Below are 71,168 nucleotides of genomic sequence, written 5' to 3' on the forward strand. Positions count from 1 at the left end.
GCTCTGCCGTGTCTATGGTCTGCTCTGCACGGTCAGAGTCAGAGCTGGCTTCCTCTTCTGCGGGCTGCTCTGAAGAGTCAGAGTCAGAGCTCGCTGGAAGCTCTGTAGGCTTATCTTCCTCTGTTTCTACGCTCTGCTCTGGAAGGTCAGAGTCAGAGTAGAAACCGTCAGCTCTGGCAGAGTTAGACTCAGAATCGTCTGCTCTGTCCTCTGCAAAAACTCCTTTGCAGCTGCTCTTTCTGAAAATCCCTTCGCTCGTGCTATGTAGTGGAGACACAAGTTTGCCTTTAAGACTACGGCGTCCCTGCATGCACATCACTAACAAACGGATCAAACGCACCGGCGGGAGAACAAGTAAAAATAGATTAGGGCAAATGATTGCGTGTTTTACAATGAAAAGTATGGCCCTATTTATAGACTTCTTTCAACCCTAATTAGCATCAAACTCGGCTTCAAAACTGGACTCTTAAGGTAATCGAATCGTGCATCCAATGGTAATCCAACTGGCAGCGTGCTCTGCAAGTCATCTCAACTCTGGCGAAAAATCGGCTAACTCTGGAAACTCGGCTCTGAAAAGTATAGTGCAGAGCTAAAAGTCAGCTCTGTAATTAGCGCGCTCTGAAAAAGGCAGAGCTGAAAGTCAGCTCTGCATAGTTCAACTCTGTAAAGTTCAGCTCTGTAAAGTTGACTCTGTCAATCTTTAGCTCTGCTCTGCCAAGTTCACTCTGGCGCGTAGTCAGCTCTGTCGAGTTTAGCTCTGATGCTTTAGCTCTGCTCTGACAAGTTTGTTCTGCTCTAGAGATTTCAGCTCTGCTCAAGAAGTTCAGCTCTGGAGATTTCAGCTCTGCTCTGCTACAGAGCTATCCTCGCAGCTCTGCTCTGGCGAGCTTCTCTGCTCTGCTCTGCAGCGGGCTTTTCGGCTCTGGCGCAAGCTTTTAAGCTCTGCCACCAGAATGCGCCAGAATATGCATTTCTCATCCAAAATCTCCAAAATCACACTCTTCCATCTATAAACCTAAATCTAGAATATTTAACTTAAAATATGCACATGCAAACCATAATATAACTTAAAACATAAAACATAAAACAAACCATAAAACGCACCAATTTCCAGAATATTTAACTTAAAATATGCACATGCAAACCTCTAAAATTAGAACAATTAAGCATAAATAAATGATTATACCCCTTGGTTTGTGTTGATTATGGAGGTATTATTAGATGGAAGATGGAATTTATTCCATGCTTGAATGGTGAAGTCACAAGGTTGGTGTAATCAATTTACTTTGAGTCACTTAGCCCAAATTTCCCTACCTAATCCAATGTCCCTACATTAGAACCCGATATAAAGACATATTTGATCTTACTCTTGGCACACTTTTAGCGATGGAGATTTGAGACGATTGGCAAGCCTATGGTAAGTAATCTACATTGCATGAGTTTCGATGAGAGATACACGTCCTTTTCCATCAATTGTGAGTTGAGTGAAACACTTTTATCTTGAGAGTCAATTGTTGGAATGTCAAGGTTGAATTTGCCATTGATTATACTTGTTGGTAATGATCGTGTTCATGTGTTGAGGATTTGAGGAAATTCAAAAGTTTTATTTTTCTGAGGCATCGATGATCCAATCATCTTACCCATTCGTGTTGATTGTTTTGTTCTTCTTGTTGTTCGAGGACGAACAACATCTTAAGTTTGGGGGAGTTGATAAACACTCATTTTGCATGGTTTTATGGTTTATATTCTACAGTTTAAGTCGATTTTACGCCCGTTTTATTATTGTTTGGAGTTCATTGTATATTATTTCATGATTTCACGGTCGGGTGTAGTTTTGGCTGTTTTGATGCAGGAATGAGTGGTATTGGAACATGGAGTGTAAGGAACGTGCTTAAGAGAAGAGTTTTAAGAGAATCGAGCTTGAAAATCGAGAAAAGATGAAGATTCTAAGGTCGGGACGAGTAGGAGGAAAATCGACGGTCAAAGGAGTTGACCGCCGAATTTTGGCCGTTTGAAGAACAAAAACGGCGACCAACTCGGTGGTCGCCGAAATCCCTGGATGAATTTTATGCTTTATGGAGAAAATTTGGCGACCGCCGAATTTATGCTGTTTCAAAGGCAAATTCGGCGACCTGATCGGTGACCGCCGAACAGGCCGCCGTTTTGTCCGCTTGTTTTAAGTTTTTCACGTTTTTCTGCTTTTCAATGTTATTTTCGAATTAGAACTCTGTGTTTTATCCTAAGACTATGAATAGGTCTTCTTTTGACCTATCTAGGGTTCCCAGCTTTTATTTTTCAGTTTCATAACTTTAGATTTTATTGCTTTCCAGTTTTTACTGCTTGGATTGAATTTCCACAAGATTGAAGATTCAAGCCGCTACAATTGTTCTTATTCGGTTTTTATATAATTCAGTTCTTTTAATTGTGTTCTTTTTAATTATGTTTATGTTTTCTTTTGCAATGTTTGGCTAGTTCCTTTATCTGAACCTAGGATTTGTACAAAGTTGATCTAATATGTGTGTTTGATTTGTTGATATCAATTTGCCCTCCAACTTGTGATTCATGATTCCTGGTGCCTGTTTTCTTGTGAATTACCTGATCAATAATTTACATGTCTAGCTGTTCAGTTTGAGTCTTGAATGCGATAATTGTTCAGCCGATTCAGGAATGCATGATATAGTGTTAACCTTGAGTCTTGAATGCGAAAGGTGAACCTATAGGAAGCTATTCTTTGTGTGCTATTTGGAGTTAATTTATTCCTTGGAGTCTTGAATGTGAAAACGGGTAAATTAATCTACGTTCATAGGTGTTCGTTAGAGAAGTTTGTGAATAATATAATGATCTTTCATCAGGGTTGGATTAAATTGGTAATTGAATCAATAGGTTGAATACATGTGTTTGATTAACGATAGTACATTCCCTAGGGTTAGAGTATTTTATTATTAGAGTTTTTATCCTATTTTATTTGTTGCTAATTGAGTTTAGTGTTAATCAAACCTTCCTACTTTCTGTTGCCTGTCTACTATTATAGTCTGTTTAGGAGATAGCTAGAGTTGTTTCATTGTGTCAGTCCCTGAGGATACGATACTCGATTACTTGTTGCTTGCTACAATTACCTGTGTTAGTTGCAGTTATTGTTGTTAAGAAATTTGCGATCGCTAAATAATAAGCCCACAACATAATTAAATCAGACCAAGCCCAAAGGCTTAAGAGAGGAGATGGACGCCTATAAGGAGTACAACCTTTATTGGGCCAAGCGGGGATCTACTAGCTTGAATAAAGTTTGGCCTCCCAGTGCTCGATTTTTTTATTCAGCCCAGAATAAAATCGAGACACAAGTATTAATTTATTCCACTAGAAAATTAATACTGATTTACCTCTTTACTCTTTAGGTGAGTCAGGGCTAGCATTAGACTTAATTAATCCCCATGTTTAAGATATCCAATATCCATTAATTAATTAATTCCTCTGACGATTAATTAATTAATTAATTAGTCGTTTAATTATAAACGACATCTTCAGTGCTACCACTTAAACTTATTATCGTATCGGAACTAATTCCACCTGCAGGGTTTAATACGATAAACTTATTAAGTTCCTTACGAGGATATTATCATCCTGTTATTAGCAGGACATGGATCATTATTGTGATATAATCGCATGTCAAATAATAATTGCTATCACTCAAAGTATAGAGTATATTGAGTTTCAAGAGAACTCTCACCCATGATAAATCAAAGCAATAGTCATTGTATTACTTACACCGATTAATCCAACTAAGGTTAAGACTATTTAAGTCGCTGAGATCTTGATTCTTAATTAGTCAGAATATAAGAATTTATTTCACTGTGATCCTGTTCAATACACGAAGGTACTAGCATAAATAAATAGCCAAGACAAACTATTTATCCATTTATGCTACAATCTAAACCAGCAACTCGTCCATAGTTACCTCGATTGTGAGCTCAATTTATATCTCAACTTTTTCCAATTATATGATCTTCTGTGATTTACAACACACCATATAATCTATAGTATGAGATAAATTGGACTATAATATGATTATGCAATAACAATATTTCAGATAGAAGAAACATAGTGAACAAAGGAACCAATGTATACAAGCATAAAGACTTGCTTTCAGTATACAACCCTTCACCTCCTACCTAGGTAATACTACTACACCCATAACAAATTATTGTGACTTTGTTGTAGTATTTCTACGAGATAATGTGATACACATTTTATAGATAAAATGTTTCTAGTTGGGTGGAATACACTAATTAAGATTTTAAGGCATGCTTAGTTACGATGTAATCGAGGATTTTGTTATCTGATTTGGAAATCTTTTATACGGAACTTATTGTTGGATTTGTATACTGAAAGCAAGAACGTTTTACGCTTGTATACAATTATTTATGTGTTCACTATTTTATCTCCTATCTGATTGTGTTCATGATAGCATATGTATGTCCTTTATCTCTATATAAGTAGATTATATGGTGATTAACGGATCATAGAAGGTCATAAAATTGGAATAAACTTAAGAGATATAAATAGATCACAGCCGAGATAACTCTAGGATGAGTCGTTGGTCTAGGCTGCAGTATAGATGAAAATAGTTTGTCTTGACTATTTGTTTATACTGGTACATCATAATGTATTGATAGGATCACAGTGAGATGTATTCTTCTATCTGACATAAGTGAAGAATCAAGATCTTGGTGACTTAATAAAATCTTAATACTAATAAGATTTTAGATATATATGTTGATTCAAGTATCACTTTGATTTACTATGGGTGAGAGTTATATATTAACTTGAGTACTCTGTATCTTGGGTGATAGCGATTAATATATGATATTTGGTTATCTGTATTAGTACCCGTATCCGGTATAGGATAATGACATCCTCTTAAGGAGCTCAAAAGGTTTATTGCGTTAAACCCTGCAGGTTGATTAAGTTCAGGCGCAATAATAAGGATTGAGTGGTACTACTTAAGGATTACAAAGAGATTAATTAATATAAGTTGTCAGAGCTTTAATTAATTAATGGATGTCAGATATTTTAAATACGAAGATTTAATAAGTCTAAATACAAGCCCCGACTCATCATCGGTAATAAAGGGGTAAGTCAGTATTGATTCTCTAGTGGAATGAATTAATACTTATAAATTAATTATGATCTGGGCTGATCATAAGAATTAATTCATTAGAGGCCCATCTTCATTCCTTGTATCTGATCCCTGGACTGGCCCAAAGTCTCATGAGCTCAGTAAAGAGTAAGGGACGCCTATTACAGTTATTGGAGCCCTAGGACTGTATTTTGTCTTTAAATACAGACATCTGCTCTCAGAATAAGACACACAAAAATTAGGGGTTTTAAAGGTGGTCGAATTCTCTGTGGGAGTTTTCATAGTTCGTTGTCCATCCAACGTTGAGAATTGAGCGGGATAATGTTCAGAAGGTCAGAACTGGAGTCATTCGATTCAGCTGTCAACAGCCCCTGCATTCAATTCACAAGTAAGTGATTCTGACTCCAATGTGCAGCACTTAAATTCATAGGAGCATGTTAGGAATTAATCGGTGTATGGTGAATTATGATATCTAAGAAACGATCCACGTGGGGCTACATCCTTCAATTGGTATCAGAGCCTGGATTTTTTTTTCTTGGCTCTGTCAATTAATTCGCGTACGATTAATAATATGCGTTATTTTTTCTGCTGCTGTTCTTTGTGGTCTGTTGATTCGTGGGATACGTCGTTTTGACGTTGTACTCATTTTTCCACCACGAGAAAATCCGTAGTTAGATTAGAATTTCAATTGTTTTTATTTTTCGGCTATAATCTATAATTATGGTAAAACGAGACGAAGACGACGATGATTAGACGAAGAACGAAGAACAGGTTTTTGGAGTGGATGACGGGGCTGCGCTGTTGCGTGTGCTACAGGGCTGCGTTGTGTAGTCGAGTGCTTCCGGGCAGGGTTGCGCTGTTGCGTGTGTCTTAGGGCTGCGCTGCGTAGTCGAGTGCTTCCAGACAGGGCTGCGCTGTTGCGTATGCCTCAGGGCTGCGTTGCATAGTCGAGTGCTTCCGGGCAGGGCTGTGCTGTTGCGTGTGCCTCAGGGCTGCGCTGTGTAGTTGAGCGCTTTCGGACAGGGCTGCGCTGACCAGTCGAGCGCTTCCGATCAGGGCTGCGCTGGGAAGTCAAGCGCTTCTGGACAGGGCTGCGCTGACCAGTCGAGCGCTTCCGGTCAGGGCTGCGATAGGAAGTCGAGCGATTCCGGACAGAGCTGCACTGTTCAATCGAGCGCTTCCAGGCAGGGCTGCACTGGGTAGTCGAGCGCTGCCGCTCAGGGCTGCGCTGGGCAGTCGAGCGCTTCCGGGCAGCGCTGACCCGCGAGCCTCCGAGCTGTGCTGCTCTGGCCTCTAAGCTGTTGCTGCTGTGTCTGCCGAGACGAGCTGGGCGCCTGGAGCTGCACGGATCTGCTAGGGCTACCGAGGAGGTGGCACACGAGTCTCGAGATAAACCCTAGGGGTTCCCAAATCCTAGTTTTCAAAGACGGGCCTGATGGAGCTGTTTCAGGCCGAGTTTTCGTTTTTAAGTTTTTCTTTTCTGTTTTAAATGTAATAGATTAGAATTGGGATTCCACAAATGGGTTACGAAGAACTTTATTTTTTTTGTTCTTTGCATGTCGTGGGGTTAATCCGTTATGCTCTTTGCATGCTGTTTCTGTCTTTGCTTGTTAATATGTGTTTATTAACTGCGCATAGACAAACATGCTAGTTTTATCATTTTCTTAAGCATGTTTTAGAATTCTGCGAGCATGTTTTACGTGTCGCGTTCTAGAAGAGCATGTTAGGATTATGTGTTGAGCATAATCAAACCTTTTTGAAAGAAAAAGACTAAGCTATTGTACTTAATAATTTTTATGGTGCTTAAAAATTATTTTAGACCTCCACAAGCGGTCTCAAGACAAAATGATTGAGAATGTGAGTAAACGTCCACACGATCGTGGCTTACTTCATGTTTGATTTCACGAGTTTGTCGAGTTGAGATTTCTATTAAAAATATTTAAATCCATTTAAAGTAGTGGGAGTTATACGGTAAACGTCCACACGATTGTGGCTTAGTCGTATGATTTTTCATAAGTACTTTAGATGATGGATTTAAATAAGATAACCAAGAGATTAAATTGAAAGCGGCATGGTCCTAGTGAGTATGTCAATTTTGAGAATTTAATTGTCAATGTTAAATTGTGGTCGCTGCTTAGATATTATTTCAAGTACAATGTACAACTCCCCATCGGAGTCCCTTCTTGAATATGATATGGTCTAGTTAAGGTCCAACCATTAATTTCTTTTGTCAAAAGGTTAAGTTGACATGGATAGAAATTAAATGACTAGGTGAATAGTCTGGTTGAGGGGTTCATATGTAAACGTCCACACGATCGTAGCTTACTCGTGAGATTCCTTGGGCGGTTGGAGGTTTCATTAATATTATTTTTATCAAAAAGGTTACAATATTATTGTTACGAATTATGTGCTTCATGTTTAAATTGTTTACCTTCAGATATGTCGAGGTCTCCTATCATCTCTATTCTTGCAAACAATCCTCTCACCGGTCCGAATTATGTTGAGTGGAAACGCCATCATATGTATATTCTTGACGCTGAGGAGCACAGTTTTGTGCTCACTACTCCACGTCTCGCGGCCTTTACTGATGAGTCGACTGATGAGGAACGAGAGGCGCATAAACGGTGGCACAAGTCGAATAATATGGCCAAGTGCTATATTATGACGACTATGTTGGTTGTTTCATAAAATATGCTCTCTTACTTACTGGAGAGTAGTTTACTTAATTCGTTAGATGTTGGTTGTTTCATATAAGTTTTGGTGTATTAGATGAGGCTTCTGAATTTGGTACTTGGGTGGTGTATTGCATATAAGTTGTAATTCTACTTGTTCATTTGGTAATTAAAGTCTATCTTATCTAAATGAGATTTTTATTTGTAGAACAAGTCTTCACCTTCAAAACTCTATTACAATGGCATAGAATCATGATAGATATGTGTCAATTTCCTTATTAATAGAGAATGCATACCATCAATACCTCTAATAACTTTTAGTTGTATTTGACCTCCTACACAAAATGACCACACGAAAAAGAACACATAGTGATACTGTTCAGCCATATTGTATGATTGATAGGATCTCTGATCAAGTTAAACACCTTCACTGAATGGTAGGGGTCACCGATACTGATTATGTTCACTTTTGGTAAACTTTGACTTTTATTACGTGAAATAGGAGGTTTGTGTGATGGAAAATATGTTAGTGTCGTGGAATATGTGGCTATGTTTTTAGGTATCCTCGCCCACCATAAAAAAATAGAATTATTAAGTTTGACTTCTGGAGATCATGCCTAACAATTTCCACTACGTCCATTTGTTTTTGAAGCTACGTGGATTATTGTTGGTAAAGCCAGAGCTTGTACCAGATGATTGTACTGATTCAAGGTGGCAGTGGTTTAAGGTACATAAGTCTCATATCTTAAATAATTTCACTCCAAACTTGTAAATTATCCATTCCGTACTGCATAAAAACTATATATATATATATATATATATATATATATGTTAATTTACAATATTTTTTGTGTTTTAAGGATGCCTAGGAGCGTTAGAGGGCACTTACATTAACACTATGGTGCCCCTTCTCGATAAGCCAAGGTATAGGATAAGAAAGGGACAAATTTGCACGAACACTTTGGCCGTGTGTAATCGTAATTTAAGGTTTGTTTATGTGTTACCTGGTTAGGAGGGATCAGCATGCCAAGAGGTACGCTTATTTAATACCAATATTGTTCTTCTAGTTTGGATTATAGTTAATTGTTAAATATTGAACTGTAGATAACTAGTTTTCCTTTGTTTTTTCTACTTATTAGGTAATTACTATTTGTGTGATAATGGATACGCAAATCGTGAGGATTTTCTAACGTCTTATAAAGGTGTGAGGTATCATTTGAAGGATTGGGGTCCTCATAATGCACATCCTAAAAACGCTCAGGAAATATTTAACATGCAGTACACGTAACGTCATTGAGCGAACGTTTGACATCATGAAGATGCGGTGGGGAATACTTAGAAGTACATAACTATCTGGTGAAGACAAAACGAACACTTAAATAAAACGGATTAAATATTATTGAAATTAAACCCAAATCAAAGAAATTGTCAAAAAAAACTCGAAGAACACACTCGAAAACTTAAAGAATACTCCGGAGAGAAAAATGTCGACATTCTTGTATTAAGATAGCGTGTGTTTACAAATAGAGAGAAATGACTATATATATAAGAGACATATAATCAAGGGTAAAATAGTAAATCCTATGTAATTCACGTACTATTCATGCATCGACTATCTTTCCTTTCATCGTCGTTAAATATTTCATTCGTAACTAATTTGTAGCTTTTGTCAAGTATTTCAGTTACAAGTTTGATCAGCATTGTCCTCTTGTTCTTCGTTCTAAGACTTACGATCAGCGCAGGCTTCCTATGATTTATTTTCGGGGAGACCAGCGGGTCGATGCATGTTATTTCTTCCTGTTGACTTTCATTGTTTCGCACAATATTAAGACCCGCGTTGGCCTCTCTAGTTGATGCTTGACCTCTTCTTCGCTCCATTCTTCTATGTAACCAACGCTGGACTTGTCTACTTTTATGGACAGTGTTAATTTCATTGCCCTATTTTTATCCACATCGACTAGGAATAATAATAATATTAATGAAATAATAATAGAATAAACAATTTAATGAAAGACACCACTGATGTAGGAATTACTCCTCATCACTATTCTATAAAGGTCTAAAATATGCTAATAATAGCTTGTTTTCTCTTACATAATTTTATCTGGATTGAGATGGAATTGGATCCTATCGAACAAGTTTGGGACAATCTTGGTTATGAGAATGAAGAGGATGTCGATCCTGTAGATGTGCAGTTTCTTGATGGGGTCAAAACCTCAAACGAGTGGAACAGAAAGAGAGATGATCTAGCGACTTCAATGTGGAAAAATTAATCCGACTATGTTGGTAAACCATTTTAGACGTCAAGTGTTATCTACGAAACTTGAATTTCTTTTAAGGGATTTTCTAAATGGTGATATATTTCTTTCGAGTTGATCTTCAGGCGGATTGTGTTAGCACCTCCAACAACCATTTAATTGGCTCGAATATTTTTTTGCTACAAACTACATTCTGTTTCACCTATAACTATCAATACAAATCTGCAAGGTAAACATCCTCTACAACAAAATTATCAGCCCATCTCTATATCTCCAAAATGGCATTGAAGGTTCCAAAACAAGCTAAATTTTTCTATCAATCTAAATGGAATGCAGAGACATATGCTTTCTTTCCATCATAACACAATTCAAAATGGGCAACCGAAAAGCGACGAGGATTCCAGCACATGCAATCCATTTGGCGAGAGGATCACTCAATGATGCTTTCCCAAGCAGCCTTACTTAGAATGACGTCTACAAGCGATTTATGTTGATGGAGAATCGTTTTCGTACCTTCAAGGAGGTTATTGACGTTCCGGAGACCTATTGAGATCTCCGCATGAACTGCATCAACGCAGATGATGGGGTATGGACGCGGATATTTAAGGTGATTTTGAAGACTCTATCTATTGCTATATTTGCAAAGCTGAAATTAAATTAGGAAATTATATCCCTTATTCTATTATTATCTAAGGATAAAATAAAGTGTTGCTATTGCATTTTCTAAAATAAAGAATTATTTTCTCGGATGAAAATTATTTGTAGTTGGCTGAGAATGATTTTATGCGCAGTTTGCCTATCATAATTAAAGCTAGCTCTCTATTCATTTAATGTAGTTTTATGATTTTTTTTATTTTTTAAATATTGTATGTTCTACTGCTTTTATTTACTTTGATCTTATTTTTCATGCTGTAACAAATACAGACTAATGTACTTGCAAAAGCATACTACCATGTTGGGGAGCCAAAATTTGACTAGCTAGTGATTTTGTTTGGTTCGAAAGATATAAAAGTTAAGCTCTCGAAGACCGTTGTCATCATTTCTGACACAACTATTTCACTCAAAGCTGGTGAAACAAGCGATGTCCGGGCTGATTCAGATGAAGAGAAAGTGACATCTTCGCTTCCAAATCCAAAAGGAAAGACACGTCGTAGATTATTTGACAATGGGCCGCATATAACATATATGGAGTCAACAAATAATAAAGGGCCATGGATAATTGAGGATGGCCCGAAAGGGGAACGGAAAATGCCATTACCAAATGCATCCGCACAAAAAAAAAAAAAAATTGATCAGGCTGCGACGCCGTCGAAAGGGCGTGGTTCCCTTTATGCATCGTCAAGCCCATCTAAATGGTTGAAGAATCCATTTTCCTAATCAATTTGAAGAAGTGCTACTTTCATTGTTCTGAATTAAGTATGGTTGATTACGTTAAGTCAGGTTGTTTCTAGCCATTTAGTCATTTTCCGTTTTATCCATTGTTACCATTTTTCATTTTGTCAAATCCCATTTTCTCTAATGTTTTGAATTCCATTTTCAGTAAAAGTCAAGTACTGTGTTACTACCTAGTATTTAATTGAGCAATTTTCTGCCCCCTTTTTTTTTGGAATATGGTAGTCTTAATTTAATGGGTGTCCTCAACTAATATGCATGAAGATGCTATGATCATGGCAGCAATATTTTCGCAGCTTCAACTAATTTGCATGAAAATGCCATAATCAATGCACCACCTGTAATCATTTTACAAAAGTTTAATAGTCATGGCAGTATTTTATTTCGTCAACCTAAGCCCAAAGGTCTTGGGTTCGAGTCCTCTGTGGCGCGGTTTTTAAATTTCTTTATTTAATACTGTTAATTTATCAAAAAAAAAACTATTACACCTTAAGAAATTTGAAAAATGCAGCAACACTTTACTTCCATTATAATCTAGCATATGTATGAGCAAAACGGTAATATACATATCATCAACCCAAACAAGCAATAGATAAAAGGAACACGAGACATCAAGCATGACATTTTGGGTAAACAAACAGTTTAGGTAGACATATCAGCCAAGCATAAAAGCTATCATTATCCCTCAACTTTGATAATCGAAGTAAAGCAGAATAGTAACAACTTCTATTTGTTACCTGTCAATATATACAACCTGAATGATCAAATAGAAACAAATAAAAATTACACAAAAAAAAATAAAAGGGATATAAAAGATCCATTAACAACAAAACTAGAAAATCCATTAACGTCAAAATGAATTGAGGTTCAAACATCTAAATAGCAGTGCATCAAACATTACATCCAAATGTTCAAAAGCAAAAAAGCAAAAAAAAAAAAAAAAAGAACAACTTTTAAAGATGTTTCATTGTTTAACATAGCATCAACTAATGTTAACAAATAGAAGACAAAACGTAGATAGGCTAAACATCCCTAGACTTGAGAAGACGCATGACATTTTGTGGTCTAACATCATTGGGTAGCCCCTTGAATAATTCTAGACGTTCCACCTTGCCCATAAGAATTTCACAAACCTGAAATTTGTCATCAAACAAGTTCAAACACCCCCATTCCTCATTTCGGCCACATCAAACTCATATCCGATCCTTGGTGCATTTCTTTAAGTAATTCACACATACCTCATATTCCATCATCTACCTTGCGTTTTTTAGATGATTTTGTTGGATAAGTATTGGCTGATTCACTTTGACATACAGAATCTTCTCCTGCATCATTTTCCACCACACGCTCATCTCCTACACGATACTCACCTTCAATGCCCGCTGCTGCTATATTGTCATCCTATATCATATCATTTATCACGTCAATAAGATCCCCAACACCCTCTCTAGTCGCTCTTTCCTTGCCAAATATTTATTTCCAATCTTCAAGGAAAGGCCATGACTTGAAACGCATATTTCGTATGTTAGTATCAGCCTAGAGTTACATTTTAAATGCAAAATAGGAACATATTAGAATACATCAGCACCAACCATATCTCACCATTAGACATAATCCGACATTTTAGATAATTAAGCACATATCAAACACATTAGGGAATTCAGGGAAAATCAAATAAAATAGGTCTAAAATCTGAAAAGATTCCTATGAAAACATAGCTTATAAATATGACGCAGCTAAAATTTTGTTTATTTGTATACACAGTAGATCGAAATATTAAGGAAATGTACCTTTACGATTTGCTCCCATTGCTCGTTATCATAGCCTATCATCTTATCCCCCTTCAAGTTGAAGCTAATCTCGCTTCAACTAAGAATATTCATCAAAGAGTAGTAATTTTTCATCCAAGTCGTAAGCTTGGAGTTGATATGCGGCGTGCCCTTCAAATTTGTCGATGGAAATTCATTCTTCATGGACTCTTTCTAACTTCATTAGCTACCCCGCTCGAAATCCATTATCGGATTTCCATCCTTGTACAACAATTTCTTTGAGCGATGCAAGAAGGATCTTTTCCTCCTTCATGGACCAACAACGTCTTCATTTCTCGCTTTTGTTAAGCCTACAACGCCCCATATCATTTGTACTTATAGAGAACATATTTTTAAAATGTGTGATGCAATTGAATGCGAATTTAGTGATTTTCCACAAATGGTAGCTTGTGATTCATAAAAGAGGTACGAAAGCAATCATGAACGGAACAAAATTGAAAAAAACAGTCACCTTATTCTGAGCTAATTGAAAGTTCCCATCATGCTAATCAGATTTATTTGAAAAGCTCATATACCCACAAAATACTAATATTTTATTTGGAACTTAATGAAATATCCTAATCCTAGTTTTGATGATACCAAAATCCTTAAGTTTTCTTTGTAATAGAGTAGAACTGTTCAAACCCAAGTGTTAGAGTTCTTTTCTAGTTTAGATGTTGTTCTGAAGACTGAAGACCGGAGGACTGAAGACTGAAGAACCCGACTAGAACAGTTCAAGAATCAGTTACTAACTGATACATCAATGCAGGCCACGTGGATTCAACGGACTGATACTAAAGTCAAGTATCAGTTAACATTCTTCATCGGACTGAACCTCCAAAGTTAAAAGGAAGATACGCACTCCCAAGTACAACCGCATTAAATGCAGAGATTTAAAGGATCATCCTTTCTCTGTAGAGCATTCCTTTTTGGTGATTAACTTTTCAGAGTTGTGTTATCTCATGTTCCTTAGTAGCCGTTCTCACCAAATAAGGAACCTCAAAGATTGAAGCCTTAGCAAAGTTCAAATCTATCTCCAACGGATGAATTCTTGAAGACCCTCTCCGCCGATGGATATATTCAAAACCTCTCCTATAAATAGAGCTCGAGGATCACTTCAATCTTCACCGATTCAAATACATAAGCTGAAATGCTGCCAAATTCGTTACTCAGCAATTCAAAGCCATCCAAAGTTTGAATCGAAGAAGAGAATATCAAAGCCAAAAATCAGTCTCTACTAATTACACACATTCTCTTAGAACTTAGGTAAATATTGAATATCTAGAGCCTAAGTATAACTGATTACAGAGAGCCTGTTCTTTGTAATCTAGATGGCAAGTCTTCGAACCTCATTTCAACTGACCGAAACGAGTGTTTGAGCCGACATGAGTTCAGACCAGTGCTCTGACTCCGCAGATCTTAGTCTTTGCGGAAAGGCATATTTTTGTCTCAGTAAAGCTGAGAGTGAGAAATCCAACCCAGTGTGTTGGTACCGAAGATTGGATCTTTGGTTGTTCAGGTTTGTGTGCACCCGTAAGCACAAGCCCAGTGAGTTTGTCAGTGTGATCAACTGACCGTGGATGTAGGAATTGGATTCCAAACCACGTAAAAATTCCTTTGTCGTTTATTGCTTTCAGTATTTACTTTTTATCTGTGCACAAACCTTTTGTTAACTGAAACTGATTAACTGCAAAGTGAAACATAGATCTTGACAACGTGTTTAATGACAAAGACTAATTCAAAAGAAAAGTTTTCCGCTGCCAGTGTTATTAGTCTAACTGATAAATCTTCGGATAGTTAGTAAGATTCATAACACTCTTCTATTTTACAAACCTGACTGAAGCCTAACGTATATCAGTTAAAGTCTCAGACTTAACTGATAACTCTTTACTAAAGAGATATTCAGTACAGTCACCAACCGAAGTTCTCTAAACTCTTTTAACTGTCAAAGGTTGTGTAGGTTTGTTTTTAAGTCTTTGATTAAAATAGCCTATAGGTGTATTTCCCCCCTCCATATATTCGAGACATTTCGGGACCTAACAATTGGTATCAGAGCAGGTTGTTCGCAAGAACAATTTTGCTTTGACCCCGTTCTACTGAACTAGATCATGTTCTTTAGAAGGTCTCAAAATTGTTTTCTCTTTCTCAAAGTGCTATCTGCGTTCCTTATCTGTTTTTGTCTCTCTTCTTGTACAATGGAAACAAACCACAGCAGAGCCTCATCGCTCCCGATATTTAGTATTAAAAAATACGACATATGGAAGTTTCGACATGAAATCTTCCTCACTGCTCAACATTGTCGAATGTGGGAAGTCATCACTGATGGACCAATCGTCATCACCGAAATGGTCAAGAGGATTCCACTGGACACAACAAGAGATCCATATGATGAAGTCCAAATCAAATCAAAGGCCGACTTCACCACAGAAGAAAGAAAGCAAGATGAGCTCGATAATCTCACTAAAAGCATCATCTCCAGAACAGTCCCAGACAAGCACGTCACCAAAATTATGAAGTGCAAGACGGCGAAGGAGATGTGGGACATTCTTGAAGGAATGTGCATTGGATCAGAGGAGATTAAGCTATCAACAGCTTGTCAAAAGTTCGACTCCTTCCTTATGCTCAAGAACGAATCAATCGATGAGATGGAGCTCAGATTCAACCAGATCCTGAACGAGGTCCAATCCATCTCAAAGGACAAATACACTCAACGAGAAATCAACCTGAAGACTCTACGAGCACTTCCGCGAGGAGATTGATAGATCTATGTTGTTGCTCATCATAACAAACCTGGATTCAACCAGCTCCCAACCAACAAGCTTTTCTCAAATCTCGTGGAAAATGAATTCTACATCCAGAGAAATCAGACGAAGATACTCCATCAGCATCAAAAGGAGCAGCACTGAAAGCTTCAACAAAGGAAAACAAGAAGCAGTCGAAGGAACCAACTGAACTCAAACCAGAAGATTTCTTCAGTCAATATGCTTTATTGACTGAAAGGTTCAACAAGATGGAATCCAAGTTCCGCAAGTACAAGAAGTTCCACAAACAACACTACAAATGAAAAGAGAGAGAGAGAACAAGTCCAGATATTCCACTGACAGAAGCGGAGAAAGGAAATCATCCGCAACTGATCTCAAAATGTGGAATGCTATGGATGCAAGAAGAAGGGGCACTACAAATTAGAATGCCCTGAATTGTCGCAAACAGAGCGCAAAGAGCTGAAAGCTATGAGGGATCGCAAGTACGCGAAGAAGAAAGCGATGGTAGCCGAAGATGTAGGATCTTCTGAATATGCATCTGAATCATCAGCCTTCAACTCCACCAGCTCAGATGATGAGAGCCAAGCCCTCATGGCCAAGGACACTGAAAGCGTGGCTGACAACACAAGCGACAGCTACGATAATAGAATGAATGGGCCGAAGGTCTTACTCTAAAACTTTTAATGCTGATAACTCCTTGTTGTTTACAGGAGATAATTCAGAATTTGGAGGCAACTCGGTCAATAAAGTTGACGAGTATGATCAGCTCATGACTGATCATTGTCAGTTAAGATAGATGTTTGAGGATCTCCTAAGGCAGAATCAGAAAATGGAAAAGGAGATCAGTGAAGAGCGAACCAAGAAAATGACAGTCATCTACTTTCCAAATGAAACCTGTCTTGATGGACTGATCATGGATAATCTTCAACTGGAGGAAAAGCTCAAAGAATCTTCAATAGAATATGAGAGAGTCTCACATGAAATCAAAAGGCTCAATTACAAACTGGAAGAAACAGTCAAGGACTGCATGAAGAAATCTCTTATGTTTAAAAACTTTCCATCAAAAGAATTAGTGGAAAACATCGGAGGAAAAGTGGTTCCTGCCGATAAGGGAAAGAAAGTCATGATCCAGGATGTGATTGACACATCTAACGATGACACCACGGAAGAATCAAGGGATTATGACATGGAGGAAATCCAGAAGAGAAAACTGATAGTGAATAGGAATGTTCCTCCTCGACAAAGCTATAGACGAGCTAGGGAGGCCCCCAACCAGTTTATCCTACTGAGAAGACTGGAAAACAGATTTTAGTCAAAGTATGGGGAAGGAACATCCGGACTGAAACAACAACATAACAGTGGAGCAAAGAAACAGAGTCTTCCTCATCAGTCCAGGGGGAAGAACAACTCGAAGCTGAAACCAGTTCAGTTTTGAAGACAGAACAATGACAAGTCCAGACGAGCTCGATTTCATTCACAGCCTCATGCAACTGGACATCATCAGTCTCAGCTCAAACAACATCAGTCTCGAGCTCCTCAGTATCAGTCGAGACCCCATCAGTCAAGGACAACTCAAGTATCTCAAGGGAGATACACAATGAAGCAAAGAAGACCTCAACACTACTCAAGTCAAAGATTCTACATGAGAGAGGTCACAAAGAAGAAAGATCAACCGAAGAAAGCTCATGTGCCAACTGAAGCACCAACCACTTCAATCAGACAATCAGTCGATCGCAAAGGATCAGTACCGTGACCAGTTTTAAAGCAGATCTAGGTTCCAAAAAGAACATGAACTGACACTGAAGGACCCAAATATTGATTGGGTACCTAAAATAACTCTTCATTGCAGGGCAAAAATAGGAAACACAAAAAGAAGGAAGAAGTCAATCAGAACATGGTACCTGGACAGCGGCTGCTCGAAGCACATGACCGGCTACAAAGAATATCTCACTCAATATGTTGAGAAAGCTGGATCAAAAGTTGCATTTGGAGACAACTCAATAGGCGAAACAAAAGGCTATGGTGTGCTCAACATGGGTAATGCCAGTATTAGTAATGTTAGCTATGTTTCTGGACTAAAACATAATTTGTTGTCTGTGAGTCAATTTTGTGACAGTGGATTCGTAGTGAAGATCAAGAAAAATGAATTCACTGTAAGAAACAACCAGAAGAAGGTGGTGATAAGAGGAATCAGGCAAGGAAGTCTCTACGCCGTATCATGGGAAGATAGCCCACCTGAAACTTGCCTCATCAGCAAAGCAGCTCAGAGCTCAATTGCTATGGCACAGAAAGCTCAACCACCTCAACTTCAAGACGATCAACAAACTTGCTAAACATCAACTGGTAGAAGGTCTACCTTCTATTGTTTTCCAGAAGAAGCAAGAATGTGAAGCATGTCAAAGAGGAAAGTAAACAAGGATGTCATTCAAGTCAAAAATAGGACACTCCTCTTAAAGGATTCTTCAACTGCTTCACATGGATCTTTTTGGTCCAATGTCTCCCAGAAGCTATAACGGTAGAAAGTATACCTTAGTTGTTTTAGATGATTACTCTCGATATACTTGGGTTATCTTTCTATTCAACAAAGGTGAGACACTGCTGGAACTACCAAAACTGATGAAAAGAATAAGCGTTGAAAATAAGGTCAACATCATCAGTATCAGATCAGATAGATGGACTGAATTCCTAAATTCAATCATTCGGAACTACTGCGAAGAGCGAGGAATCAGTCATCAAACATCTGCAGCAAGAACTCCACATCAAAATAGCTTAGCAAATAGAAGAAACAGGTCTTTGAAGGAAGCAGCAAGGACGATGCTAGCTGAATCAAAACTCCCACTGAAGTTTTGGGCTGAAGCAGTCAACAATGCTTGCAACACACAGAATCGCTCCTTCCCCACTCAAAGATATGGAAAAACTCCATACGAGCTATGGAAGAACAGGAAGCCAATAATTTCATGCTTTCGGTTCTCGGTGTTTCATTCATAACAATGACAAAAGAAAGTTAAACACTTTTGATAGCAAGGCTGATCCATGAATCTTTCTTGGGTACTCTAGAACTGAACAATCCAACAAAGCCTATAGTGTGTTTAACTCTCAAACTCTTTGTGTGGAAGAAACACCTCATGTTTTATTTGACGAGTCTATTGACGATTTCGAAAAACAGGAAACTAAAGAAGATGCTGAGAACATTGGAGTTTCCAATACTGAAATGAAAAGCATCGAACCCACTGAAGTGTTGGTGTGGGGACCTGAAAAAGAAGAAGATGCTGAAAAGCTTCAGTATCAAAAAATCAGTCAAAAAACTGAAGGTCCAACTGAAGATGCTACTGAAAGCATCAGTCGAGGAGGAACTCCTACAATTGGAGAAACATGAAAGGGTGTAACTGAATAACAAGTTGAGCCTACTGCAACACCAGCTCAACACTCCCTTGCTCGAGAAGCAAATGAAGGACCAAGATCAATCCTAACTGAAGAACCTCCACCTTCACCAGAATAAATCAAGAAGTATCGAAGATTGTTTGAACGTCACTCTAAAGACAACATCATTGGAGAACCAACAGACGGTGTGAAGACTCGAAGATCAATGTGCAACCTCATCTACGATATCAACCAGAACTGCATCAACGAACATGAGCATTTCAGTTGCTTCTTGTCAGATACTGAGCCCAAGGACATTGAAGAAGCACTGAAGTTCACTTAATGGGTTATCGCAATGCAAGACGAACTCCATGAATTCAACAGAAATTCAGTTTGGGAACTAGTGGATCGCCCAGACGATGTAAAAGTTATTGGCTTGAAATGGATTTTCAAGAACAAAAAGGACAAGAAGGACATGTAGTGAGAAACAAAGCAAGGCTAGTGGCCAAAGGATACAGTCAAGAAGAAAGAATCCACTACGATGAAACCTTTGCCCCTGTTGCAAGACTGGAACCAGTCAGACTTTTCTTAGCCTTTGCCGCTCACAAAGGATTCAAAGTACACCAAATGGATGTGAAGTGTGCATTTCTCAATGGAGTGCTCACTGATGAAGTCAATATGGAACAACCTCCAGGGTTTGAGGTTGCTGGACCAAAGAAGGTGTACAAGTTGAAGAAAGCGCTTTATGGTTTAAAGCAAGCACCAAGAGCATGGTATGATACTCTCTCTGAGTATCTAGTTGAACAAGAGTTCAAGAAGGGATCAGTTGACAAGACTTTGTTCACACTGAAAGAAGGAGAGGACCTCTTGCTTGTTCAGATCTATGTCGATGACATCATCTTCGAATCCAAATCCGAACGGATGTGCAAGAAGTTTGATGACATTATGACGAATAAATTCCAGATGTCAATGATGGGATAAATGAATTTCTTTCTGGGCTTACAAGTAAATCAGACTAAAGGAGGAATACTGATCAACCAGTCAAAGTATGCCAAAGAACTGATCAACAACTTTGGCATTCAATGTATGAAATCAGTAAAGATTCCAATGAACACCAACTGGAAGTTGGATCTAGGATCTGAAGGAAAATCTGTATCATCAACAAAGTACAGAAAGATCATTGGATCACTACTCTATTTGACTGCTAGCACACCAGACATTGCATTTGCAGTCGGAGTTTGTGCGAGATATCAGTCAGACCCAAAGGAAGCTCATATGGACGCTGCGAAGCGCATTCTAAGATATCTCAAAGGCACACCCAACTTACATCTTTGGTATCCAGCTGACGACAAATTCAAGCTTATTGGATACTCAGACTCAGATTTTGCGGGATGCAAAATTGATCGGAAATTAACTTCAGGAACTTGTCAGTTCCTAGGCAACAAGCTTATATCATGGTTCTCAAAGAAGTAGACTTCAGTTGCCACATCTACAGTTGAAGCTGAATATGTTGCTGCAGGAAGTTGCTGTTCACAAATCCTATGGCTAGTCCAACAACTGAAGGACTACGGGATCGACGAAAGAGAAGTTCCAATCTATTGTGACAGCTCCAGTGCTATTGCAATCTCTTATAATCCAATTCACCACACTAGAATCAAGCATATCGCAATTCGTCATCACTTTATTCGTGACCATGTAGAAAAGAAGAATGTATCAGTTGAATGGATTCCAACGGCAGTTCAGAGAGCAGACTTGCTGACCAAAGCCCTTCCGGATGATAGGTTCAACGATCTTTGTGAAAGGATCGGTCTACTCAACCCCGAAGAATGATGCTTCTTTTGAAGATTTCAACTGAAATCACGACGACTGATGTTCAGTCAACTGGTGCTTCTCAACTGATGACGTGGCAACCAAAGAAGATGAGTCTTCATCTGAGGGGGAACTTTTTCTTAAAAGTCAATTAAAATCATGGTATCGACTGACTACAATGATCAGTCGACCAGTAAGTATTTCTCTATCTTACCTTGACTTTTTATCTATCAGTTAATTCAGTTATGAGTTTTTAAAATCTTTTCTCGAAGTGATCAGTTTTTTTCAAATGCTTTAACTGATTGTTGGAAATGAAAATGAAATATCCGGGATGGACAAGTACTTTTAATTGTATTTAAAATTGTGTTAACTTGTCCTGATCCTTTAATTAACTTCTTTTCAACTATTTTGCCTCTGCAATAAAATCTTGAAAATTTAACTAATTTGATAACTTGCAATGATTTTATTCATTTTCTACCTTTCGAGGCTTACGTCCTTTGCAGTGACGGCGGACGTGAAAATTTCTTCAAATTGCTTTAGGCTCAACAACCGAACAACTTTTCATCTTCTCATACTTAGTAATTTAAATAATTTCACTTGCAACTTTTCTTCAAACACAACTCACCATTTTCCACAGACTCCTCTGTGAGAATATTTTCAGAAGTTGCAGACAACCTTAGTTCCGACCATGGAGAAATCAATGACAACACAGTCATGGAGTGGGAGAATGATGCTCGCATACTTGGTCTATACCGAACCCATCCACTGGATCACAACACTTCTCCGAAGTCAAGTTTATTTCTACTCTCACTTGTATCCAGCGCCAAGAGTGTCTTCCATCCTAATATCAGGCGCCAAGAAGCTTCTAAGCTTCAGGAGGTTATCAAGTTTTTCTCACATATCTTGCCCACCTCCATGGCATGCAACAACAACGAGCTCTCTCTCGTTGTCTGCCGGCATCCCCAGCCGCACATGGTCTTCTCAACAAAGACCTCGTGCTGGCAAATCGACAATGCTAGTCCTCACAACTGTCACTGATTCGATTTTTACCTCGCACACCCATCTCGCATACTCTCTCACTTTCTCCATCCCAAACATTCCTCTTCATCTTTAAAGTCCGTATGTATAGCCACTCTTCAGTTATTTTTTATTTGCTCGAAAATTGTTTGACAACTGAAACTGACTAACTGAAAAGTGAAACTAAGGATTTTATTAAGTGACAAACTTTCTAAAGGCTATTTGAACTAAGTTTAATTTTCCGCTGCTAGTTTTATTAGTCTAACTGATAAATCTTCGGATAATCAGTAAGATTCATAACACTCCTCTGTTTACAAATTCTAGACTGAAACCTTACGTGGATATCAGTTAAAGCTCTGAGCCTAACTGAAATCAATAATACTGAAGTTACTTCAGTATCATTCTACAACCACTTTACAACTGAAGTTTTTTTAACTGCTCACATCAGTCAACCTTTTCAGTATCAGTCGATACTTTTCAGTTATTTGTAAAAGTTTATTTTTGAAAATAGCCTACAGGCGTATGCCTCCCCTCCCATACACCTGTTTAATGACCCCACCTTCCAGGACCGAACAAAATTATTGTAATTTTTATTTTAATTAGTACACACTTTGTCCACAAAAAATAATTATAGTAAGAGACGGCACGAGTTTTAATAAAAAATAGTTATTGTATTGTGAGTGGAGAATAGATCTCATTTAAAAAGTAGTGTTTATAATGGTAATTAATACGGTTAACGATCGTTTTCATCTGTCGTTATTTGCGTGGTCGTTCCAAACACTATCGATCAAAAATTAGATCGTTATAATATTAATTTTGGTCATTTTTTTTTGCTATTTTTTATTTTTAATAACTGAAATCATACATTTTAACGAACTTCCCAGTGGGTCACCTATCTTCGTAGTGCTCTAAGTCGAGCGCAATTAACCTTGAATTTTCTTTCGAGTAGTCACCAATGTAGAACATGCGTATTATTGATATAACTAGCACCTATTAATTCATTTAAACCCTATTTCAATATACAATATGTCGAGATGATATCTAAGACTTGTGGTGTTCGGCGAAAGAGTGGCGATAAAAATTACGATCAATTTAATATATATATATATATATATATATATTATTGTTAATTTATTTTTATAAAAAAGAAAATATTATTGTCAAAAAATAAAGACGATTTTATGAAATTCTCAATGATTTCAAAATAAGAATAAAAAAATAAAAAAAATTAATAATGACTGAAATAAAGATCAATTTTAAAAATATTAAAAACTTTAATATTAATGACTAATTTTAAGAAATACTCCCTCCCCCCCTCCAAATAACTTCTTATATTTCATTTTTGGGATGTCCCCCAAATAACTTCCTATTCGTTTGGGATATTACCCCATCACTAATAATACTTTATTTATTCTTACTTTTCAACCTTTCACCATTCTCAATACTAATTATAACACATTTTCAGCAATTTCAATATTAATTATAACACTTTTTTCCACTACCAATACATTTAACAACTTTTTCTTAAAACTCATGTCGTCCTATACTAGGAAGTTATTTTGGGGGACGAAGGGAGTATTAAAAATTTTGATATTAACAACCGAATTTTCGATCATTAAAAAAATAGATTTAAATAAATAAATAAATTAATTAAATTAAATTAAATATTAATGACCGAGTTTTCAGTCGTTAACATAAAAAATAAGAAGAAAAATTAATATTATTGACCGAAAATTATATCGTTAAAAAAATTTAAAATAAAAAATATTAACAATCGAATTTTTGGTCGTTAAAAAATAAAAAAATTTAAAAAGAATAAAAAATATTATTGAACGAATTTTCGATCGTTAAAAATATAAAAAAATAAAATAATTAAAAAATAATTAATGACCTAAATTTCAATCGCTAAATAAAAAAACGGTCGTGAAACGGTTTAGGGCCAGCTAAATTAATGATCAAAATTTTTGGTCATTAATTTGGGTGGTTAGAAGCATTTTTTCTAATACTGTCAATACTAAATATATTTACGTTTCTCAATTAAACTTTTCTTTTTCTCTCTCTCTATATATATACTCCATCCGTCCCACGAATCTTGACACGTTTGATTTCGGCACGAGAATTAAGGAGTTGTAGATTAGTGTTTTAAGTGTGTAATTAATAAAGTATAAAAGTGATAAAGTAGGAGAGAGAAGGTAATAATTATTACCTTATTTGGAAATGTGTCAAGATTCGTGGGACGGCCCAAAAAAACATGTGCCAAAATTCGCGGGACGGAGGGAGTACATGATTGGGTTCCGATAGTATCGTATTTTTGGGTAGTATGTAGTATCAAATCTGGACCACACATTGTGTACATGTGGCACACTATAAATGCCACACGGGGCTTTCAAGACCTTCCTAAGCAAAATAAACGCAGGAGTAAAATGAAAATAAATATTTCTTGATATTAAAAAATATGTGTATTAATTTTTTTCGAATATTAAAAAAATTTAAAAACGGTATCATTGTTAATAGACACATCATCTTTCAAGCGTTGGAAATAATTTTTCGAACACAAATATATTTTTTTTGAACATTGGACACTTAATTTTTTTTATATTTAAATTGACATATTTTTGTTAATTCACGATAACGTTGAAAGAATAACTTATATTTACCTAAAGGGAAAATTGCATGAAAATACACAAACTTTGTCAAAAATTCATATTTGACCCAAAGTTAGGATTTTACAATTAAATACACCAATTTAATAAGTTGTCTAATTTTAACACTGATTTCATTTTCCCCAATTTTTTAAATGACGTGGATCCTACGTGCCTCGCCGGCACACTCCTTTTAATTCGTCGAATAAATGACTAAACATCGTCGTTTTCAATAAGATGAAACAGTATCGTTTTGTGTCTTTTCTTATTAATTCAAAGTAATGAACCCTAATTTGTTCAATCACTGTCGATTTCTGAACCCCTCTTCAAGAACTCGAATTTCATGAATTCAAAGGCGATGAGATTGTGGAATCATAGAGTATTCGACATATCTTCTTCCTGGAATCTGCTCATTTGACTTCAAAAAACAACCCTAACCCCCAAATCCAATCATCCCTTCCGCTCATTTCCCTCTCACTCACTACAGTCATTCTTGTCGCCTTCAATTGCGACTCTCTCTCTCTCTCTCCAGATATTTCAATCTATCAATTCTATAAAGCAATACATATTGCAGCCTCTATAGTGATTCTCTCTCCTACGTGCCGCTCTCCCAAACCTCCATTTTGATTTATCTCATTCTCTATTCTGCCTTTTACGCCTCAATTCTTAAGCTTGGCAAAAACATCAAAATTCTCATACTCAAATACCGTTACAAAATTTGATTAGCAATTCATACGTAATTCATTCTCAAATCTATCACCATGTGTCTGCAAATCTCATGCTCAATCACCTGTTGTAGCAATTGATCAGCAGCAAATCCTTCTAAAATCCCCCTTTTCCGCCATCTGCAAAACCTTCTCAAATCTCTCCCCATCCATCTGCAAAACCTTCTCAAATCCCATCTCCCACCGTCTGCAAATCCTTATCACAACAATTGATCTCTATCCATCACACACACTACAGATCTATGGGTGCTGCAAACAAGACTCAGCCGCAACTGCACTCGGATTCCAGTCGCCACCGTCACCTTCACCGCGCCGGCCACCTCCCTTCCCCCGCAAGCCCTCCGATCTGCATCGCCGCCTCTTTCTTTCTTCAATCGGCAGCTCCAACCCCCACCGCTCTCTCCGCCACTCCCGCAGCCTCAGCCGCTTCTCCCGCCCCATTGCGCTGGAGCCGGAGGCCAAACGTGCCCAGGGGAAAATTCGTCAACACCACGAGGGGCTCGACCTCGCCGGCACCAACCGCGAATCGCCGAGCCCCTAGATCCCCAAAGTCTCACCGCCTCTTTGTGATTTCCGGCGACCACGGCAGCCATGTCCGCCGATCTGCCACCTCCCTTCCCCCATATGGTAAGTATTAAATGTTTGACTATTTTAAGTATAGAATTATTATTATTTTAGAAAGAACAAATTTTGGAAAGATTTTTAACAATGGAAACATAAACCCTAGATTTTTATGTTAATTAATTTTTGGTAGCTGCAAATTATGTAAATATAGAATGGCAATAAACTTTAGAAATAAATTTTTCCTGCTTTCTTTTCCTTCATTCTTTAATTGGTTGTTTTGCTTACTTCTCCGATTACACTTATTTTTTTCATACACCACCAAAGTGGTACTATTTGCATGAAAATATACTCTGGAAATACTCAGGAAGCAAAATATAGGGATCTACTGCTATCAGAGTTTTCTTGAAATTTAAACAGGATTGTGCGACTTAATTATTCTATATGCCATGTTGCTTTCCATTCTCTTATGGGTTAGCAATTTTTATGCTTGGATGATGATAATTTGTTTTGTATTTGCAGAGTGTTGATAATGAACTTGTACTATGGGAACCAAAAATGAAAGAACAATCTCCTGGAGAGGTTAGAATCATCATTTTCAAGCTTACTGATATGTTCAGATCTGCATGCTTAAATATGATCTTGAATGATCTTTTCGCCATAGATGGTATGATTGCTTACACAGCTTGATGAGTTCTTTTCAGGGTACGGTTGACATCCTCCAAAAGTATCCTGATCCCGAGTGTGATATTTGGTTTATCAAGTTTTCTTGTGATTTCCATTACAAGGCAGCAGCAGTAGGTAATCCCCATCATTCTACCATACTGTTCATGGACTTTTGAGTACAAGAGTGAAGCGCCACAACAAAATAAGTATAAAATAAAAGTAGCCAAGCTACAGCTGTTCCATAATCCCCGTATTCTTAATTTGCTGTTTTCAGGGAATAGGGAAGGGAAGATATATGTGTGGGAAGTTCAGTCTAACCCTCCGGTTCTCATTGCAAGGTCTGTCTCCTTGGCTTGCCCCGCTCACTTTCTTTGCTATAGCTTCTTACACATTTGCTGCATGCATTCTCAGATTGTCCCATGTCCAGTCGAAATCTCCAATTAGATTAACCGCCATGTCTTTTGATGGAAGGTATGAACTCCTGATCCCACTTTTCTTTCTCTCTCTAATTTACACGACGTTGGAGCGAGTAAATCATATTAATCCATGTGGGTGCAGCACCATTCTCTGCTGCTGTGAAGATGGAACAATATGGAGATGGGATGTGGTTGCAAGCTCTTAGAGATTCCGAAATGGTATTTTGTAGAAGTCAGTATAACTTTTTAATATCCATGAACAACATGCAGCTATGAAACTACGAGCTTCATTTTTAAATTATAATTTAAAATCCCTGTCTTCTTTTCGAGGAGGATATAGAAGAATGATAATTGATAGAGAATATGACGTACAGATTTTTCTACACATGCATTAACTCATAGCAGTGTACATTTTTCCTTCAGTTAAATATTTGAATGAGTTTGTTCTCACAAATGAATAGTGCCATACTACCATTTCGTTTTGGTTGTTTTTTTAGCATGGATAATTTATGATAAATACAATTGTTGAGGTTAATAGCTTTTGTGCTGTTGACTCTGAACATGGGTTATTGGTTCAACTCAAGTAATTTTATTGATCTGCCTTGAAGGAAATTTTATTATTATTATTATTATTAATTTTGCGTTGTAAATCAGGTTGTTTATTTTATGTGTTTCAAGGTGAGTTGGGATAAATTAGAAGCATTCGAATTGATTAGATAATTAGGTAAAGGAAAGACAAGGCTTTTACAATTTATTAGGCTCCTTAGTCCTTAGTGTTGTGTTATAATTGCCATTTTATAGTCTTGAGGGGACCCTACATATCGTATGCTGTCTTCTTTTCGAGGGGATATAGAAGAATGATAATTTGTATGTTGCAAGCTCGTATGCTGTAAATCATACGAGCTCGAGTCCTTAGTGTTGTGTTATAATTGCCACTTTTCTTTCTCTCTCTAATTTACACGACGTTGGAGCGAGTAAATCATATTAATCCATGTGGGTGCAGCACCATTCTCTGCTGCTGTGAAGATGGAACAATATGGAGATGGGATGTGGTTGCAAGCTCTTAGAGATTCCGAAATGGTATGTTGTAGAAGTCAGTATAACTTTTTAATATCCATGAACAACATGCAGCTATGAAACTACGAGCTTCATTTTTAAAACGAAGCCAGTCTTTTGCGGAGAACAAACATTCTATGACTGATCAAGAATATGCTACTGAGTCCGTACAAGCTTCAACTCAAAACATCATTAGTCTTTAGTTTATTCTGCCAGAAATTTCTATGTAAGATAACATTTCGATGAAATTTATTTTGTACCACTCAAATGTGCGTTTCTTTTTATCTTATGCTAATGTGTTAGCTTTTTTATTACTTCTTTTATGTTAAGGGAAACCTACAACCATCCCACTATAATGTACTTCCTTTGTCCCAGCTGACTTTACTTTTTTTTTTTTTGGGGGCACGATTATTAAAAGAGTAAAAGTATAGAGTAAAGATGTGTGAGTTCATATTTAATATTTCTTTCATTCATAAAAAAAAAAAAATTGTCATTTTGAAACATCCATAAAAATTAGTCACTTTTCATTTTTAAACAATACTCTACAACTTCTTTATGTTAATACATTTATTTATTTACTCTTTTTAATCACATGATGAGTTATTTTCTTTGCTCACAATATAATTAATTATCATTGTTAATATTGTTATCTTTTAAATGAGATTTTTTCTTCATTCACATTCAGAGTACATTTAATCATTTTTATTACAATATAAAATGGTTATCTAAAAAGATAACATATTAAATCACGTGGAATACTCTAAAATAGTACAGCCAAAGTCAAATGGATTTTGTGGTGCTTGATACAAAAAAATAGCGACAGTGTCAATTTCAAATATAGTGGAATCTTTAAAATATTTATAAAAGAAATTATGAATATAAGATTAACAAGAATATAGTGAAATATCTTATATTTTTCACATAACATTAACAAGAATATGACAAAGATATTAAAGTGATGTCCCACTAAAAATTGAACAACAGATAAAATAAAATACTCCATCTGTCCCATTAAAAATTACATGTATTCCATTTTGGGCTGTCCCATTATAAGTGGCCTATTTCCCTAAATAAAAAAAATTAACCCTAAAAAAGAGGTAGACCCTACCATTTTTAACCAATTTACATATTCTCCTCAATTTTCATGTAGACATTAGACCATCTATTTTTTTCACATTGATATTATATTTAATCATTGGAAAATATAGATAAAGAAATACTTATAATATGTATTTCAAATAAATAGTTTTCCACATATTTTTATAATTGTAATAGATTTTCACATTAAATTTATAATAAACTTCATAATTCAAAATCTAATCTCATAAAGATATATCTAGATAAAAGGCATAATCTTCATTCATATATATATTAGCCTTTCATCTTTTGAGTTTTTGTTGAGACAAATGATCAGTTAAGGTAACAAATTAAATTTAATTATCTATATATTTCAATAACTTAAATAAGTATGAGTAGTAGTGAGTATTACTATAAATTGATCCTCAATCAAAATGTATAGTAAATAATTCTTTATTAATTTTCAAACGAATACGGGTGTGGATTTATAAATTCAAAATGGGTTTAATCAATTGTATAATATCCAAATATGTACATTAAATTTGATTTTTTTATATTTTGTTATTTATCTATGTACTATATCAATTAGCTATACATATTAGAGAGCTCTCCACTATTCTCTATCATATGTGGCACTTGTGGGAAAGATAGATGGGCTAATGTATTCATGGAGATTGACCCTTTTATTAAGGTTATGATTGATGAAGTTTAGTATAAATTCAATGTGGGATAGATGAAAACAAATGTATAAACTTCATCTATCCCACATTGAATTTATACTAAATTTCATCAATCATAACCTTAATAAAAGGGTCAATCTCCATGAATACATTAGCCCGTCTATCTTTCCCACATTCATATTCTATAAAATTTAATTATGGAAAACCCTTGATAAAGAAATACTTATGATATGTATTTCAAATAAATAGTATTCCATATTTTTTTATAGTTGCAATAGTTTTTCATATTAGATTTATACTAAACTTCATAATTTGAGTCTAAGAAAATTATAATTAGATTTCAATATTTGGAAACCTAAATAAAGTATAGATATTCTCGAAATAAATAGGTTATTCAAATGAATTTGATCGTATAAAAAAATAATACTTAAATGTATTTTAAATAAATAAGTTATTCAATTTAATTTGGTCATATAAATAAAGAAAATGATACTAAGATATGACATTTGAATAAAGAAAATAAATAAGTTGTTCAATTGAAATACTAAATAAATTGATATGATATAATTTGAATATCACATCAATTTTCTCAAGCCTTAGACGGGATGATTCTCACAACTTATTTATAGTCTGTCAAACTTGAAACAAGATGATTCTCACGAATCAGTTTTATTCTTTCAAACTTCAAACGAAATGATGCTTGAAACTCAGTTATGATATTTTAAGCTCTAAATAAGATGATGCATAAATGGTGATTTTTTAAGCTCTATACAAGATGATGTTTAGAAGTTAGTTATAATCTCACAAGCTTCAGATTATATAATCTCACAAGTCAGCCCTGGTCTTTCAAGCTCATAATGAAAATGATATTTAGAAGTGAATTATGATATTTAAAGCATCAGATAGTGATGTTCAAACGATTGACACATTAAGTCAGGCATAGTATTTTAGGGTCTAGACGAGATAATGCTCAAAAGTCAGATATCGTCTTTCAAGTTCTTGATGATCATGAGATGAGATGATGCTTAGATGAAAAATGAGATTTTAAATTAATTCTTATCCATTAATATATTAAAAATGTACAAAATTTATATAAACGGGTATTTTTACTATTCTAACAAAAAGTTAACATTTAATTGACAAATATAATTAAGATTAGTATATGTAAATTCTATTACATCAAACTAAATTAATTAAAAATTAATTATATTATATAAAAATAATATAAATAATTTAAATTATAATTTAAAATCCCGTCGAATTTCGACGGGTTATACACTAGTTATATATATTAGTTTTTGGTCAATTGTCATTCTTTCTAAATGAATAACATCACCAACACCACCAAGTCGAAGCAACCTCCACCGGACCCATTTTCACCATTAGCACCCACTATCGAATCCGAGCTCGAACCGTGTTCTCCTGCATCTGCTTCTTCCGATAAAGCAGACGACGCTGCGGGGGAGGACGATGTGGTGATGACAGACAAGGACTCTGTAGCTAATTTTAATTCAATTAACATTGTTAGTCTAAAATGACGTGGTGATAAAATGCTGATTACCCTAATTTTAATTCAATTAACAAAACGACGTCGTTTTGTTAGTCTAAAACGACGCCGTTTAATTACATGCTAGCAAAACACAGTCGTTTCCCTTCTAGGCTGGATAAGTTGCTTGACACGTAAGCGCCACGTCAATTTATTCGGTTGTCGGAAATGAAATCGATGTTAAAATTAGACAACTTATTAAATTGGTGTATTTAATTATAAAATCCGAACTTCACGCCAAATATGAATTTTTGACAAAGTACGTGTATTTTCATGCAATTTTTCCTTACCTAAATTATAAGTACTCTGTAAGAGTCTTTTCCTTTTCAAATCTGTTTCTTGAAACAAATCCTTTTCCATATAAAAAACCAATCTTTTTCCTCAACTCTAAATGCCGTCTATATCACAATTCACACCAATTATATTATTACAAATATAATCTCGTCATAACAAGTTCCGAAATCCCGTGAATTTCACTAAAAAATCATATCAAATTCCACTACATTAAAACCAGATCAGTAGCAACAGGTCGGCATAGAGTCGAGGGTTTTTCAAAGATTAAAACTTGGCACGTGCACGTGCAACAATAAAACCTCTGTTAAAACGCAACAGCACGTGCGAAGGCATTCTCATTCAGCCACCCGTACCGCCGGTTATCCCCCGCCGGTGAGACTTCTTTGCTTTTTTTAATTCTGCCATCATCAGGGTGAGGGTATTGGCCCTTTAGTCTTGCGTTGTCCGATTGTTGGAATATGATGATCATTGATCACTCTATGTATGTGTGTGTGTGTGCGTGCCAGAACTTTTGTCTTTTCCTTTATGGGTTTTAGATTCTGATACAAAAGAACGATGGAGATAATAAAGTGGGAAAAAAGTGATTTTGAGGCGTGAATTAGCTTTATGATTGACAGAATTGTTCGGTGAGTTTTATGAAAAAAGAAGTATCTTTTCTTTTTGGAGTTCTTCCGAAATTTTGAGAGGTGATTTCTGTTGTGTGTACGTAGTTGTTTAAAGGTTTTTCTTTTTCATTGTATAGAGGTTTAATCGCCTAGGTTCTGTATCTTTGCGTGCCAATACGTTTGGCAATTTTCTGTTGTAACTTGTGAGCTTTGTTGATCGCCTCTTGGTTTTCCATTAACTCGTTGTGTAACTGAATTGTTAAAATTGGAAATTGGATCATTTTTGGGGAAAGAGATTTGCAGGAGGAAAAGGAACGAGATTGGAGACAAGTTATGAGAGAAGAAAGAGAAAGTTCACGTTTCTTTTCCTTCAAAACTATTTCTCATACATCAGTTTCCTGTATATTCAAAGGAATTAAGAAAAATATCTGTCAACTAACTCTACCTTGTTGAAAAATAGATAAGTTTATTTATTTATCCTCCGGCAGGTATTGTGTTATGTCCTTGTAGGCCACGATTTTCACCTTGAATGAGTGTCATCCAAAGTTAGCTTTCTTGTTTATATCTGCATGAGATTCATTCTTCACTTCATTTGAGATTATTCTCACTTCCATTCCAAGTTTTAATCAAGAATTTTTATTTGTTTCTGTGGGAGTAGCTCATGGAATTATCTTCGACTGCATGCAGGTTCATTCCTCATTCAACTTACTGACATTGTGTCATACTTTTTATGGTGGAACCATCTTGATCAATTTTGGGGAACATTGTGCGTGTTCCGATGGATTTCAACTTCAAAAATAAATTATGGGCTGGGAACATTTACCACCAGTTCGAGTCCATTTGCAAGGATGTTGATGGATTTGTAAACAAGGTAGTGCATCTTCTATTTCTGTTTTTACAGCACATTCTCTCTGAATGTGTAGTGTTATTGATACAATTCTCTGGCCCAGAACATGGCTACAACAGCAAAGAAATGACAAAGGGATCCTACTTTCACAGTATTAGGTCAAATGATATATGTCTCTTCCATAGGCTATCCACACTTTATTTGTGTGATATGAAGTTTCTATTCTCACAATGAGTGATCTTCAAACTATTTTCTGTAGCTTGAGGACTGACCCGCACTTTACATCGAAAATATCATTTTGTGTTTATGTCCATCTTTGAGATTATCAATTCCTTTTTACCCTCTTTTCTAGAGAAGTCAATGGTTTATCCGTACGCAATAAAATACAACATTGCAGATTATCATCTACATAACTGTAAGTAACAATATGTGCATTCCAGAGATGGATATTGTCTCACGCAGTAAATTGCTCTCTCAAACAGGATACTGTGAAATTTGTTGGGAACCAGGTGCAAAGTGTCGGTTTATCTGTCAAAAGGCTTTACTCTGATGTAGTGCAAGATATACTCCCACTCTCTGGGGACACTGCAAAGCCTGAACAACAATTGGCAGCTGGTGAAAAAGTTGACATGCAGGATCACGTGTCAATCACTGGCACCGGAGCAACCTCCACTTCTGCTGATGAAATGCAATTGGCAAAGAATCAGGTCTCTAATGACCATAAGGTGCGAATCTCTAAGCCTGCTGATGTCACAGAAGCACAAACCTGTCAATATTTGACAGAACAAGGCGATGTTATGGTCCAGAATAGAGAAGAAAGTATAAGTGCAGAAATGAACGTTACAAAGGATTTGAAACCAGTGACTGTCAATTCAAGTTATGATAGTGAATTTTTTTCTGGAAAGTCTTACGAAGATATATCATCTTCACCTGCATTTTCAGCTCATGAAGAAGGTTCTACATCCATTGAAGAGGAAATAAGGGATTTTAACCAGCAAAAAGAAGATGAGGGTTTTTCAGATGACACAATGCATCTTTCTGATACTTCAAGCACTGCTTGGTTATCTAAAAGCACGTTGGTTGAGGATCCATATTTAGATGTAAATGGAAGTTTATCTTCTCCACCAGTACCTGTTTCGATTCATAAAGTTGATCAAGATAATTGTCCACTGATGGATTCACCACTTCCTCCTACTTGTGATGTTGATGACGGGGCTCAGGAAAAATACAGTGCTCTGTCGAAAAGCTGCTCTACTAAAGATGACAGTGTTGATTTATCAACCTCTGTCCAGTCATCTGAACATATGTTTCCATATTACTTTTGCAATGAAAAAGAAGAAAAAATAGCCCTTATGCCTTCCACTTCTTGTACATCCCTAAAGTCTTCTATAACTACGGAGTCTACATCTGCAGACCTTTCTAAGGAGGCTGAAAACATCCTTCACTCCCGTAGTAGTAATAGTAGTGTATCTGACTGCTGTACTTATAATATTACTGCTGCATCTTCCATAAAGGTGGACGGGGACCCTGCTTTTCTAATGATGGAGTCAAATGGTTGGTTTATCTTTATCTCTATTATCATCTTGTACATATCTAATGATGTGTATTGTATGTTTGATCAGTGCATCTGTTCACTAATTTTTTCTCCTTTTCATATATTTTTGTTCCTTTATCGTACTTCAAGATTGATTTCTCAGCAACAAAAGGTTATTTTGGCAGAATTGCACACAGATAGGTCAGAATCTGTGGATGGTTCATTTGAAAGCGAGCATGAAGAACATTACAAGAATGGCCATTCGAAAATAGTAATGTCTCCATCTGAAACTGGTAATTTCAGCTATACTTATTACCATTTTTATTTACTAAATTATTCTGGTTCTGCTGTAATTAGCATCATAGTGATGGCATTTCATTCATAAGATGGTCAGTATATGGTGCTTCTGAGCTTTATCTTATATATATACCAGCTAACTGTAATTTTTTGCTTGTTTTGGCGAACAGTCAAGAATAAATATACTGACTTCTTTCATAATCTATGTTCCAGCCTTTAGTTCGTTGGAACCTTTTTTATTTGTCTCGGCATGCTTTGAACTTTGAGAGTCAACATCCCTTGGAGTTCCTTTTTGAATGAGCGCCTAAATATCCGATACATACTGAGATTTTCAGATTTATCTTTGTATTTAGGCTTACTAGTGCATGCATAGTGATGTGCGATTTGGCCTTACTTATGCAAGTTCATGTTTTGTTCGGGGACCAATATGATCTTTATCAATGCTTGCTTGGTTTGTTAGTGAATACCTTCCTCGATTATTCATGCGGTTCTACTATATGCTAATCGTTATGCAGAAAATACATATGCAGTCGGTGACCTTGATTTGGAAAACGTCGACCTTTCCTCAAATGTGAAGCATGATGGAGGAAGTGTCATTTTGTATAGCAATTTTGCCGCAGCTGGCTCTTATAGAAGAAAAAATTTCAGATATTATAAGGTAGTATTTCGTTGCTTTTACGTAATAAGTATCAAACAAGCTAAACCAGAAAAATTGTATATGGCTATTTGCACACAGACACACACACGCTTTCACACAAAAGCACATTCTTAATTTACTCTACACAAACATTCTCTACCACCTCAATTAACCTAATGTTCTTTTTTCCCTAGAAATTAATACAGGGTGCGTTTACTTCTCAAAAGAGGCTAACCAAGGAATATGAGCACTTGGCAATAATGTACGGCAACATTGATGTGGAATCAAATCAGCATTATAAGCCAAGTTCTCTGTTCTCATCTCCGTACACAGCTCTACATGCGGAGAGAACACAGTCATCTCGAGAGATGAGTGAAAATGAGTGGGAGCTTCTCTGAGTGTCGTCTTTCCACCGGTAACTTTGCATGCCATTTATATTACAAATGTGAGGACTGGGTATAGAAGTATTCAAATATTCATTAATTGAAACTTGAGATTTTGTTTCTGTTTTTCTTTTTCTTGAGTTTGTCACATTTTTTGTCCAAGTTTCCATTTATTAAATTTCTAGTTCTTACATTCGAGAAGAATTAAGAAACCTATATTTCATATTCAGGAGGGGGACTAATACAGTAAGCTGGTGAAGATGCTCTATATATATATATATCTGCATTGTGCTGTGCTGCATCATATACTGCCATACCGATACTGCTTCCTTCTTCTTCTCGACTGTTCCCCGACCTATTCTCCACAGGAGGAAAAGGGTGTCACCTAACATTCCATCATTCCAGTCTGTCATATTATTGATTGGTCGCGATAATCTTGTAAAAGAAGCGCGTACAAAATCTCATTCCAAGTATCAGGCACTCCTGGTAAGCACCAGTGTATGCAATCTGCAAAATTCTTGGGGTCGGATCTCTGTTCTTTTGTTAGGAGCTTTCCCTTTCTTTCTCCAAAAATTGAAGCGTGGCCGTCTTTTCTATATTCAGACAATTGGGTAATGTTCAACACTGTCACGTTAACCTTCACCCGCCCGAGTACATCTTCTACGATCCCCATGATGTCGAGGTTCGAACCAGTTCCCCAGTACGGTCCTTCAATGGGGTGCGTCTCGTTGAAACAATTGCCCTCTGTTCCATGCTTCCATTCCCAACTCCTTCATAATATTTGGTAATAGATTAGATTGACAATATATATGATTGAGTATCTGAATCAAACAAGTGGTGGGGACGACTTACCATAAGTGCGTAGGAGACATTGTCGCGAAGAAGATCTTCTGAGTTTCCCGGTTGACGCGAGAGTCGACCCAGTTTGCCCACGTCTCCATTGCCGATCTATACGCAGTTGTGACATTGTATTCTTGGACGTCGTCTAGAGATCCATACCTGTAAAAGTAGAATCACTGCTACTCATAATTCTGAACCTGAACAAGGTATAGTTAAAAACTTAGTTCATACGTGGCATTGATCGTAGGTTTGTACATCCACCATATATAACTCTCGAAGATCAAAACGTGAGCTCCTTCCCACTCCTTGCTATGCTTGGCTACGGAATCGAGCTTCACCGAACGTTTCATGACGGTGTGATTTGTTGCGTGATCGGAGATGGATTCGACTAAGAAGGGAGCCCAGTAGTACTCGATGGATGCATTGAATTCCTATATAGTGTTTGATCGGAAACAAGTTGGTTAACAAATGCTTGCTTGTGTTGAAATACAAGTGTGTGTGTATGTGTGTACCTCGACTCTGAAAACTTTCCTAGGAGGTATGCGTTGGAGGGATCTCCTTACAACTCTAGGAAGTGCAGAATCTACTAAACAAATCATGGACTCAAACATGCTTCTTTGCACTGAATCTCCAACAAACATCAATCTTTTGTCTCTCAGCATCTCCATTAACTTCAGACCATCAAACCTAACATTATCAGAACATGAACCATATAGTAAGTATCATTATCTTGATTAATGAATGAGGAGCTAGTAATTACTTACCTTGGCAAATCGCATGCATGAGGCTGCCACCTCCAGTTCTGATAAAAAGAATCTAATCTACCATTTCTGGTGCAAGTTGTCTGTTTCACTAGAAAGGGACAGCTTTGTTCCGTATAGAGAGGATAAGTTGCATTCTCCCAAATCCATCTACCTTGGAACACATCGCAGCCCTCTTCGATTTCCTCGTCCACAGAGACTTCAATCGGAACTCGAATACTATATCTACGACTAATTGTCCATTCCAGTATGCTATAGTTGTTCCTCAAGTTATCGAGGATGACGCGAGCCGCCCCCAGCGTGAGAACGGCCGCCACGGCAAGGCGGAAGAGGAGGTGGATCCGCCGGTGCTGCAGTGTCGTCATGTCATGAGTGGTTATGTGATATCATCATGTGTGTTTAATTTGATATATCTTGTCTTGAGATTTAATCAAGTGTAGTTGTGTCACATATATGCAACTACTGGTTGGTGAAATGGAAATGGAAAAGGTTAGGCGTCAGGTAAGAGGGAACTAACTTTGCTTAGAATTTGTGCATCTTAAACCAACCAAAAAAGGAATTTGTGCATGTTGACACAGTTTATGGATTAATTATTGTGTATATATAAGATGAATTGTCCTTATTTACATTTAGCAATTAGCATCAAACTGTGCTGAATTTTGACCTTTTTTACGTTGATTTTTTTTTAAAATCACATGAGGACTTTGATTAATTATGACTCGAGATCTTAGGTGGAAAAAATATCCACGCGATCATTCGATGAGGTGATTTATCTGTTGTAAATGCAAGTTGAGGACATTTTTTCAGCACAATTCTAAAGTCTGGGACATAAACTAGTCTTTTTTATGCTTAGGCTGATAAAAAATCCATAAGAAAATTCCATGAGATGATTCATATTTCTGTTGTTGATATCTTAATCTCGAGCCAATATAACTTCGAGATTATAAAAATAAGCATAACTTAAATACATTATAAGAAAATGCAAATATATATATTTAAAAAAAAAAAAAAATTGTACTTGTCCCTTAGTGATGGACTCTTTTCTACGGTTGTTGACAACTCACACCTCGTTTTTTTCTCTCAAGAACAGTAACTCTCATGTGGAGTTACTGTAGACTTTTCTCTCAAGTGGAGCTACTGTAGACTTTTCTCTCCTCCGCGTGCTGCTTTGCGTGACATCCGGTTCCGCCGACCCCGACGCGATCTGCTGCTCTCCTCCGCGTGCTGCTTTGCGTGACATCCGGTTCTCCGAGCAGCAGAAGGCTTTAATTCCGACTCATCGCCGATCCAGCAGCGCCTCCAGTCGGAGCTCGGCGTGGCGGAGAGATCAAGCAGCAGTCGAACATTTACTGTTCAGCGACGACTTTTCAAGCAGCGCCTCCAGTCGGGAGCTCGGCGTGGCGGAGCTCGAGAAATCCAGCAGGAGATCCATCGTCCAGCAGCGGTGCTCCCGCCTCATCGCCGGGCAGCAGCGACTTCGCCGCGCCACCAGCCCGGCGTTGCTCGCTGCACACCGGCCGTCTCAGTTCGCTGCTGCTGTGCCCGTCAGCCCGGCGCTCGGAGCAACCTCGCCGCAGCTTGAAAGCAGCGACGCCATCGACGTCGCACGGCCTCGACGTTCGCGGCTCAAAGCTGCGTCGAAGGAAAGCGGCGACGTCGTCACAGATTGCCTTTGTGAGAAATGGCATCGCTCCAGCCTCCCCTCCATAATTACCCGATAGTGTCTAATAACTTTGCTCCTGTCAGTCGATCATCATCGCCACTCCACAGTTCTACTAGGGATTTATCCACTGCTGATCAGACGATAATGAACTCTACTACAATAATGACGGCGCTTCTCTTCCCCGAGTCTGGGATCACGATGCCTCCGAGCATCACTGTCACAGATAGTTCGGCGGAGAATGCTAGAGTTACTGCTGATGTTTCGTTCCCGGAAATCGCTGCGGTGATGACTGCCCATACTGTCGGCGTCTCTACTCAGGCCGATGGTCCTAAGGGCCTGATCCCACCTCGCTCGATCGGGACTGCCCATCCGAATGTGGTCAGTCCACCGTCTGCTCCGAAGGTGTCGCCGACCTCTTTTGCAGATAAACTGAAAGCTAGGGATGGCAGTCCGACAGAGCAAGTTTCCAAGCCTAGGGACGTCCCCGCTCATGACTTTACAATCCTCCGGCCAGAGTTGGTGGATCTCAAACGTTGCCTTGTTTTAGAGCCTTCTTTCCACCAACGACAAGTCCGGCGTTTCGCCCATGCGGTTCACGGCCGGCTGATCCTCCGCAAAGGTGAGTCACCTCGGTTTGCAGCGGATCTTTGGCAGGAACTTCAGCAGCTTTGGAAACCGTCTGCTGGTTGGTCGATTCATCCTCTCGGAAAAGGTTACTTCACTTTTAATTTCACCACCGACGAGGATAGGGCAGCGGCTTTCGCTAAAATGACTTGGCGTCTACGCTCAGGTATACTCCATCTCCAGGCTTGGGTGCCGAATTTTGATCCCTACAAAGCGAATTCTACCCTTGTTCACGTATGGATTAGAATCTTTAACTTGCCACATGAATATTGGCACCCAGAGGTTCTTTCCGGGGTCGCACGAGAAGTGGGTACGCCTATCTTGATTGATGGTCAGTCTGCACAGGCTCATGTCGGTCACTTTGCTAGAATTCTTGTTGAGTTAGATGTTTCGGCTGATATTCCTGAGGCTTTAGATATTAAGTGTGGCGACATTGATTTTACTGTCAAGTTTGTATATGAGAATTTGCCTTATTACTGCTCCGTTTGCAAGGTTGTGGGACATATTTCTAACGAATGCAGAAGGAGGAAAACGACCACGACCGAGGAGGGCTTTACGGAACATCAGGGCCGGGAACGTGGTCAGTCCAAGGTAGATGAACACAGGGTTCATCCTCGTCCCTACACCGGAAATCAGGAATCTCCAGCAAGGGCTGGAAAGGCTTTTGCTGAGGTTGGACAGAAACTGAACTCTTCTTCAGACTCTCCTACCTCATCCAATCCCTTTGCTGTGTTGGTTTCTCTAGAGTTGCAAGATGAACAGAGACTTGTTTGCGATGATAACATGGAAAAACCGTCTTCTGATGGAGGCCGAGCTTCAGATGCTTGCATCTATCAGGACAATCAGGATAGAAAGGATATGGAACAGCTTGAGTCAGTTGACGAAAAGAGCCAAATTGAGGACCCATTTCTCGTAGACGAGGGCGTCCGAAAGGGGCTATCAACAAGAAGGGGAGAGTTTCTGATTCTTCTATCAAGCACAGGCTCCGTCGTATCATAATAAATGGCATGTCCTCGGATTTCCAAAACTCAGCACGCCGTGATGATATGCAGGGCCCAGGTTTTGACACTTCTTCGCCTGTTGAGTTCCTGAATCTAGTGAAGAATGCTCAGTCTAGAGGACAGATTCTGCAAAACTTTGTGATCAACTCCTCTAACTCTACCGATGCAGCCCATGCTATGTCGGTTGTGGCCTCTAAAAAATGGGGCGATATGTTGGACGATGAAGATGACGATGTTTTAGACGAGGACGACCCTCTTAAAATGTTCTCTTAGTCTTGGTTTCTTTTTTTGTTTACCCGTGGTTTCTTGCGGGTGCTTTTGCTTGTTTCCTTATGTCTCTGGTCTCTCTTTTTTTTTTTTTCTTTTCTTTTTAATAAAATTTCTATTTCAGCAGACTCTTTTCTACTGTGAATATCATAAAATTAGGAAGGAGTCGCATATTTCACAAAATTAGTCAAAGGAGTCGCTTAGTTTAAGGCCAAAGAGTCACTGTCTTTAGTATTGTACATTTTTTTATGAGAGTCTCTAGATATTTGCTTTCTTCAAAAAAAAAAAAATCATATTTGCATTTAATTTTATACGTATTTGTTTTTGTCCTATTTGACTTTATATGTTCTATTTTTGGAGAGCTAACGTATTTACACTGTATTCTTATCCTTTTAAATAGTTGTGGCAAAAAGAAATAGTTGTGCGAAAATTTGTCCTATGGAGATGAATTGTGATTGTCCCTGTTTTTGGATTGTCTTTTTTCAACATATCAACTTATCAAGACTCTCGAGAGTTCAAATTGGTCATGCGAATGTTCTACGTCGACTGGTTGGCTGCTTGAAACGACGCCTTCTAAAAGTTGCATATAATATCATGAATTCTACATAATTTTAATCTTAAGGCCATCTCCAAGACTCCAACCCATCAACTCAAGTTTAAATTCAAACTCATCTATACTATATTAAAAAAGGAATTCTCAATCCCAAATTAATTTCAATGGCAATTTTAAAAATATATATAATATAAAGGTTATAAATAATTTAATCACACCCCACTAATTCGTTTCACACGTTCACACTAATTAAAACAAATCTATTAATTAATTAGAAAGCAATTCAAATGAAATAATTTAATCACACCCCACTAATTTGTTTCACACATTCACACTAATTAAAACAAATCTATTAATTAATCAGAAAACAATTCAAATGAAATTACACAATTCACTGTCAACTCAACAAATAAATTATAAACAAAGAAATTTTTTATGAAAATCCATGTATTGCAACTCAAAAACGATTTCTTCATCTTCCTCCTAAAAAAGGATTAATTCAACCCTAGCTCATTCAACCCACCACCATCTCCTCCGCTTATTCCTCCCTCCCCTGCCATCTCCTTCGCGGCTCTCTGGAAGGTGCCATCTCCTCCGCCAAACTTTGAGCTATGTTAATTCATCGAACTTTGCCAATCACTGGACTTTGACAATGATCTTGAAAAAAATCTAGGTGACAACAAGATTCATCGAGGAAGTAATCATTGGCATGTTTTCAGCTAAATCAGAATCAGAACAGTTTAACTTTGTCAGATTTTCAAAAAAAATTGTTGTTTCATTCCCAAAACCATGGCATCCCAACCACACAAATGGTCTACTTTGAGAAAATTGACATTTCTAAAACATTATCTACAACCATGATTCAAGAACAACACTTGAAAATGCCTTTGTTATGCCGTTTCTCTTGCAAGAATTCTGGCTATTTGGATATGACGGAAGAGATGGCACCTTGAAGGGGCAGCGAATGAGATGGCGAGGGAGGGAGGAATCGGCAGAGGAGATGACAGTGGGTTGAATGAGCTAGGGTTGAATGGGGAGGGGGGTGGGGAGGGAGAATGGGAAGAAGAAGAAGAAGCGCTTTTTCAGGAGGAAGAGGAAGAAATCGTTTTTAAGCTGCAATACGTGGATTTTCATAAGTTTTTTTTTTAGTTCCGCGTATACTACTCACATGGCACTTGGCCGGAACACGTCAAATACTAGTTGTTGGGTTATTTTTGCGGGCCATAAATGAGAAAAAAGTGAAACGATATGTATTATTTTGTAGTTATGCTTAGAGTGAGATATTTTTTAGAAGAGCTCCAAACGATGGGTCAAAAACTGATATTTACCCAAATACAAATGGTTATGTAGTGTAGTAATTTGAAAAAATGAGCATTTTTTGTAGCAACTTTGCGAAGTTGGGTATTTCTATATATTACCATATTTTGTATCTAGGTTATTGTTCAAGAAAGAAGCATCTATTGAAGGTCTAACGCCCGATATATTATATACAGAGGAACAATAATTTTACTCCGGGTCGAACTCTTATTTCGGGCCTTATTATTACCCATTTAGAATATCAAATACCTGGTTAAGCTTAAATACATTCCTTATTATGGTCTTATCTTGCGTACTAAGGCCTTATTGTATTACTTATTTTACCGTTATTAATCACTCTATATCCGAAGATGGGTATCAAAACATTGTTTACTACTTGCTCCGTCCTCATAAAATGTATCTAATTTATTATTTTCGTCCGTGCTTATAAAATATATCCGATTTATTTTTGGTAAGTAGTTTCACGCATAATAAAGTGAGATCATTTTTTCATTCACAATACATTCAATGACTTCATTAAAATCGTTGTCATTTATAAATGGATACATTTTTATAAGGACGGAGGAAGTATAATTTTCAAAAAAATTTATGTTAGGTAATTTTTTACAGAGTGAATTTGCAGGTGCTTTTTTTTTTTTGAGATAAAAATTTGCAGGTGCTTTGATTATCCGCTGCTACTACAATCACTTCATAATCTACCAAAATGATAACCGGTTTGAGAGTGGGCGTCCTCCGGATGTGTTGCTTCCGCCTGCCTTACCCTGCCGAAGCGCCGCTCCGCCGCCGTTCTCCGCCACCCTTCCGCCTCTGCGGCACTACTAGACTCCTTACAACTTGCTGCTCAATGAAAAACAAGCGGCAGAAAGTAATAGTAATATCTGGCCCTACAGGCGCCGGCAAAAGCAGGCTCGCCTTGGAGCTCGCCAAACGACTCAACGGAGAAATCATCAGCGCTGATTCCGTTCAGGTAAACTTCTAGTACTATTTTTCCCGTTCATTATTACTTATAAAATTCATTAGTAGAGTATTAATTTATTCTATTTTAATTATCGAGAGAGTTTTTATTATGGTGGCAGGTGTATAAAGGTCTTGATATTGGTTCAGCGAAACCTTCTTTGGAAGACAGACAGGTTTTCTCCAATTTCAAATTTATGTTATGTGTTTGGGCATGATAAAGAGTTAGTGCTTTTCATTGTCGTGCTTCTGAGTTATACCTTTATTCTGTTATTGGTGTTGGAGAAATGAGTTTTGGTACTAAGCGTGATTGGTTGTGACTTGTGATTGAGAAAATATGTCAGTAACACGCTGCCAGCTTGTTCTAGATGAAGACGTTAATAGTTCATCTATAGTTGCATTGAATCAGATGGTGCTTGTGTTGGTGCTACCAACTCATGCTATGCGAGGTGGTAGTAATATTTTCTATTAGAGAGGAAGTCGGTGTTCAAGTCGTTCTCGTTCCACCCTTACATCCCTATGATGGGGTTTGAATTTGTGTAGAAAGAAAATAAAGGTATCATTATGTTATTGAAAGGGTCTGTTCTTTTCTAACGGTTGTATTTCACAGTGCCTTTGTGAACACAAAGATTATACTTTTGCCAATGAGTTGGAAGAATGTGTTTTAAGTGGTTGTAGTCTTGCTCATATATTTGAACACTAATTTATATGGAAGTTACTGAATTTTTCCAGGAAGTCCCACACCATTTGGTGGACATATTGCACCCATCTGAAGGTAATAGTTGATGAATCGTAATAAAAGTTTATTTATTTCCTCGTAGGAAATCTTCTGTTGGGGATATGCAAGTTTTGGTTTTGTAATGCTATAATTATTTGTAGGTGAAATATGACCCTGTAAGATATTTTGCGAAAAGACTTGCTCTTATAACACGTCAGGAATCTAATTTGCATGATTGCATATCTTAAGTCACTTATGCTATATTGTGTGAAGATATAAAAAGTGAATACATTGAACTCTTTGTTCTTAATTTACCAGCGGAAAACACTTCCCGGAACATCAGTGACATATTTTATGTGATATAGTGCTGTTGCAGTTACACAGTAGGTTACTTCTCAAGTAGCAGAAAGCTTTGCATCACTTTTTGTCCTTCCTTTTCTTGTTTTTTTGGCTGCGGGACAGGGATGGGAGTTAAATATCCTTCCTTTTCAAGATTTTCATTGTCATCCTCTTAGAAAAAAAAAGTTCGTTATTCTGCAAATTAAATGACTTTATTTTTTTGTTAAAACTAAAAAACTAAAAAAACTACAGACCTCCCAATGCCTGTCTATTCTACATATGTATTTTTCACAGAACTGTTTCATAAATGGTACCGTGTTATGATTGTATATTTTTATTTTCTTGTGTCTCTGATGAGTAATGTAATGTCACAAACTGCACTCCTGATAACCATATAAGTTATGGAATCTGTAATAACGGTAGGAGATTCATATTTGACTTTTACATTCTTATCATCCTGCTGCCTTTCATATCCTTTAAATGGATGCTAGCTTTTTGAAACTTGAAGGGACCGGAATCAAATTTTTTCCTAGACTTGTAACAAAAACAAGTTAATGCAGAAGCAGTATTTCTTCTCCAAGAGACAACCACGGCTTGTAACATGGAGACTGTGTATGCTGGTGGCCCCTACCATTTATATTGAAAGTTAGAAACATATATGCATATATTCTCCAAGGTTGTATTTGTTGTTGCACTTTGAGATGTATTTCAAATCTACAATAACATATTTATTAATGGTTTTATTGGTTCAATTTTAACTGTTTTACAATGCATCATTCTCTATTTAAAGCATCTTTGGAGTGAAAATCCATTAGTTCAAGTGCTACCATGAGATAAATTGGATTAGAATATGGTTGCTACATATTTTACATGGGTCTTCATTACTAAGTTTTGTTGTTTTTAAGATTTGATGTATCTCATAAAAGAATTTTCTTGGCCTATCAGATTATTCTGTTGGAAAATTTTATGAGGATGCAAGGCAAAAAACAGAGGAAATTCTTTTTAGAGGACGTGTCCCAATTGTGACAGGTGGTACGGGGTTGTACTTGCGGTGGTATGTTGCTTATACTTAATTATAGGTTCTTTTCTTTTGATCTTCGTAAATATGAAAAAAGCTTTCTTCTAAAAGTACAATGGTTGACAAATTATTTTCATTACTGATGTTTAAGGTTCATATATGGGAAACCGGATGTTCCAAAAGCCTCCCCTGAGATCACTTTGGAAGTGCATTCAGAACTTGCAGAATTTCAGAGGGATGGTCATTGGGATGCAGCTGTTCAATTGGTTGTTGAAGCAGGTGATCCAGGTGTCCAGTCATTAGCAGCAAATGATTGGTATCGGTTACGTCGCAGACTTGAAATTCTTAAGGTTGTTTATGACTTTCGGCATCTTCTATTCTTCCTGCTTCAGAACATTTATTAAGATGCAACATCTCGTTTAGAGTTTTCCTTGATTGATTCAGAACTTGTTGTCTTTTATTCTGTTCTTTTGACCTTATAGTTAACCAATATTCCTTATTCTAAATAAATCTCTGAATTCCACGATTTTTTTAATCATGCAGTCAAGTGGCACATCTCCATCAGCCTTTAAAGTACCCTATAATTCTTTCAAGGAGAAGTTGGAATCAAATGGAGCAGAATTGTCTGACATACACTCTTCAAATAGTGAACTTCAAGAGAAAGACTTGAAAGATCTGGACTATGATTTTGTTTGTTTCTTCTTATCCACCCAAAGGCTGGATCTGTACAGATCAATTGATTTCAGGTGTGAAGATATGCTTTTAGGTAAATGAGAAGTTTTGGCTTATGATGCCTTCTTCATATATACATATGTAGGAAATTAGTCTTATTCACAAGAACTTATTGTTTTCAGTTGTCTTTCTCTATGCTAGATGATGGAATTTTATCTGAGTCAAAGTGGCTTCTTGATTTGGGCCTTATGCCTAATTCCAATTCTGCAAGTCGAGCAATTGGCTATAGACAAGTATGCTTCCATTTTCTGTCACAGTCTATTAAATATCAATTTGTTGGTTTCTAAAGATCTTTTTCTATTTACATAGGGGGAATTTTGTTTGGTGGGTGGGATATATAGGATTGATAAGAATGATGGGATTGGAGGATGATTAAATAATCCACCCAACTTTGGGATGACAATATAATCACTCAGTTGGATGATTAGAGTGCGGGCTGAGTTGTTCATCACTGGCCGAATCATGCAAACCAAACAATTGATTATATTGGATTATTTTATCAATCATGCCTTATGTCTCAAACCAAACGCGCCTCCATACGGTACGAGTTTAAGCCAACATTTAAGTTTGATTTACTTGTGCTTGAAATTCTCAGGCTATGGATTATCTGCTAAGGTCCAGGGAACAACAGGGCTGGAGTTCTTCTAGAGATTTCTACAATTTTCTGTCTGAGTTTCAAAAAGCATCTAGGTAATTTATTCTCCTCTGTGTTGGTTCTTGATCTACATAGTGTTTTCTTGACCATTTACAAGTAGTAAGACCATTAACCTGGGATATTATTCCACCTATTTACTTATAAACATTTCTCCATTGAAGTTGTAGTAAAAAGTGAACATGTCAATAATTTTAGTGTAAACCTTGGGGGGAAATTCATAAAGCTCCACACTCCTTGTACGATTTTTTTGGATGTTTAGTTCAAAATATATCTCCCGTTCATATTCTAGCTGCCTAACCGTGAAATCCGATTGATATACATTCACTTTTTTGGCACTTGTGCTCTTACTATATTTTACGTAGTTGTATGGGTTATCTTTAATGTGCTCATGTCACAGAACTGAAACTTTCTATTATTCCACATTTGGGCTTCAATCGACTAAGTTACCCTGTGAGATCATGTAGAAATAAGGATCAAATGACGTAAATTTGTTATGACATTTATTTTCTTATGTAGAATAGATCAGATTTTGTTTAATTTTGTTCTTCCAAATTAGGAAAATGCAACTGTTTTATTCGATCTGTAGGATTTCAGTTTCCTTTTCAGATGGTGTACTCCAGCTACTTATTCATGCTTGTTAGGATGCAATTTAGTCTTTACTCTGAGGACAATTCAAGGTTGATGTTTACAAGTAAAGGTGGATGTACATTCTTGCTTCTTTTGTATGCAAATATATAACTTATATTCTAAAAAGCTGAAATAAAGGGAAATTTAACTGGGAATATTTCAGCCTATCAGTATGGTTGCTGAAATGGAAATTTTTAGAATTATTTCCCATGTCTTGGTAGATAAATGATTTGATTTGGATGAGGCATGAGAATGATCTAGAATTTTATATTTAGTGTTCCCACTTGATGTGCTGTTCGATTTCTTAGGCTGAGATATCTTCATGTTATTCTCCAGTAACTTGAATAGTATACCTTGTTGGGTATAAAATTGCAGAAATTTTGCCAAGAGACAATTGACATGGTTTCGGAATGAGCCCATCTACAATTGGATTAATGCCTCAAGATCCATGGTATGTTAACCTTGATATCTTAGAATTACTGCCACTTATTAGAAGAGGTGGTCCTTGGCCTCACTTATTAGAGGTGAGGTCAATTTTTCTAGGTCTTCCACTTTCCTCACCCTCTAATGCGATGGCGCTATCTTTTTCATGGTTCTGGTATAATGTGTTAAACTTGTGGATATACATTGTTGAATGGAGAACAATAACCCACCAGTGGGTGCTTGTTTGGTGCTGCACTGAGTTCACTTATTCCGTTATTCCGCTATAAATGTGATATGGAGCTCATAAAGGGAGTCTCCAATTTGTCAAGTTGGTGTAACTCTATTGGTATGGGAAAAGCATGTTTTCTGATAACAGAAGGAAATTTTATGATTTTGGAAGGATTAACTCAAGCATCCTAATCCACTGATTTGGCTGCATTGTCATAGAAGGTTACTACTTTGTTACGTTATGTACATTTTCATTCCAACGAATAGAACTCCCTTTATCTTGATTGCAGGAAGATGTGCTGAGATTCATATGTGAGGCCTATGAAGACCAATCAGGGAACCTTGAAGTGCCTAAATCGCTTTACATGGAGAAGGATATGTCACACCCAAAGGAAGTCCGTTTACTAAAAGCTTATCGCACTAAAAATAGGTAGTAATTTCTTACATTTTTTAGTTGTATTCTGGCACCTATCTTTCTATATCTAGGCTTACAAGTTAGATCTGGCCTGTAGATAGACAGCACAAGAAAGAGAGCTCATTTGAGCTCTTATAGATCTAGTCAAGATTTTAGGAGTTTGATTCTTGCTATTCTACTGCTAAATTGAAATTGATGTTTCTGTGAAGGCATTTCATCTCGCCTGAAGATTGTAGCAGTATTCTGGACTGGGTGAGGAGAACTCAAGGCGAACACACGATGTCTGTTTGTTAAATGGAACTGCTGCACACATGGTCAGGTTTTCGTCTTTTCTCATCCATCCCCTTCACACAATTTGCAGTAAAGATATTTTGGAACTAGATGTTGCATAGAATGATATAATTGTCCGTTGCTTGGATTTTTTATATCCTTGCACCAGCCACAATTTCGCTGCTCGAAATGCTTAGTATGTAACAGACTATTACCCATTTTTCTCATATTTACTGTTGTGGCTACAAATTTCACAACAGTAAAACAAAGGCAACAGTGTACAGAGGTGACACCCGCACTTTCAGAAGAAATTTGAGTAAACCAATAGATAGGCACAAATTCTGCAACAATGATAGCTGAATGGTAGGATATCAAAATTTCACTCTTCTACCATAATATATTTATATAGTAGATAATTAAATACATAATCAAATATCATATTGACATCTTATTTTGTATTGTTAAGCAAACGAGCCCTAAAGATTTTCATACAATAAGGGCTGAATAAGAAAATTCTCACATTGATTCGTACTTTTGCAATACACAACGAGTCCAAAAAGTTGAGTACATAATTTTGATCCTAATTACTCTTTTGTACATATCTTTTAGGAACATCATCTTAATTTATAGAGAAATTTGCGTGAAAATACACCAACTATGGAAAAAAATCCATTTTTAACACTAACTTAGGAAAGTCCAATAAAATACATGCACTTAGAGGTTTGTCCATTTTTGACATGTCCATTTTTCTTTAATTATAAACCTGCCCCTTCCTAAAATAAAATATCACAAATACCCCCAAATATCTCTTTCTCCATACAAAATAATCCTTATGAGCTTCTTAAAATTATAATGTCAAAATTAAATCAAATTATCAGGCCCAACATGCTTCCGTATCACTTCAAAATTAATCTAAACATAATCCAACTTTATACCTTTAGTCGAATGGTCTTCTTCGGGAGTCAGTTCCTGTTGCGTTTTACGGACCGTCTGCCCCCAGGCTTCGTCCAACCCACGCGCTCGCAAGGGATGATTGCAACCTTCCTCCTTCACTAAGTTCCGACGTAAAATATTTTGTTGAAAAATGAAAGATTTTTTTTACTAAACCGGAAAGTTGAGCAAAACGAAGCGTTTAACGAGGAATTATAAAATATTTAATTTATTTCATAAAATCTCCCTAAGGGAGGAGACAAACTTCTTTAGCTACTCATTAGTAGCTAATATAGTATACATAAAATAAAAAGAAACTAAAACTAGAACTGAAAAACTTTGAAAACAGAAATTTAAAATTACAAAGATAAATTCTAGAGAGAGAGTGTGTTGTTTGAAAGTGTTGTGAAATTTTCGGATGATCTCTTCTCTCCAGAGCTTGGGTTTTTATAGAGGTCGAATCCCCTCTATAAGTCATGGTGGTTGGCCTCAAATTCTTCTCCATCGAGGCCAGCTCATGGATTGTGACTGCCACCTTATTTTGTCGGCCATGATTGCCGACACTAGTTAGTGCCTTCACATGGAGCTGAACCTTCCTTTTATTATTTTGTGATAATTGTGGGTAGGGGCCAGCTGCTTTTCCTTCCACTCAGCCTTGTTTTCTGTCTTTTGGTGAGTGGAGCTTCTGTAGGATTACCCTCTTTCGCCTTTTCTGTCAGTGGGTAATTAGTCTGCATCCACCCACTTTTGTCGTTTTTCTTTTAGTGGGTGGTCCTCCTGTTTCAAGTCACATGGCTCCCTTTTCTTTATCGGGCATATTACTTTTTTGGTGTCCGCGGTACTCGTCCTCGTGGAGTCCTGTGCTCCTCATACTCGTCGGACCGAAATTTCTTCTTGTTAGGCTTCGGGAGGAAACCTTTTCAGAACTCCGGTTCCTTCTGCGTGGGACACTCCGCGCAGATGTGATCAACCCAATGGCCTAGATGAGCCATATTGCAAAACTTGCGATGAGTCTCTTTACTCCCTGCAATCTTGTTGTGCCAGAGTGTTTGCCTTTTCTCTTCAAAGGCCTTCTCGGCGAAGCTTGTGGTTGTTCCTGTCATGGTGTTCAACAAGAACGATCCAAGTCCTGAATTATGAGAGAACTTGAACCTATACTTTACTTTAATTTGTCCATCTCCGTGAGACAGACCCATAATCCACATGCACGCCTTGTGGAGATTTGATCATCCGAAAAAGTGGCGACAATAGAGATTTGATGTTCTGGTGCCTTAATTCGGTTTAAGGCCTCCGTATCGGGTCTCCGAAGCTTAATGAAATGAAAAGCTTCGTGATTACCCTTTCCTGCTGGTACTGGTGTTGCGCTGAGAAAATACAGTTCCAGAACGTCTTCCCTATTAAGGGACGGGTTGTTCGACCAGGCATCATAGACGGTCTCTTGGATCCATCTTGGTAGACCTTTGATTTCGCTGAAGGCTGGCGACATAATATAAACTGAGGCTAGCGCCCCAAATTCATACCACTCCTTGACCTTCTGAGGATTGGCTCCGGTGGTCATCCAAACACGAGGATATTTTCCTCCAATATCAACCCGGCTATATCCCGGATTAATGCCCTTCCTGGTATTGTGTTTATCCCATCTGGACTGGTACATCTGCCAAATAGGAGATATTTTAATAATGTTAGTATCAATCTTTGATTTGCCTATCAGTGGCCTAAGATTGATCTCTCCCTCTTTTACCCCAGAGGTGGACGGTTGACATGTTGGTTCGGGCGGTAAAGCCTTAGCAACATCTTTTTCTTGAAGATCCGGTTTTGACACCTTAGCCTCAGAACTTGTGCTAGGGGTACTTGAATCCCCTGCTACCGGTAATTCTGCCGGTACGGTAATGCCTGCTTCGATCAGGGGAGCCCAGATCCCGCGCAAGAGCGGCTTGTGGATTGCCTCATGAAGATTTATCATCTTCTTAAGACATTCTTGTATGCGGTCAGACACTTTGGCTTCATCAACCGATTGTATCCTTCCAGCTTGTTTGGCATGGAGTACACACTCTTGCCATTCCTGTTGTACCTCTCCATGTTATCCTGGAGTTGCCTCTGGTTTAAAATGATGGCGTCAGCCTCAGTTGACTCCATCTCTTGTTAGGAAATCTGCAAGAACATTATCATCAGATTTTAAAATGACAATATCGAAATCATAATATTGACATTCACCCTGCCATCTTAGTAATCTAGCCTTTTCGGGTTTAGATTCAATTTTATTAGTTAAGAAAGCCTTAACCTTAGTGTTATCGACTTTCAAAATGAATTTCTTTGCAAGTAAAAATAGCGGCCATTTCTTGAACACCTTTCTGACTGCATAGAACTCCTTCTCGTTGATGTGCCATCGCACAACCTCACTGTCGGAAAAGAGACCACTATAGTATCTGCATGGTTCCTCTCCATAAGGGGTGATTTTAGTGAGCACGGCTGCCCACCAAAAATCACTTGCGTCGGTGTATAGGACTAGTTCGTCCTCGTCTTGTGGTATTGAAAGCTTTGGGAGATTTTTGCAAATCTCTTTTAGCTTTTTCATACCCTCACGATGCTCCTCCTTGCATATGAATGGAACATCTTTCTTCAGTAGTGGACTGAAGATTTTCATATGCTCTGCAAGGTTTTTGATGAACATCCCTGCAAAGTTAACAACTCCAAGAAAGCTTTGAAGCTGCTTCTTTTCCTTAAGATCCTCTGGAAATTTTTGGACCTTTTCCACAATATGATCTTGTAGAATTATCCCAGACTCATCGATCTCGATTCCCAGAAACTCCATCTTCTGGGTTGCCACGACTGCCTTCTTTTCAGACAGCACCAATCCTTCTTGTTGACAAACTTCCGCAAAGATTTCCAGATGCCTGACAAGTTCATGAATGTCTTTTGATGCAATAAGAATATCATCAATATAAACAAACATGAATGAAGAATAATCCTTAAAAAGATTATCCATCTTCCTTTGGAATATCTGAGGCGCGTTGGCTAGCCCCATTGGCATGACATTCCAGACATAATGTCCTTGTGGAGTTGAGAAGGCTGTGAACTTCTTACTCCCTTCCTCTATGCGAATCTGGTAAAATCCAGATTTGCAGTCAAACTTTGAGAATATCTTTGCACTTCTAATGCAGTTGATAAGGTGTTCTCTACTTGGGATAAAATATCCATCGAACTCAAGAATGTCATTAATTCCTTTGTAATTAATGACCAATTTTGACTTTTCTCGTTTGATCTCCCCATGATTTCTCACCAGAAATCCAGGACTGCTGTAAGGCGAGTTCCCTGGTTCGATCAACTTCAAATCAAGGTGTTCCTTGATTATGCTCCTCATATCCTGCTGATCTTGAGTGTTCATCAGGATAGGTCTGAACTTTACGAACTCATGCTCCTTTCCAGTTTTGACTTTCAATGTAGCTTTGAGCTGATTCTTGTCCCACCATGCCAAATGATCCTCGTGATAACACTTTTAGATTCCCCTCTTAACATCGGCTATGGACACCTGTTCTTCTTCCCTAATATCTTTGTGTGATATCAAGGAAACTTTGAGGATTTGTGTTTCTTCCTCGGAGAGATCTGGAAATCCCTCGGCATGTGTCACTCAAAGTGCAGAGTTGGGGACCTCGGGAGAGAAGCTTGGTGAGGGTCATACTTGGTGAGTAACGGGTATGACTACTATCTAAGGAGAAGTGAAGCACTGCTTTGTGACCGGGGAATGTGTGACCTTCGGACCAAATGACTACAATGGGATCAACCATCCTAAATGTGAAGTATAGCCTTTTGAAACGCCCCAATGTCTTTGGGCCACGCCTTGAGTCTATACGGATCATGGACGGATCATTAGTTTGCCTATGACCGAAACGAATATTGACAACAGTTATGACCTAACCGAATAACCTCACCCCTTTGTTATTATTGATTTTGTTAATTTCTTGTGCAGAGTATACATATTGAGACTTGTGACACCTCAGTTTGTCGTTGGAGAACAAAGTGGTTTCTCACTCCCTGCGGGATTCGACCCTACACTTGCCACTAAGACTGAATTCTTGTTGTGAGACGTAGGAGCGTGTATCGTCTGTACTAGGCATACAAAAGTATTTTGCCCGCACCGCACGACAGGTGCGTGTCAAAATTGGTGCCGTTGCCGGGGAGTGACGCGCAGCAATTTTGTTCTCTCCTCATTCCATTTTCCGCTATTAATGCATGCGTGGAACTCGTAGAGCTACAAGAGCATTGGTGTTTGACCCTGATATTGATCGTACCGAAAGACGACTGCGCGCAGGAGCACGAATAGCGAGACGCGAAGCTATGGCAGAAACAGAAGCAGAGCAGGCAGCAGCCGAGCAGGCGTAGACCCTCAGACAGTTGGCATACCCAACTAATCTCAACTTGAGACCGAACGGAATCACCTTACCTGCAAACCCGTTCGCACCTCGTCGGTATGACCTGAAGCCTTCATTACTTCAGATCTTACCGAAGTTCAATGGATACCAAAGAGATGATCCTCACACTCATGTAGTGTCACCACATGGGCACAACTGCAACATGCCTTCTTAGAAGAATTCTTCCCAGCTTCAAGAGTGGACCGGATGAGATGGGATATCCGCAGCATAAGACAAGATGGGCTAGAATCCTTCTATGAATATTGGACGAGATTCACGAGAATGCTAAGCAACTGTCCTCATCATCAAATCTCTCCAAAAGATCAAGTGGAGAGTTTTGTAAAGGGCATGCGGAGAAATGATCGCAGTTTGGTCCTAGCAGCCTGTAATGGATCATTGATGAGTAAGACTCCGTTGGAGATCTTTCAATTGTTGGGTACCATGGCAGAAGAATCACGCGATGAGGGGCATGAAAGAAATTTGGAAAAACCGAGAAAAACTGAAGAGAAGGAGGAGATGTCCAAACTGGAGAAAACTATGGAGAAGACCATGAACGAACTCAAGGAACTTCTGTCGGGCCTGACTATACCGAAGAAGATTCGTCAGTGTGGCCTTTGCGATGCCACCGGACATCAGTCCGAGAACTATCCCAATTTTAGCGAGGATATTGTTGATGTTAATGCCATCGGAGGACATGATGGGAATCCACGGAAGTATGATCCTTTTGCAAACACTTACAATCCAGGATGGAGGGATCATCCTAACTTTCGGTGGAAGCAAGATGGTCAGCCCCAACAGCAGAACAATATGGGAGCACAGATGCAACGTCCTCAGTATAATCAGAACCAACATCAACAACAGTACCAGCTGGGACCACCTCAACACCACAACCAGAATCAACAACAACTTCCTTACCAGCCACCACACCGGATAGCACCTTGGGAAGAAGCCATCGAAAACATGGCTAAAGAGAGCGAGAAATTTCGCAATGAAATTCGTGCCGGTATGAACCAAACCAACCAGCAAATTAGTCACTTGACTAAGGCAGTGGCCAAATTGGAGGAGAACGCTGGTAAGCTCCCAGCCATGGGAATCAACCCCAGAGAACACGCCCAAGTTGTGCTAACTGAGTTTCCAGCAGGAGATGAAAAGGAAGAAGAGTTGTTAGCTGAGGCTGAACTGATTCAAGGAAACTCGAATAAAAGTGGTGAAGGTCCAACTGCTGAACAAACTGGAGGTAGCAATCTAACCGACGCACCTTACCCAGGACGCCTGAGACAGAAAGCTAAAGAAAAGGAAGCAAGTGAAATGATGAAGATGTTTCAAAAAGTGGAACTAAGCATACCCTTACTCGATGCTATTAGGCAAATTCCAAAGTATGCCAAATTCTTGAAAGACCTTTGTTCAAGAAAAGTCAAGATGGAGGAAGAAGTCCGTTACGTGATGGGAGAGAGTGTCTCGGCAGTGATCCAACGAAAGATACCCACGAAGTGGAAAGATCCAGGGATGTTCACCATTTCGTGCAATATTGGCGGAACAAACATGGATAAGGCAATGATGGACTTGGGAGCTTCCATTAATGTGATGCCATTGGCTGTATACAAAAGGTTGAATATTGGTGAGATGAGGAACACCCGTGTGGTCATACACTGATAGATCCAACGCTTACCCTGAAGGAGTGGTGGAGGACGTACTGATCAAGGTTGGAGATTTGATTTTCCCAACTGATTTCTATGTTCTGGACACCGGACCTGAAACAGGAGAGAATGCTATACTATTGGGGAGACCATTTATGATGACCGCTGGAACTAAGATCGATATGAAAACCGGAATTTTGACGTGTGAGTTCGATGGAGTCTAAGAAGAATTCAACATCTATGTGACCATGAAGAGGAAACAAGCAATGGAAACAGTGGACATGATCGATGTGTTTGAGCCTTGGTGCAAGAACAGAGAATTGCTTTTGGTTCAGGGGATACCACAGAGAAAGTGATTCAGTATGGTCTGACTGATCGGGATGCAGAACATATGAAGGATGATGAGATGAAGGAAGCCATCATGGAACTTTACTCTCTCCGAGAAAGCACCATGGAAGCTGAGGTGGAGATAGATCAGAAGATCAAGGAATTAATCCAGGAGGTCTATCTAGCTGGAGGAACAGAGGCAAGCAAACCAGAGTTGTTGGCTCAGTATGGGCAGAACGAGAAGCTGTTGCCATCAATCCAGAAAGCACCCACGCTAGAAATCAAAAACTACCTAAGCATTTACAGTATGCTTATTTGGGCCCAGAAGAAACGCTCCCAATTATCATCAGTGCGGACCTAACCCTTGTGCAACAAGAACGCTTAGTCAGAGTACTACGGGAAAACAGGGAAGCCATTGGTTGGACCTTAGTTGATATCAAAGGCATCAGTCCTACGGAATGCATGCATCACATTTACCTTGAGGAAGGGGCCAAACCTGTTCGAGATTCTCAAAGAAAAAAATGAACCCAATCATGAAGGAAGTGGTACTAAAAGAAATTCTCAAGCTATTGGAATTGGGAATCATTTATCCCATATCCGATAGCCAATGGGTGAGCCCAGTTCATGTCGTACCGAAGAAGTTAGGAATACAGGTTGTGGAAAATGATCAAGGCGAGCTAGTGCCCACCCGTTTGCAGACAGGATGGAGAGTTTGCATAGATTACAGGAAGCTGAATGAGGCAACCAGGAAGGATCATTTCCCATTGCCCTTTATCGACCAGATGCTCGAAAGACTAGCTGGTAATGCCTATTACTGCTTTCTCGATGGATATTCAGGGTACATACAAATCTTTGTCGCACATGAAGACCAGGAGAAAACCACTTTCACCTGTGTATTTGGAACATTTGCATACCGAAGAATGCCATTCGGATTATGCAATGCACCGGGAACCTTTCAACGGTGCATGATGAGCATCTTCTCTGACTTACTCGAGAATTGCATTGACGTTTTCATGGATGACTTCACCGTCTATGGAAGCTCCTCTGACTCATGTTTAAAGCATCTGGAGCTCGTGTTGAAAAGGTGCGTAGAGAAAAGCCTGGTCCTTAACTATGAGAAATGTCATTTTATGGTAAGAGAATGAATAGTGCTGGGGCACGTGATTTCGGAGAGGGGAATCGAAGTGGATAAGGCAAAGGTTGATTCCATCGCCAAACTGCCCTACCCGACAACAGTAAAGCACATACGGGCATTCCTTGGTCATGCAGGGTTCTACCGTCGATTCATCAAAGATTTCGCCAAGATTGCTCAACCCATGACCAGACTTCTCCAACAAGATGTGCCGTTCGAGTTTGATGACGATTGCAAGGAGGCATTCACAATTTTGAGAAACAAGTTGGTGTCAGCCCCCATTATTCAACCTCCGATATGGGACTTACCGTTCGAAATCATGTGTGATGCCAGCAACCATGCCGTTGGAGAAGTACTGGGGCAGAAGAAAGGCAAAGAGAGTTGTGTGATTTACTACGCATCCAAGATTCTGAATCCAGCACAATGCAGCTATACCACTACCGAGAAAGAACTCTTAGCAGTGGTGTTTGCCATACAGAAATTTCGTTCCTACCTCTTGGGAACAAAGGCGGTGGTCTACACAGATCATGCAGCGTTGAAGTATTTGATGGCCAAAAAAGAGTCCAAACCTCGGCTCATCAGATGGATTCTACTTTTGCAAGAGTTCAACATCGAAATAAGAGACAAAAAAGGAGCTGCCAATCTTGTGGCAGATCATTTGAGCAGGTTGCAACTGGAAGAGGATGATGGTATGCCCATTACCGATACTTTTCCAGACGAAAAGTTATACTCTGTATGCACCCGAGTAGAAGGAGAAGAACTGTATGCTCTAACCAATCAGGAGCCATGGTATGCTGATATAGCTAACTATCTGATCACTAAGGAGCTACCCTCAGGGTTGACAAGGTTCGAACAAAGGAAGTTACTTGTGCAAGCACGATTCTACTACTGGGAGGATCCATATCTTTGGAGGATTGGAGCAGATCAGGTCATACGGAGGTGCATACTTGAGGATGAGCATGCCCAAATTCTAGACATGTGTCATGGAACAGCAAACAGCGGGCATTTTGGAGGAAAGCGCACGACCCACAGAATTCTAGAGAGTGGATTCTACTGGCCCACCATATTCACGGACGCAAGAAAGTGGGTATAGAGCTGCCCGAAGTGCCAAATGACTGGAGGTATTACCGCAAGAGATGAAATGCCACAAGTTCCAATCATGCCCGTTGAGATTTTTGACGTGTGGGGAATTGACTTTATGGAACCTTTTCCAAAGTCAAGGAACTACGAGTATATTCTGGTGGCAGTTGATTACGTGTCAAAATGGGTTGAAGCCAAGGCAACCGCAAGCAATGATGCTCACACCGTGGCAAGATTCCTGAAAGAGCAAGTGTTCGAGAGGTATGGTATACCCAAAATTCTAATCAGTGATCAATGGTCTCACTTCTGTAATGCTACTATCAGGGCACTAACTAAGAAGGTGGGGGGTGACACACAAGGTCACTACAACATATCACCCCCAAGCAAATGGCCAGGCTGAGATTTCCAACAGGGAGATAAAAAGCATCTTGGAAAAGGTGGTACACCCTAACCGCAAGGACTGGAGTAACCATTTGGGAGACGCGTTATGGGCATACCGAACTGCTTTCAAGACACCCATTGGAATATCCCTGTTCCGTTTGCTTTATGGAAAAAGATGTCATTTGCCTGTGGAAATCGAACATAAGGCGTACTAGGCAATCAAACAAATTAACCTCAGTATGACCCTAGCTGGAGAAGCAAGGAAGTTGCAGCTGAGTGAGTTGGAAGAGCTTCGGTTGGAGGCTTACGACAATGCAGTGCTCTATAAAGAGCGGACCAGGAGGATCCATGACGCCAAGATCAAAAAAAGGAATTCTGGGTGGGACAAAAAGTCTTGCTTTTCAATTCACGCTTCAAGATGATGGCTGTGAAACTTCGTTCAAAATGGTCAGGACCATTCGTGATCAAAGAGATGTTTTCGAATGGGAGCATAGAAGTGTATGATCACAATGGAGTTGACACGTTCGTGGTGAATGGGCATCGCCTGAAGCCCTACCATGAACTTGCTGAAATAGAAAAGGAGGAGGAATGCCACCTTCTCGACCCTGTGTACGAGTAAAAATGAAGGGAGAGTCGAGCTCGAGACGGGAAACAAGAGCGCTTGCTGGGAGGCAACCCAGTGCTGTGTTTCGGTATGGTCTATACCGAATTATCTTTTCTTTTAAGTTGTTTTGTTTTGTTTGGATGCACTAACTTGCAGGAGAGATGGGCCGAAAGAGTAAAAAGGGAGCGGAGGCCCAGCGGAGAATTCAAACCCACTTTGCGTTGCAAAGTGTGTAGGTGGAGGTTCGGGAATTTTGAAAAGCAGGAGAAGTCTAACCAAGGAGGGGTGACGTCAGAGAGGCGGAAGCAGCAGTCTGACAAGATGGGACGGGAACGTTTGGGTTTCCGAAGGAAAATTTGAAATTCAAATTTTGGAGAGATTTTTCTTTCCTTAATTTTAAAATCTGCCATAACCGTCATCCCCACTTCCCTTAAACACTTCTCCCCACTTTTTCCAAAACCCTAAATCTCCATAACCGCTACACACGATCTCCACTACCTCCCACCACCTTCGATTTTAGTAACCGCTGCTACCACTTTAAAAACCACCCAGTTCCCTAAATTCCTACCCAAAACCCTAACTTTTCAAACACTTTCTCAATCCCACAAACCCGCAATGGCTAAGACTAAGGGTGAAACTGGTTCTGGAAGCACTCAACCTCCGGCAAAGAAGAAGGCTACCAAACCCCGACCTCCGACAAAACGGACCACCAGATGAACCGCATCCGAGGAAACATCTATCAAAGCTACCGAAGAGCCGGTCGTGGCCAGTCAGACGGAGGAGAAAGGGCCAGAAGACGTCCCTGCAATGGAAGAACGTGAGGTAGAGAAGGAGACCTCGGAGGAGATGATCGAGGTGTCGGAAAAACCCATGGAGGAAGAATATATCGCACCTACCCCACCAATAAAGAAGCCGAGGAAAGCTCTGAAGAAATCAGCCCCCGCTCAAACTACCAAAGAGCAGGAACCCACTCCAGTTCTCCCTACACCACCGGCGCCATCTCTTGAAGAAGGGAAGACGGCGACGGGGTCCGAGGAAGGAGAAGAAGAGGGAGAGGAAGCCACCCACGAGACAGAAGTGGAGGCTTCCACCCCCCAAAGCAAGGTGGTGAAGATTGGAGCGAAGAGGAAGTTGGATGTCACCAAGCCCCCTCTGCCCACGAAGACCAAACCTGCGGCCGCCGAAAGTAAGACGAAGGGCAAGGAAGTCCAGAGCAAGGCCAGGAGGGCAACCCCCGCTGAAAAGGGGAAAGGCAAACAAGACGAGGAAGATCTGGAGAGGACTAAAACCGTGGATAGCTCCAGATCAGAGGATGTTTTAGCGCCAAAGAAACCCACCTCCAGTACAGCCACTACCGCGAAACCAAAGCTTGCGAAGCAAAAAGGCCTGATACGCACCACTGCTTCAGGAGCGGTCATACCGAGAGATAGCCAAAGGTATGCCATCCTACGGAACAGAGAAATCACCCCCTGGTATTTTCTGGTTAACGAAGCTTTGGAGGAGTTGGGGATAAAGGAGAAAGTGGAAGGTTATTTCGAGGGGATAGGTTGGAAGAAGGTGTTGGAGTGGAATCCGAAGGCATTCCAGAAGTTGACGGAGGAATTCATGGGCACTGTTGAGTTTAAGCCCAAGGGAAACTACACGATTGAGACCTCGGGTACTTTGCGGTTCCAGTTGCAAGGAAGGATGTTTCCGCTCTCGATCAATGAGCTGAATATCCACCTGCGGGTAGTTGAAGCGAGAGATGTTTATGAAGATGAGTACAGGCAGGCAGAAACCATAGCCCCACCAGAATGGAGGAGTCGGATTGACCACTACTGGTCATTGTTATCTACCGGGACCAAATATGTCAAAAATAGCAGCAAGTCGAACGAGATTCGAGACCTCGCCCTACGGATCTGCCACAGGTGGCTGGCTTACAACATCTATGGTCGGCTGGAGGGTTCCAACGTGGTCACTCAACAGGAAGTCTTCCTGTTGTGGTGTATGATGGAGAGGAAAAGGGTGAACTTCGGGTTCACCGTGGCACTTCAATTCCAGTATGGGGTCACCCATACTAACAAGTTTCTCTCCCTTTGCCCACTAGTGACCATCTTAGCAGAGAAGCTCGTCAAGTTTGACGAGAAGAACCCGGATGACACAGCTCTGGCCGATCGTCGCTTTATGGATCTCGGAAGGTTTGTGCGCTTGAGGGTGGTTGAGGCCGACGAAGTCGGGAGATATCGTTTGGTGTATTCGGAAGGAGCAACAGCTAGGCCAGAACCGAGGAGGCCACAAGAGCAAGATGCACCCCGCCTTGTCAGCAGCGAGAGTGTGATGTTGTTGGCTGAGATGAAGGAGGTAAATGACGAGCTGGTGATGTTGGGCGCGGAGATAACAACCCTGAGGGAAGCAATGGATGCTGGCTTTAAGGCAATCATGGACCGGTTAAATGCGGAGGAGAGATCCTCCGACCTAGACAATTAAGTTTTCTTACCCTGAAATTTTAGATTAGGTTTTGTTTTATCTTTTGATTTTCATGTTTTAGTGTCTCTAGAGTCTTGTTTGAGTCGAGTCTTACTTGCGCTGTTTGTTGGTGATGAGAATTTGCATGTTGATTTTGGTCATGGTTTGATTTGGTGGTTGAGTATGATGTGCATGATAGTAGTTGTGAGCTTACAAATAGTATCCCACCAGTGAGATCAGGGCCATATTTATGAAAAATCGCATGTTTCTGATGAGACTTTGCTGTACTAGGGAATCTAGATTTTGTTTGAGGACTTCTATTGCTAGTAATGACTTGTGTGATTAGGGCACATTTCTTTGATTAGGGCCCCAGAATTTTCTTTGTTGAGAAATGTGATAAAATCCCTTGTTATGCCAATTTAAGCCGAACTTATTCTTTTTTGAGCCTTTCTATTGCTATATCTAAAAGAAAGAATTGTTAGGGTGCATGAAATGGTGAACAAGGAACTGGAGAAAAGAAAGAAAATCTGGGCACAAAAAAAAATGAATGAAAAATATTGCAAAAAAATCAAAGAAAGGTTGGTCCCTGTTAAAACAGGGGAATAAAAGGTTGGTTATAGTTTTACTGAACATGTATGCTGAGTAAGGGTGACACTGAATTAGCCACTGAACCATATTTATCCCACCTTTGCTCCGTATACCCCATTACAAGTGTGTTCCACTTGTAGTTTTCAATCAAACTCATAGAAGAACTGGTACAGCAAAGTAAGAGTGTATACACTTAGCCCGGTACTTGAGAGAGAGAGAAACTACTGTCACACTTTATGCATAATCATTACTCTATGGTCTGTGGTTAGACTGAATTGAATGATGCATGTTAGTATGATATGATCCTGATGATGGTGCAAGTTTCGTGTCTCGTAGTTTTATTTCTTTCCTTTCAAGCTTCTCGTCCGTGTCTTCTGTGAATCCACCTACATACTTGAGGGCAAGTATGGTTTAAGTGTGTAGGTGTGATGCGTCTTCGACTTTTGGGCCATTTGGCCCTATTTTTCTCTTTATTTGTGTTAGTTCAGGTCTGTCCAAGGGAAAATGAAGTTGTTGAGGAAGGAAGGTCCAGTGGAGCGGAAACGGAAAGAATGTGGTTGGAATGGGCATTACCAAGCTCAGATTGCAATGTCATGTTTACCGGCATAGAGCTTCGGCCGCAGTACCTCTCCAGTCTAACTTGGGGCATGGGAACCTGAAGCAACCCACCTGGTATGAATCAAACCGAAGGAAGCAATCCGTCTGACCACTACCATGAGAAGCAAACAGCCAAAGCCAGAAAACGAAAGTAAATCTCGGGGATTTGGAAGAAGCAAAGAGAAGAAGGAGGAAGGGGCTAGAAGCATCGGAAGAAAATGAAAGGTTGACGACAGCAAGCAGCTGGAGGCTATCTTCAATTAGATCAATCACGGATTGAGCTAAAGAAGGAAAGAAGATCTCGTTGAAGATATGAAGCTGGCGCAGCTGGAGTTGGACCTTTACCATGCAGCAGTATAACAAAGGATTTTATCACATTCCTCAACAAAGAAAATTCTGGGGCCCTAATCAAAGAAATGTGCCCTAATCACACAAGTCATTACTAGCAATAGAAGTCCTCAAACAAAATCTAGATTCCCTAGTACAGCAAAGTCTTATCAGAAACATGCGATTTTTCATAAATATGGCCCTGATCTCACTGGTGGGATACTATATGTAAGCTCACAACTACTATCATGCACATCATACTCAACCACCAAATCAAACCATGACCAAAATCAGCATGCAAATTCTCATCACCAACAAACAGCGCAAGTAAGACTCGACTCACACAAGACTCTAGAGACACTAAAACATGACAATCAAAAGATAAAACAAAACCTAATCTAAAAGTTCAGGGTAAGAAAACTTAATTGTCTCGGTCGGAGGATCTCTCCTCCGCATTTAATCGGTCCATGATTGCCTTAAAGCCAGCGTCCATTGCTTCTCTCAGGGTTGTTATCTCCGCGCCCAACATCACCAACTCATCCTTTACCTCCTTCATCTCAGCCAACAACATCACACTCTCGCTGCTGACAAGGCGGGGTGCATCTTGCTCTTGTGGCCTCCTCGGTTCTGGCCTAGCTGTTGCTCCTTCCGGATACACCAAACGATATCTCCTGCCTTCGTCGGCCTCAACCACCCTCCGGCGCACAAACCTTCCGAGATCCAGAAAGTGACTATCGGCCAGAGCTGTGTCATCCGGGTTCTTCTCGTCAAACTTGACGAGCTTCTCTGCTAAGATGGTCACTAGTGGGCAAAGGGAGAGAAACTTGTTAGTATGGGTGACCCCATACTGGAATTGAAGTGCCACGGTGAACCCGAAGTTCACCCTTTTCCTCTCCATCATACACCACAACAGGAAGATTTCCTGTTGAGTGACCACGTTGGAACCCTCCAGCCGACCGTAGATGTTGTAAGCCAGCCACCTGTGGCAGATCTGTAGGGCGGGGTCTCGAATCTCGTTCGACTTGCTGCTATTTTTGACATATTTGGTCCCGGTAGACAACAATGACGAGTAGTGGTCAATCCGACTCCTCCATTCTGGTGGGGCTATGGTTTCCGCCTGCCTATACTCATCTTCATAAACATCTCTCGCTTCAACTACCCGCAGGAGGATATTCAGCTCATTGATCGAGAGCGGAAACATCCTTCCTTGCAACTGGAACCGCAAAGTACCCGAGGTCTCAATCGTGTAGTTTCCCTTGGGCTTAAACTCAACAGTGCCCATGAATTCCTCCGTCAACTTCTGGAATGCCTTCGGATTCCACTCCAACACCTTCTTCCAACCTATCCCCTCGAAATAACCTTCCACTTTCTCCTTTATCCCCAACTCCTCCAAAGCTTCGTTAACCAGAAAATACCAGGGGGTGATTTCTCTGTTCCGTAGGATGGCATACCTTTGGCTATCTCTCGGTATGACTGCTCCTGAAGCAGTGGTGCGTATCAGGCCTTTTTGCTTCGCAAGCTTTGGTTTCGCGGTAGTGGCTGTACTGGAGGTGGGTTTCTTTGGCGCCAAAACATCCTCTGATCTGGAGCTATCCACGGTTTTAGTCCTCTCCGGATCTTCCTCGTCTTGTTTGCCTTTCCCATTTTCAACGGGGGTTGCCCTCCTGCCCTTGCTCTGGACTTCCTTGCCCTTCGTCTTACTTCCGGCCGCCGCAGGTTTGGTCTTCGTGGGCAGAGGGGGCTTGGTGACATCCAACTTCCTCTTCGCTCCAATCTTCACCACCTTGCTTTGGGGGGTGGAAGCCTCCACTTCTGTCTCGTGGGTGGCTTCCTCTCCCTCTTCTTCTCCTTCCTCGGACCCCGTCGCCGTCTTCCCTTCTTCAAGAGATGGCGCCGGTGGTGTAGGGAGAACTGGAGTGGGTTCCTGCTCTTTGGTAGTTTGAGCGGGGGCTGATTTCTTCAGAGCTTTCCTCGGCTTCTTTATTGGTGGGGTAGGTGCGATATATTCTTCCTCCATGGGTTTTTCCGACACCTCGATCATCTCCTCCGAGGTCTCTTTCTCTACCTCACGTTCTTCCATTGCAGGGACGTCTTCTGGCCCTTTCTCCTCCGTCTGACTGGCCATGACCGGCTCTTCGGTAGCTTTGATAGATGTTTCCTCGGATGCGGTTCGTCTGGTGGTCCGTTTTGTCGGAGGTCGGGGTTTGGTAGCCTTCTTCTTTGCCGGAGGTTGAGTGCTTCCAGAACCAGTTTCACCCTTAGTCTTAGCCATTGCGGGTTTGTGGGATTGAGAAAGTGTTTGAAAAGTTAGGGTTTTGGGTAGGAATTTAGGGAACTAGGTGGTTTTTAAAGTGGTAGCAGCGGTTACTAAAATCGAAGGTGGTGGGAGGTAGTGGAGATCGTGTGTAGCGCTTATGGAGATTTAGGGTTTTGGAAAAAGTGGGGAGAAGTGTTTAAGGGAAGTGGGGATGACGGTTATGGCAAATTTTTAAATTAAGGAAAGAAAAATCTCTCCAAAATTTGAATTTCAAATTTTCCTTTGGAAACCCAAACGTTCCCGTCCCATCATGTCAGACTGCTGCTTCCGCCTCTCTGACGTCACCCCTCCTTGGTTAGACTTCTCCTGCTTTTCAAAATTCCCGAACCTCCACCTACACACTTTGCAACGCAAAGTGGGTTTGAATTCTCCGCTGGGCCTCCGCTCCCTTTTTACTCTTTCGGCCCATCTCTCCTGCAAGTTAGTGCATCCAAACAAAACAAAACAACTTAAAAGAAAAGATAATTCGGTATAGACCATACCGAAGCACAGCACTGGGTTGCCTCCCAGCAAGCGCTCTTGTTTCCCGTCTCGAGCTCGACTCTCCCTTCATTTTTACTCGTACACAGGGTCGAGAAGGTGGCATTCCTCATTCTCATTTTCTATTTCAGCAAGTTCATGGTAGGGCTTCAGGCGATGCCCATTCACCACGAACGTGTCAACTCCATTGTGATCATACACTTCTATGCTCCCATTCGAAAACATCTCTTTGATCACGAATGGTCTTGACCATTTTGAACGAAGTTTCCCAGCCATCATCTTGAAGCGTGAATTGAAAAGCAAGACTTTTTGTCCCACCCAGAATTCCTTTTTTTGATCTTGGCGTCATGGATCCTCCTGGTCCGCTCTTTATAGAGCACTGCATTGTCGTTAACCTCCAACCGAAGCTCTTTTATTTCACTCAGCTGCAACTTCCTTGCTTCTCCAGCTAGGGTCATACTGAGGTTAATTTGCTTGATTGCCTAGTACGCCTTATGTTCGATTTCCACAGGCAAATGACATCTTTTTCCATAAAGCAAACGGAACGGGGACATTCCAATGGGTGTCTTGAAAGCAGTTCGGTATGCCCATAACGCGTCTCCCAAATGGTTACTCCAGTCCTTGCGGTTAGGGTGTACCACCTTTTTCAAGATGCTTTTTATCTCCCTGTTGGAAATCTCAGCCTAGCCATTTGCTTGGGGGTGATATGCTGTAGTGACCTTGTGTGTCACCCCCACCTTCTTAGTTAGTGCCCTGATAGTAGCATTACAGAAGTGAGACCATTGATCACTGATTAGAATTTTCGGTATACCATACCTCTCGAACACTTGCTCTTTCAGGAATCTTGCCACGGTGTGAGCATCATTGCTTGCGGTTGCCTTGGCTTCAACCCATTTTGACACGTAATCAACTGCCACCAAAATATACTCGTAGTTCCTTGACTTTGAAAAAGGTCCCATAAAGTCAATTCCCCACACGTCAAAAATCTCAACGGGCATGATTGGAACTTGTGGCAGTTCATCTCTTGCGGTAATACCTCCAGTCATTTGGCACTTCGGGCAGCTCTGTACCCACTTTCTTGCGTCCGTGAATATGGTGGGCCAGTAGAATCCACTCTCTAGAATTCTGTGGGCCGTGCGCTTTCCTCCAAAATGCCCGCTGTTTGCTGTTCCATGACACATGTCTAGAATTTGGGCATGCTCATCCTCAAGTATGCACCTCCGTATGACCTGATCTGCTCCAATCCTCCAAAGATATGGATCCTCCCAGTAGTAGAATCGTGCTTGCACAAGTAACTTCCTTTGTTCGAACCTTGTCAACCTTGAGGGTAACTCCTTAGTGATCAGATAGTTAGCTATATCAGCATACCATGGCTCCTAATTGGTTAGAGCATACAGTTCTTCTCCTTCTACTCGGGTGCATACAAAGTATAACTTTTCGTCTGGAAAAGTATCGGTAATGGGCATACCATCATCCTCTTCCAGTTGCAACCTGTTTAAATGATCTGCCACAAGATTGGCAGCTCCCTTTTTGTCTCTTATTTCGATGTTGAACTCTTGCAAAAGTAGAATCCATCTGATGAGCCGAGGTTTGGACTCTTTTTTGGCCATCAAATACTTCAAGGCTGCATGATCTGTGTAGCCACCGCCTTTGTTCCCAAGAGGTATGAACGAAATTTCTGTATGGCAAACACCACTGCTAAGAGTTCTTTCTCGGTAGTGGTATAGCTGCATTGTGCTGGATTCAGAGTCTTGGATGCGTAGTAAATCACACAACACTCTTTGCCTTTCTTCTGCCCCAGTACTGCTCCAACGGCATGGTTGCTGGCATCACACATGATTTCGAACGGTATGTCCCATATCGGATGTTGAATAATGGGGGCTGACACCAACTTGTTTCTCAAAATTGTGAATGCCTCCTTGCAATCGTCATCAAACTCGAACGGCACATCTTGTTGGAGAAGTATGGTCATGGGTTGAGCAATCTTGGCGAAATCTTTGATGAATCGACGGTAGAACCCTGCATGACCAAGGAATGCCCGTATGTGCTTTACTGTTGTCGGGTAGGGCAGTTTGGCGATGGAATCAACCTTTGCCTATCCACTTCGATTCTCCTCTCCGAAACCACGTGCCCAGCACTATTCCTTCCATTACCATAAAATGACATTTCTCATAGTTGAGGACCAGGCTTTTCTCTACGCACCTTTTCAACACGAGCTCTAGATGGTTTAAACATGAGTCAAAGGAGCTTCCATAGACGGTGAAGTCATCCATGAAAACCTCAATGCAATTCTCGAGTATGTCAGAGAAGATGCTCATCATGCACCGTTGAAAGGTTCCCGGTGCATTGCATAATCCGAATGACATTCTTCGGTATGCAAATGTTCCAAATACACAGGTGAAAGTGGTTTTCTCCTGGTCTTCATGTGCGACAAAGATTTGCATGTACCCTGAATATCCATTGAGAAAGCAGTAATAGGCATTACCAGCTAGTCTTTCGAGCATCTGGTCGATAAAGGGCAGTGGGAAATGATCCTTTCTGGTTGCCTCATTCAGCTTCCTGTAATCTATGCAAACTCTCCATCCTGTCTGCAAACGGGTGGGCACTAGCTCGCCTTGATAATTTTCCACAACCTGTATTCCTGACTTCTTCGGTACGACATGAACTGGGCTCACCCATTGGCTATCGGATATGGGATAAATGATTCCCAATTCCAATAGCTTGAGAATTTCTTTTAGTACCACTTTCTTCATGACTGGGTTCATTTTTCTTTGAGAATCTCGAACAGGTTTGGCCCCTTCCTCAAGGTAAATGTGATGCATGCATTCCGTAGGACTGATGCCTTTGATATCAGCTAAGGTCCAACCAATGGCTTCCCTATTTTCCCGTAGTACTCTGACTAAGCGTTCTTGTTGCACAAGGGTTAGGTCCGCACTGATGATAATTGGGAGCGTTTCTTCTGGGCCCAAATAAGCATACTATAAATGCTTAGGTAGTTTCTTGAGTTCTAGCGTGGGTGCTTTCTGGATTGATGGCAACAGCTTGTCGTTCTGCCCATACTGAGCCAACAACTCTGGTTTGCTTGCCTCTGTTCCTCCAGCTAGATAGACCTCCTGGATTAATTCCTTGATCTTCTGATCTATCTCCACCTCAGCTTCCATGGTGCTTTCTCGAAGAGAGTAAAGTTCCATGATGGCTTCCTTCATCTCATCATCCTCCATATGTTCTGCATCCCGATCAGTCAGACCATACTGAATCACTTTCTCTGTGGTATCCCCTGAACCAAAAGCAATTCCCTGTTCTTGCACCAAGGGCTCAAACACATCGATCATGTCCACTGTTTCCATTGCTTGTTTTCTTTTAATGGTCTCATAGATGTTGAATTCTTCTTGGACTCCATCGAACTCACACGTCAAAATTCCGATTTTCATATCAATCTTAGTTCCAGCGGTCATCATAAATGGTCTCCCCAATAGTATAGCATTCTTTCCTGTTTCAGGTCCGGTGTCCAGAACATAGAAATTAGCTGGGAAAATCAAATCTCCAACCTTGATCAGTACGTCCTCCACCACTCCTTCAGGGTAAGCGTTGGATCTGTCAGCCAGCTGTATGACCACACGGGTGTTCCTCATCTCACCAATATTCAAGCTTTTGTATACAGCCAATGGCATCACATTAATGGAAGCTCCCAAGTCCATCATTGCCTTATCCATGTTTGTTCCGCCAATATTGCACGGAATAGTGAACATCCCTGGATCTTTTTTTCGCTTCGTGGGTAGCTTTCGTTGGATCACTGCCGAGACACTCTCTCCCATCACGTGACGGACTTCTTCCTCCATCTTGACTTTTCTTGAACAAAGGTCTTTCAAGAATTTGGCATACTTTGGAATTTGCCTAATAGCATCGAGTAGGGGTATGCTTAGTTCCACTTTTTGAAACATCTTCATCATTTCACTTGCTTCCTTTTCTTTAGCTTTCTGTCTCAGGCGTCCTGGGTAAGGTGCGTCGGTTAGATTGCTACCTCCAGTTTGTTCAGTAGTTGGACCTTCACCACTTTTATTCGAGTTTCCTTGAATCAGTTCAGCCTCAGCTAACAACTCTTCTTCCTTTTCCTCTCCTGCTGGAAACTCAGTTAGCACAACTTGGGCGTGTTCTCTGGGGTTGATTCCCATGGCTGGGAGCTTACCAGCGTTCTCCTCCAATTTGGCCACTGCCTTAGTCAAGTGACTAATTTGCTGGTTGGTTTGGTTCATGCCGGCACGAATTTCATTGCGAAATTTCTCGCTCTCTTTAGCCATGTTTCCGATGGCTTCTTCCCAAGGTGCTCTCCA

At 39.5% G+C, this 71,168-nt stretch overlaps 5 protein-coding genes across 15 annotated transcripts; 4 read left to right on the forward strand and 1 right to left on the reverse strand.

Annotated features, from left to right (window-relative positions):
* The first annotated feature begins 20,367 nt into the window (after positions 1-20,367).
* On the forward strand, positions 20,368-20,859 carry LOC131025826 (uncharacterized mitochondrial protein AtMg00810-like). The gene has a single exon (XM_057955613.1). The coding sequence runs from the start codon at positions 20,368-20,370 to the stop codon at positions 20,857-20,859; it is 492 nt and encodes a 163-aa protein (XP_057811596.1).
* Positions 20,860-25,409: 4,550 nt separating this feature from the next.
* Positions 25,410-28,592, forward strand: LOC130986924 (polycomb group protein FIE2-like). Of its 2 annotated transcripts, XM_057910493.1 has the most exons (7): positions 25,410-26,206; positions 26,663-26,722; positions 26,845-26,941; positions 27,081-27,144; positions 27,218-27,277; positions 27,365-27,441; positions 28,226-28,592. In XM_057910493.1, the coding sequence occupies exons 1-6, from the start codon at positions 26,171-26,173 to the stop codon at positions 27,426-27,428; spliced, it is 381 nt and encodes a 126-aa protein (XP_057766476.1). In that variant the 5' UTR covers positions 25,410-26,170; the 3' UTR covers positions 27,429-27,441; positions 28,226-28,592. The 2 variants fall into 2 exon arrangements, with proteins under 2 accessions (XP_057766476.1, XP_057766475.1); XM_057910492.1 differs by having other exon boundaries at positions 25,444-26,206; positions 27,365-28,592.
* A 3,330-nt stretch (positions 28,593-31,922) lies between these two features.
* On the forward strand, positions 31,923-37,253 carry LOC130986909 (uncharacterized). Of its 9 annotated transcripts, none has more exons than XM_057910457.1 (7): positions 31,930-32,247; positions 33,168-33,351; positions 33,810-34,881; positions 35,047-35,154; positions 35,689-35,816; positions 35,990-36,210; positions 36,409-37,253. In XM_057910457.1, exons 2-6 carry the CDS (start codon positions 33,259-33,261, stop codon positions 36,191-36,193), a joined length of 1,605 nt encoding a protein of 534 aa, XP_057766440.1. In that variant the 5' UTR covers positions 31,930-32,247; positions 33,168-33,258; the 3' UTR covers positions 36,194-36,210; positions 36,409-37,253. The 9 variants fall into 9 exon arrangements, with proteins under 9 accessions (XP_057766438.1, XP_057766440.1, XP_057766439.1 ...); XM_057910454.1 differs by having other exon boundaries at positions 31,931-32,247; positions 35,674-35,816; positions 36,409-36,449; XM_057910460.1 differs by lacking the exon at positions 31,930-32,247 and adding an exon at positions 32,287-32,561.
* Positions 36,329-38,353, reverse strand: LOC130986912 (protein trichome birefringence-like 31). Its single transcript, XM_057910463.1, has 5 exons — positions 37,783-38,353; positions 37,531-37,705; positions 37,250-37,449; positions 37,031-37,177; positions 36,329-36,948 (listed from the first exon to the last, which is right to left on the reverse strand). Exons 1-5 carry the CDS (start codon positions 38,142-38,144, stop codon positions 36,588-36,590), a joined length of 1,245 nt encoding a protein of 414 aa, XP_057766446.1. The 5' UTR covers positions 38,145-38,353; the 3' UTR covers positions 36,329-36,587.
* A 5,473-nt stretch (positions 38,354-43,826) lies between these two features.
* LOC130986911 (tRNA dimethylallyltransferase 9) lies at positions 43,827-49,894 on the forward strand. Of its 2 annotated transcripts, XM_057910461.1 has the most exons (11): positions 43,831-44,171; positions 44,281-44,334; positions 44,891-44,933; positions 46,161-46,269; positions 46,385-46,583; positions 46,777-46,999; positions 47,107-47,198; positions 47,561-47,655; positions 48,623-48,698; positions 49,189-49,328; positions 49,523-49,894. In XM_057910461.1, the coding sequence occupies exons 1-11, from the start codon at positions 43,908-43,910 to the stop codon at positions 49,605-49,607; spliced, it is 1,380 nt and encodes a 459-aa protein (XP_057766444.1). In that variant the 5' UTR covers positions 43,831-43,907; the 3' UTR covers positions 49,608-49,894. The 2 variants fall into 2 exon arrangements, with proteins under 2 accessions (XP_057766445.1, XP_057766444.1); XM_057910462.1 differs by lacking the exons at positions 48,623-48,698; positions 49,189-49,328; positions 49,523-49,894 and adding an exon at positions 48,227-48,593 and having other exon boundaries at positions 43,827-44,171.
* The last annotated feature ends 21,274 nt before the right edge of the window (positions 49,895-71,168 follow it).

This window comes from Salvia miltiorrhiza, chromosome 5, assembly GCF_028751815.1.
Source record: "Salvia miltiorrhiza cultivar Shanhuang (shh) chromosome 5, IMPLAD_Smil_shh, whole genome shotgun sequence".
Classification (NCBI taxonomy): Eukaryota; Viridiplantae; Streptophyta; class Magnoliopsida; order Lamiales; family Lamiaceae; genus Salvia; species Salvia miltiorrhiza.

Coding starts and splice junctions, on each gene's coding strand:
- LOC130986924 (XM_057910493.1), top strand. CDS start 26,171: ATGTCCGCCGATCTGCCACCTCCCTTCCCCCATATG. Junction 26,723..26,844: donor AAGAACAATCTCCTGGAGAG/GTTAGAATCATC, acceptor AGTTCTTTTCAG/GGTACGGTTGACATCCTCCA. Junction 26,942..27,080: donor TTACAAGGCAGCAGCAGTAG/GTAATCCCCATC, acceptor TGCTGTTTTCAG/GGAATAGGGAAGGGAAGATA.
- LOC130986909 (XM_057910455.1), top strand. CDS start 33,259: ATGGATTTCAACTTCAAAAATAAATTATGGGCTGGGAACATTTACCAC. Junction 35,155..35,673: donor AATGTCTCCATCTGAAACTG/GTAATTTCAGCT, acceptor ATCGTTATGCAG/AAAATACATATGCAGTCGGT. Junction 35,817..35,989: donor AAAATTTCAGATATTATAAG/GTAGTATTTCGT, acceptor TTTTTTCCCTAG/AAATTAATACAGGGTGCGTT.
- LOC131025826 (XM_057955613.1), top strand. CDS start 20,368: ATGAATTTCTTTCTGGGCTTACAAGTAAATCAGACTAAAGGAGGAATA.
- LOC130986911 (XM_057910461.1), top strand. CDS start 43,908: ATGATAACCGGTTTGAGAGTGGGCGTCCTCCGGATGTGTTGCTTCCGC. Junction 47,656..48,622: donor GAGTTTCAAAAAGCATCTAG/GTAATTTATTCT, acceptor ATAAAATTGCAG/AAATTTTGCCAAGAGACAAT. Junction 49,329..49,522: donor GCTTATCGCACTAAAAATAG/GTAGTAATTTCT, acceptor GTTTCTGTGAAG/GCATTTCATCTCGCCTGAAG.
- LOC130986912 (XM_057910463.1), bottom strand. CDS start 38,144: ATGACGACACTGCAGCACCGGCGGATCCACCTCCTCTTCCGCCTTGCC. Junction 37,706..37,782: donor CATGCATGCGATTTGCCAAG/GTAAGTAATTAC, acceptor TGATAATGTTAG/GTTTGATGGTCTGAAGTTAA. Junction 37,178..37,249: donor AAACCTACGATCAATGCCAC/GTATGAACTAAG, acceptor CTACTTTTACAG/GTATGGATCTCTAGACGACG.